The following is a 72089-nucleotide window of genomic DNA, read 5'->3' on the forward strand; positions in this document are numbered from 1 at the left end:
CCCTTTCTTTCAAAGGCATGATTCCTATGATTATAATTCCATAAATGTTTTCATAGTCTCCTTTCTTTCAAGGTTAGATGTTTATGATCTCAAGTTATGATTCCTTTCCCGATAACCCGTAAATGTTTTCCAAAATGTCCGTATTTTTCCAAACTAGAGGTTTGTGATTTTGTAAGCTTTTATGACAACAATGATGGACATATTTTTATCATGATGACAATGATGCCAAAGATGAGAATATTTTTCTATGATGACTATGATGAGAACGATTTCATGTTTAAAGGTTCCAAGTTACGATTTCAATGACGATATAAGAATGTTGATCTATTTCTTGATTTCTCAATTTTATTCATGGATGATGACTATTTTTAAAGATTCCAAAGTATATGAATTGATGCCTTATGAGAGTTATGACCTTATTTTATGTTTTCTCTTGATGTTACTTTTCATTGATAGTCTCACCTTATAATAATTGTTCCTTCAAGGTGAGACATGACGATCATGATTATTCCATAATATAATCGGAGGTTACCGACCTTACGTCACTCCGATAGATACATGACTTACTTTGGGCTCTCATGCATGCTGCTTATATGATACATGTATATAATACATGAACATGATATATGTACATGATACATGTATATGAATATAGGAAAGAGGGCCAGAGCGCTATAGACGCGTATCCACCTGATCAGTTGGTATTATATGACATGATATCATTCCGGACGCGGGACATATGTGGCTAAATGGATCAGAGCCGACGCCTCGGCAACATGATATGTTCTATTTTATGTATACATGAACAAGAAATGTTTTTCAAAGAAAGCATTACTATGGATATATGCATATATGTATATATGTGGATCAGGCTGCACGTTCCGCAGCACTAAGCATGCATGGTACCCGCCTAAAAGGCACTCAGATGTACAGGTTACTCTTTTATCTTATGATATGCTCTATATTTCCATTCTGTTATTATCCATACTTGTATCCCTTATTATATTATCGTTCATGCCTTACATACTCGGTACATTACTCGTACTGACGTCCCTTCTTGTGGACGTTGCGTTCATGCCCGCGGGATGAGGTAGCCAGTCGGACGATCCATCGCAGTAGGACCTCCCCTCAGCAGCAGTCGGTACGCTCCATTGATCCGGAGCTCCAGTCCGTTTGGTATGCCATCTTGTTACATACATATATGGGTACGGCAGGGCCTTGTCCTGTCATTTCTACTGTTTGTACTCCATAGAGGTCTGTAGACAGTGATATGTAGTCGTGATATTATGCAGCCTCATCGGCGTGTATTTTGTTGTACAGTATATATGTGTGGCGGCCAAATCGGCCCACGCTGTTATTCTCAGTGTTTATGTTTATATGTATGTGTTGCCCGTGAGTTCCCGGTACGGTGTCTTTTATGTTGATTGTTCGGGAGACAGTATAGCACAGTTACAGATTGTATATGGGCCCAGGACAGTCAGTGAGAAGTAAATGCAAGCACAGTAGTGGTCGGGCACTTGTTACGGCCCATCGGTTTAGGTCGTGACAAGTTGATATTTGAAAAGTCGAATTTGTTGGTGGATCTACTAAGGCTACGGCGGTAAGGAGTTTCCTATATACTGGTGTTAGATGTTAGGGTTAAGAGTTGATTTTGTATTTTTTTTCCCGTTTTGATTATGTTAATTGATTTTGAACAAAATAATGATTTATTTTATTAAATTTATACATTTTAATATTTAATTATTTTTTATTTGAATTGTATATTATTTATGTTTATAAATAAATAAATTATGCACATTCAGATATTAAAAAACAAACAGTCTTAATCATTTAGTGTTCAGATCTAAAGACATCATCTTAATCATTCAGATATGTATTCAGATTCAGACGTCTTAATCTTAATGAAAAAAAAGCAGCCTAAGACATGTCGTCTGAATTACTAAGCTAGCATTTTATCTGTAACAAATTAAAGGAAAGAAAATGGCAATTGAAATCAGAAAAGATTTGGTTGATGACTTTGTCTTTCTGTTTATTGTTTTCAGTTTTAACATATGTGCTTTCTTCTCACTGCTTCATAAACACGATGAGTCTAGATAACAAAAATACCGGAGGGGCCGTGTATTATCAAAAGGCTATATGTAGGGAGCCAGGTAACTGGAATCATGAAAAGTAGATGTTTTGTTTATGTAATTCCTGTAACCATAATCAGTGGCGGAGCCAGAAATTTCGGTAAGGTTGTTCAAATGTTGACGAGTATATAATTTTTTTTCAATGAATGAGTGCAACGATTTTTTTTTTTTAACATTATCACTGCACACCCGCCTAAAAATGTATGGTCCATTTGATTTCGCAAGTTATTCTTGATAAATTTCATTGTTAGAAAACTCTTACAGTGATTACAGTATCAAATGATAGCAACAAAAACAAACCCAGTGTACGTAATCCCACAAGCGGAGAACAACAAGGGGCATTCCGAGAATATTACAAAGCGAGAGATAACGACTAATTAATTTTCTTTGAAAAAAAGAAAAAGAAAGAAAGAGAACAAAATTGGATAATTAAAATGTTCACAGAAGCAATTAAAAAAGAAAAGAGAACAAAATAAGTGGTAGCTAACTTGCTATTAGATCTCGTTATCTTCTTTTTAACAATACGTCTTCTTCTTTTCTAGGAAATAAGAGGGAAAGAAGAAAGACTAAAGGAGTTTCAACAAATGAGTCCAACGTAACTCCAAACCAACATAGGAATAAACCAAATGCAAATCATAATTCAAATACAAATAAGCTCAGTCAGAAATGGAAGAAAATAAGTGCAAATACAAATTAACCAAGTAGCTTCGGACATTGTTTGTATGTTTTCTTTTAAAGAAAGAAGATGACAAGCATTTGACGCAAGCTTTAAACCGTGACTTTTAGATAAAATTGAACACCCTTTACCTCTAAGCTATCTATCTTAATTATTTTAAGGATGTTTAAAATTTAATCTATATCCAGTTAACTATAATATTTAATCCATATACTAGTACCATTTTCTAGCCAAGGGTGTGCAGGTGACCACCCTTGGCCATGAGTGGCTCCGCCACTGCCTATAATCATAGGCCTATACTAGAATAAAGTTGATGAATTAATTAAGAAGATTTTTAGATTTGAATAGATCATAGTCAAAGTCGTACTTAGTTACCCTTTGATTCAAAGATTCTTTGCATTATAAAATATATTCTTAAAACTCGAAAAAAAAATCGCAAAAACTGAACCAAACCGACAAAATCGAAACCGATAGAATTTATACTATAATGGTTTGGTTTGAATATTTAAAAACACTGACTTAATTGGTTTGGTTTGATTTTAACCAAAAATCGAGTCAAATCGGATCATGAACACCCCTACCAGCCACTAATAAAAAAAAATCAAACTTTTGATGGCCACTAAAGATTCACACAAAAAGATCATTTTGTTTGTGGCGACTTTAAGATCCAAAAGTCGCCACTGAAGGTTGAGGAAAAAAAAATCACATTGAGTCTTCAAAAAATATCCCAAAACATGTATAATATGTGTATAATTAGTAAGTATACATTGATTGAATCTTCAAGAAATGTCCAAAACATGTAGAATATGTGTGTAATTAGTTGGTATACGTTGATTATATATTTATTTATTAAAATGAAATTATACAACAGTGATACATTTTCTAGAACGTAGTATTACTTAAATATCTCAGAACATGTATAATATGTGTATAATAATTGTATAATATATGTATGATTAGTGAGTATACGTTGATTATACATTTCTTATACAAAATTACCCAACAATATTACATTTTTTACACATATACAACAATGATACATTTTAGTGAGTATACATTGATTATACATTTATAATACACAAACTACACAACAATGATACATATTCTATACATATACTGTAAGGATACCTATTCTACATGTACTGTTGGGATACCTATTCTATATAACAATGGTACAGTTTCTATATGCATGATACATTAGTGATACATATACAACAATGATACAATTTATATACATATGCTGGAATAAGTTGAAAAATTACTAGAAAATGAAATTATTTTTAAAAGGCTAAAAAATGAATTTTAAAATTCTTGGGCCACTCGCTGTCAATAGTTTCACCCGAATGACCATTTGTATCCTTTTCCCTTTGATTTCGTATAAATGGAGTAATGGAAACCAACAGATTTCTTTCTTTTTTACTTTAATTTTTTTTAATATAGCAGAAGAAAAGTAAATCGGGGAGACCTTCTGCTAGCCCAAGATCGTTAACTAAGATCGGAAGATTCAACTAAAGAAGAGGAAGCTATGAAAAGGAGAATTTGGTTGAAGAAGACTTTCTTGAATTGACTTGAATGACTTACAATTGAGTTGGCTTGGCTTGGTTACAAATGACTAAAGCCAACCTTATTTATACTTGTTTAGGGATGGTTCTAGATAGAACTATTTAGGTATATCTACAAAATATCTAGTTAGCCTTATCTTCTAATACTACTCTAGAATATTTAGATTTTTCTTTAAGATAATTATCCAAGATCCTACACTAGACTATTCTAGATCCCTTACTAAATATCTAAAATTTTTTGTACCTCCAAAAAATCAACTTTACTTTTTCACAGTACGTTAATCGGTGTAAATTGGCTTTGCCTTGCCATCTTCTAAACAAAATTGTTATTGACCAAACTTTAAGAGAGGCTAATTGCTTAATATTTTATTTTAGTTTTCACTTCCGCGGAAGATTATTTAGTTTCAGCAAGTTAAAACTGCTTTCAGTTTATTTTTACTGCAGGCTATTTAATTTGAAGCACATCAGCCTTTACCATTTTCTTTACATCTTCTGGTTATGCAAAGGACTTTATTTTTACATTTTTAGAATGCATCCAAGGTGGGGAGTTGTTTTCTGAAATGGTCAAATTGAATGATGAGACATCAGATGGTTGATTACCATAACAACTAATCTCAATGAAATGTATGAACATGTTGTGACTTGTGAGTGGCTCCAAAAAAAAAAAGGAATAGCGAGGAATTAAGGGGCTGTTTTCTTGTGAATTTGATCTATGTGTTCTGTTTTTATTTAGTGTCTTACTTTCAGCTAACATATTCTGTCAATAAGTCATTTTACTTTATATGAGCATCTAATTATTCAAAGTTCTTTTATGTTTGTTTTTGTTGGAAGGGGTACTTATCAGGGCTCCAAGCTGGTCGCTTGAATCTATAGGATTTTTCCGTTCTGCTTTTCTACAGGGTCTACTTTCAGATCAGCCCAAGCATTTATGTTGTTTAAAACAAGTTTGGGATAATGTCATTGATCTCCTTCCATGCCTTGGCAAGGTCGACGGATGGGCAAGTCCTTTTATATTCATAGACTTCGTCAATTTCTCCTTGCAGCTTTTCTATGAGTTTTGATATTTCATGTATATTGGTTGAGAATTGCTCAGGAATTCGCTGATACTGACTTCAGGTCAATGTTTTGTGCTTTACATTTTGATTGCAGAAACTTCTCTGTTAAAATTCTTTCTTTATTTGTATGGACTGATTAAGTACTTTGTTTAATGCTTTTTGGTCATGACCATTTGACTTCAAATTTCAAATCTGGATTCTATACTGTATTAAGTGTAACATTATTTAACCGTTTCTTTTAGTAGCTTAACCAGGGTACTAAAATGCATTTTGTTTTCATGTTGTACAGGTTAAAAGTGATGCTCAGAATTTGAGGCTTTTGGAGCTTTACTCTTTGTCAGCACAAAACTACTTGAGGAAATGTCTCTCAGTGAAGTTTATTCTTGGTAAATAAGTGATCTATCTCTTGGAGTTGGGCAAAATTGTACCCAATTGTACCCTTAATCTTATGTTGATTCATTCACTTTGATGGCATCAGCCATTTCAAGATTGTCATGTCCAATCTTTTTTCATATGCAAATGTGATTCAACCCTTTTCCCCTAACCAATTTTCCAGGAATCAATGTGTGTGCGTGTGTGACCATTTTGCAGCTCCACAATGACAAAAGCGAGTAGAAAGAGACGTACAACATCTCGCTGAGGCCAATTATCTACCTATATACTATATCGGGTAAGATATTACATCAAAATGGTTAGTCATATGCGTATTTTAACTGTCGATAAATTGTTAGTTTTCTTCAATTATATAAGTATACCACAACACTAAGCCGTATTGTGCCATTTTCGAATAATACAAGACGAAGTGAATTTACCTACTTCTTAAAACTCAATATTTAAGATTAAATATTTTAATTACTTGCACTCTTTTGTACTAATCGTGTTACTTATAAAAATTCGCATTAATGAAACTTGATGCAATCAAACTCATCTGTGTGATTGCAATGAAAACGGGGTAGTGTAATATTTCTGCTAAACTAAATAATTTGGATTCTGTATATATGTCAATGCTACTGACATATATTGGTCGATGCAACTACCACGAAATTTCTGGATTTGTAAGTTTGGAAGATCAATATCAGTGTTCCTACATTTTTGTTATAGTGAAAGGTTGAAATTTTCTTTAGAGTATCGAGTAAATTATCTTTTCAAGCAGTTGTGAATGTATTTTTTATTTGCCTTGCAACCAATATAAGTTCATGATATAAGCAAATCAAAGTGAGATGTCTATGTACTGATGATGATACAACTATGCCTAGAGAATACAGATGGGTCATGGGAGCTGCTCAACTGTTAGCATACATAAAGCTGATGCATACAAGGAGATATGCATGAAGATGGATTCACTGCAGATACAGGGGCTTCAGACCAATCAATGGAACTTGTTGAGGATAGTTTCATCATCTTTATCAATATTGCAATTTTGCCGGTAATTTCCCCTTTCCAAATATGGAGACTATTTAGTTTCTCAATATGTAAATTGCATAGATGTAATAGTTCAATCATAGATGATTAAAGTATGTGATACTTCAGTATTTAACAGAATGTATCACCTGCCAAAAATACAGTATTCGTAGATACATTGTCTTGAAATGTATGTTAATAATAACCAGCATGTAGCGTTCAATGCTGTCTATATAATTTGGTACTTATTTACATGCATTGATTGCTATTATTTACAATCTCATTGTAAGAAGGTAATAATCTGCTTGCATTAATCTTACTCAACGGGTGTATATATACAAAGATCCTAGGCTATAATGAAGGTAACTAAATATACACCTAGCTATAATGAGGGTAACTAAATATACACCTAACCAGAATGGTAACTAAATATTTTTCTAATATATTTACATCAATAAAGATGGTAACTGCATATTTACATATTCTAACACTCATATCAAAACAAAAATTAAAAAAAATGACCAACAATAACATACTCAGTGTGATCCACAAGTGGGGTAAGGATGTAAGCCCCTGCTTTTTGGGGGCAGAGAGGCTGTTTCCAAAAGACCCTCTGCTCAAACCATTTGTTGCCTATTTCTGTTGCGGGAATTTTAAGTCTTCTCTATAAAACTAAAGTAACGCTTAGCTTAATATCCATGTGATTCTGAAAGTATAAATAGATCATTGCGTTTGTATGAAATATTCTTGAATTTTCTTAACTACAATACTTTTCGACTATGTTGATTTAGAACATTGTTTGGTTGTATTAGAATTTTGTTTTGGTATTTCTTGCCTTGAAAAACCTATCCAAAGCTATTCGACAGAGTCTTTCAAATCTTTTCCTAAATGGTTCTGGGCTTGATCTTTATTTTGTAAGACATGACTGAAAAAGATTTTATTGAGCCGAGGGTCTATCGGAAACCTCTCTACCCCACAAAGGTAGGGGTAAGCTCTGCGCATACCCACCCTCCCCAAACCCCACTTGTCGGAATATACTGGGTATGTCAAGTTCTTTAAGGTTGGTTTTATGTCATTCAATAATTACTGTGTTATCCATTCGTATTATGCATTTTACCTTAGACTTTGTATAATAAACTCTGATATTATGACTGCTTCCTCCGGACATTTATTTCCCTTACATTAAACTTGAGCTTGCTGCTTGTGTAAGCCATTGGAAAAAGTCTTTTGGTTGTTTGCCTTTTCTTTAGAGATATTGCCTTTTAATTAGTTGGCACTTTTAATTTTTTAGGGCCAAATTATATGATTTTGAGGTACTGGCTATTGGATAAATAATGCATCAGAGCTTTACTTTAGTCTTGTGGAATTACACTGGATATGTTGTTGTTGTTGTCCTTTTTAGTTGATTCATTTCCAAAGGCAAATATAGCAAATTGTTACACTCTGAGCTTTGTAAACTGTATGATGCACCGACATTTTCTTTGTTGTTATTTCTGTAGAAAAACATTGTTTTGGCGTCCTTATCTTAGACTAGGCAGAAGAATCAGCACTGACTCATTATGGATTCATAAATTTAATTTTTTTTAGCAGTATTGATTAAGCGATTTAGGTAAGAAACTTTATTGTTTTATGCAAATTATTAAGTTTAAAGCATGGAAAACCAAGTTCAATTAGAGAAAGTCAAGAGGAAGTTTTAAGAAACACTAGTGAATGAAGCGCGATCATAATTTTTTTTTAATATCTTCTTTTCAAATTCAAAATAGATTACATTTTAAGTTCCAAGCTAATTTATTATTGTCACTTATTTTCCTTTTTCTTTAATTTTTATCAATTACGAATTTTTACTTTTCAATCATTCAGAAATACTTGAATTTTATATAATAATAATAATCTATATGGATGAATTTTCCTTTTTATTTGATATATTAAGTATTTATCTAACTCTTTTTCTCTTCTTCTTCTTCTTCTTCTTGCTTCCTTGCCCATTCATTCTAAGACAAATTCTCTATTTTTATGCTCTTTTCTCATTGGAATATCTCATTTTTATAACCGACTACTCCACTCTAAAGCTACTCTTTTTCCGTCCTAAAAATATCGATGCTACACTAAAAGTTATAAAATCTAAAAAGCTGTTCATTTCTTTTTAAAAAAGTTCCTACGAATTCTATACATGACATCGTTAAAAGGGAGAGACAATTCAAAAAACAGTTGAATATTCAAGCTTAAATTTCATTGACAATCCTTCTTTCGACTACTGAGAAATTTATCATTAACTAATTCTTTTTTTAATTGAAAATACGTAAAATTATTTGGTAAAGATTATTTTAAAATAACATCTTCACTTACTATTGTTGATATCTTACTTTAGCAGCTGTCCAACAAAGGGCATGCTTATATTATTTGCTTATATTATTTATAGAATAGAGGAATGAGAAGACAAATTGTTTTTTTTTTTTTTTTAAAAAGATAGAAAATGATCGACACAAAAAACTTTAGTATCTGGAAAAACATACAAAATCATATTAATTTGCCAACAAAAACATACCGACAACTTACCAAACAAAAATAGGGTAAAATTACATCCACATATAACCCCATTGGCCAATTGACACCAAAAACTATAGTGCCTGAAAAACCTTCATTCGATTCAAGAAAGTTCATACACACTAGATATTAAAATAAGAAGCAAAAGAAGAAGAAAGTAACATAAGAAAGTTATATCAATTCGCCAATAAAAACATACCGATAACTTACCAAACAAAAATAGGATAAAATTATATCCACATATAACCCCATTAGTCACCTATTTTCAACTTGCAAAAAATCACAAACATTTAAGAAGTAACAGTATGATATTATATAAATATTTCAAAAAGAAAAAAAGAAAGCCGAAACACAAAATTTAAAAGAACTAATCACCTGAGATCAAAAGGAATGACCAACACGATTAGTGGGAAAGTAGATAAAATGTGTTACTTATCAGTTATCACATGGTGGATAAAAAAAATTGATGAGAACTTTTGGGTGCTAAATATATTTGATGTAAGTCTACAACTATTCTGATGATGGATAACGAAGGTCATAAAAATAGGGTAATAATAATAGGTAACAAAAGGTTTAAAAACTGAAAATTTAAAGTACCCATTTAGGGCTAGTATTTGAGAGCAACAATTAATTTTTATTCAATTGATGGATCGTGGGAGTAATATTAAGAGAGTTAAAGAGATGATTCTTTTAAATTTTGACATTGGATATTTAATTTAATTAAGAGGGTTAAAGGAATGACTTTGAGATTATTTAACATAGCACATAAATGGTAAAAAAAAATAGAGAAAAGTCCAAAAAATGAAGAAAAAAGATAATTATGTTTCTTGGCCAAAGAAAGGTGCCACATCACTTTTTTTATTCCTAGATTTATTATATATATTGATTTCCAAGCATATATGCTTAATTACAACATTTTACAGCTAATTTGAAAAACAGATACGAAAATAGTAGGAGTGCTACTTTATAAATAAAAAGAAATAAAAAGGTAAAGAGGCCAACGTTCACAAATAAGTCAAGAGGAAGTTTTAAGAAACATTTCCAAGCATATATGCTTAATTACAACATTTTACTGCTAATTTGAAAAGCAGATACAAAAATAGTAGGAGTGCTACTTTATAAATAAAAAGAACATAAGAAGGTAAAGAAGCCAACAGTGACAAACAAAGAGTTACAAATGTGGGACCCTCATTGGAAGATAGCTGGAATTTCAAAAGATGCAAATGTAGCGCGTTGCATTCAAATTGAAGTGGTCCCCAGACTGTCTGCAGTTTATATTCATGTACAGGTGATAGGGCTATACGTACAATGCCTTTAAAGCATATAAACGTGAATTTTCGAAAATACCTTGCGCAACAAGCTGTCTGCTTCAGCTGTACCACTCTCACCTCTTATATAGGAGAGAGAATTGACTCCCACTAAGTCATGACCACATTCCTTACGAACTAAGTATTTTAATTCGTCTTTCTTTAAAGAGTTTTGTTATGACCATATTCCTTTCGAACTAAGTATGCGTTTGGCATGAAAATCAAATATTTTTCACTTTATTTGGTATTTTAGAGTTGGAGTTGAAATTGGAGTTGTGCTTGGTTATAGTTTTTGCAAAGAATATTTGGTTGTTTGAATGTATTGAAAGTGAAAAACAAGTTTTGATTGTTTTTCAAATTTTAAATATAATTTCAAATTGTATTTGAAATTTTTATTGCCAAATACCATATAGTAAAAAAAAGTGAAAAAATATTTCGAAAAAAGTGAATAATTCTCATGGACAAATGGGCCCTAATTATTTTGATTAGTCTTCATTGAAAGAGTTTTGACACTTTCACAGCTAGGACTTCATTCAATTGTAGCATCCTTTTGTATTAGTGGACCGCCAACATGAACACGAATAATCAAATGTTTATTTCTTCCTCATTTTCATGGAAGCAAGCTTAGGAATGTAATTTTCCAATTTTGTTCCACAATCGAATATATATGATATGGCTCGTACTTATGCTAAGATTTAGTCAGCTTGATCGTATTGCTATTTTATTTATTTATTTGGGGGTAAACCTACTAAGAGCCTGTTTGGATGGGCTTATGCCTATGAGCTGTTTGCAACTTATAAGCTAAAAAAAATAAATTGGGATAGTCTAACTTTTTTTTTTTGGCTTATAAGCTGTTTTCAGCTTATAAACTGCTTTAGATAAGCTAAGTTAAATGGGTCCAATTATTTTTTTTGAGCTTATTTTAAGCACAAAATGACTTTAAGTTGACCAGCCAAACACTCAAAAAAATTGAAAACAACTTATAAGCAACTTATAAGTCAATCCAAACGGGCTCTAAATAATTAAAATAAGTATGTTTTCCCATGATCAAACCTCTTTTGAACGACGATGGTTGGCATAATTCCGTGTTCAGAACGGGCATGGGTCATCTAGTATCATAAATAAGTTTAGGATTGACTGTGGAACATATTCGTTGTTCATTGATAATGTGACTTTTGCTCATTTACGTTTTTATTCTTTTCATGAAGTATCGAAATATCAATCGTACCTTCTCTACGATTTCAATGTTGTATTCAGTACTATGGTTATATACATAGTTCATGTTTTTAAATTTTACATACGAAACTAGCCATATTTTAATCAAACAAAAAGTATCAATTAATTGATAGCAGTAATTATTAAGCATTTCTATAATAAAATTAATTAGTACTATTTTGCAGTTGTATAGTCGACATTGATCAACTATACATTCTAAGGATGTCACGACCCAAATCTAACACTCAGGCCGTGACCGGGCACCTGACGAGTTTCTACCCATAAGGTGAACCCTCTAAGCAAATCATGCAAAAATTAACGAATAAAATGAATAATACGCAAAGTCTCATAATATAAAGAAAAGTGCGGAAGCAAAATACAAATACTGAGTCTTGCCCATAAACCCCATAAAAATGTCTAAGTCATGGAACTGTTAGTCTGGCTATAAAAGTACGAGATGTAGCTCGGAATACTACTAAGTCAACTAAAAAAGAAGAGGCCGCCATGATCTAATGGTGGCTCACCTCTACTGAACTGGACTGAACAAAGCTGGAATGAATCAAGTATCGGCTACCTGGTCACCGTTAACCACACCTGCACACATACAACATCAACAAGTGTAGACCCAGCAAGATCATCGATACTCTCAGCTTACCCCTGGGGCAAGTCTTTGAAATCCCTGATAATGCATAAAAGCAATTACACAGTACAAATTTATTAAATATATACAAGCACTGAAGCTAAAGCTAAAATCATGAAGCACAACCAAGCAAAATATGAAATACTCTAAATCTGAATCTATGCTCACGGGACATAGTACGTATTTATCTATGTCTTACCCCGTTTTCCGGAGAGGGCATTATTTACCCCCATCTTACCCGGACGAGCAATACATGAAATACACTGAATCTGAATGTATGCTCACGGGACATAGTACGTATTTGTCTATGTCTTACCCCGTCTTTCGGAGAGGGCATTATTTACACCCATCTTACCCAGACGAGCAATAGATGCACTACATTGAATCTGAATCTATGCTCACGGGACATAGTACGTATTTGTCTATGTCTTACCCCGTCGTCCGGAGAGGGCATTATTTACCCCCATCTTACTCGGGTTACTTAAAATTCTAGCATCTATCTCTCACCGAACATCATTGGGACCTGTGGAAGTATGACCCTCTGAAGATATGATAAGTGGAACATACATCCAATCAATACCACTTCCAAACTTTACATTTATATAAATAGTATCTATTTAAGCGAAATTACGCTAAAGGACTCATACGGTCATTACTTTAGAAACTTGGAAATTATCCAATTTAGATCATGCTTGCTCACTCACACGAACTAAATGGTTTAAATGCATACATACAACACAAACCATATGCTTTTTATGAAAAGCAAGTAAACTAAGAGTTTAAGCCTCACTTGCCTTATAACCGGAACGCAACTCTCTTGAAGTGTCAAATCTTCAAACAATCTCCAATAGCCTCAATCTATTCAATACCATAAATAAATATTCCAAATTAGCCTAGGAAAACTAATCCTATAATTTTAGGTTTAGAACTAAATCTCAACATTCTATACCTTGATTCCATGATTCTTTTAAAAGTGGAAATTGTATCTCAATACCATTAATAAACAATTTTGTAAATATATATATATACATGTTGAAGTCTCAAAATAAATATAGTGATTATAACGTGGAACTTCAGGCTTGAAAACTTTTGTTTTCCTTCACATTATTTTACACGCCGAAGAAAACCAAAAAAAAAAAAAAACATTCAAACATTCTAATTGATCTTTGAAGTTTACCATAGTTTAAGTAAAATATATAGTTTCTTTATGTACGGATAACACAGGTATTGCCAAAGACAATTGCATTGAAAATTTAATATTAAAGAATAGAAGGAATAGAAAGAAAGAAAGAAAGAAATAAAGAAACCAACAAAAACAAATTGCACTAAACAAAGCACTTGTGCACGTGATGTGCAGAAAAAGCAAATTTTTCTTTTACCCTTTTGAAATCAATTTTATAGCCAAATTCTATAATTCTTCATCCTTGCAATGTGGTCCCCTCTAGATATTAGGTAATCACTGGTCCCCAATAAAATCTTGCCACCATTAACATAATAGTACAACATCCAGCAACAAGTTACCTAGAGCCCGTTTGGATTGGCTTACAGCTTAAAGTTACAGCTTAAAGCTGTTTGCAGCTTATAAGCTGAAAAAAATAAGTTGGGGTAGTCCAACTTATTTTTTTTGGCTTATAAGCTATTTTCAGCTTATAAGCTGCTTTAGATAAACTAAGTCAAATGGGTCCAATTATTTTTTTGAGCTTATTTTAAGCATAAAATGACTTTAAGCTGGCCAGCCAAACACTCAAAAAAGCTGAAAACAACTTATAAGCTAACCTATAAGCCAATCCAAACGGGCTACTAGCACTAAATGTGTTCCAATTGGATAGATGAAGGACAATTAGTGCTTCACCTTAAAAAAAAAAAAAAAAAAAAAGGTTTATTTTGAGTTGAAGTCCAAACTTATAGGACCATTTTGGACCTTTCCTCCTCTCTTAAGCATGCCAAAGGTTTTAGTATTAAAACTTTTCAAATTTCCTAGGAAAAAAAAAAAAGAAGCAGCTTTTCTTTCCAAGAATCTTCAACCCCTTTAAGAACTCCAGTTTCTCCATAGTCCTCCATTCTTCATCTCTCACAGTGATAGCAAAATTGCATCAAACCAATGGGCAAGAAATCAAACGACGACGTTCCGTCATTGTTCATTGGTTCATCAGTGATTCCAATAATCAATAAACTTCAAGATATCTTCTCATCACTCAGTAATGACATCGGCGATCATCGTCTTACCGGTCTCCGGTTACCACAAGTGGTGGTTGTTGGTAGTCAAAGTAGCGGAAAATCGAGTGTGCTTGAAGCTTTAGTTGGACGTGATTTCCTGCCACGTGGCAGTGATATTTGTACTCGTAGACCGCTACTACTTCAACTTGAGAAATGCCCTAAAGGAATTGGTGATAATAATGATGATTGTCTTGAATGGGGAGAGTTTGGTCATTTTCCTGAGAAACGGTTCTATGATTTTTCAGCTATTCGCCGTGAAATTCTGGTCAGTTTTTTTTTTTTTTTTTTTTTTTGGTGGAATGTAAATGTGGTTGACGGTACATGAAGTTTAAGAAATTAAGTGCGCCCGCGCCCTCCTTTTCAAAATTGGTTTGTCTTGCTTTCCCTTTTAGTCTATAAACATTGTCCTTTTTTTTTTTTACAACTCTTCAATTTCAACTTTCCATGAGTTTAATGGCCAGTTTAAGTCAACTATTAAAGGGCATTTTGGTCATTCTACATACCTTGGACCCACTTGAATACGTTAATCCAGTGGCGGAGCCAGGATTTACTCCGAGGGGTTTAAAAATATAAAGTAATAAACAAATGAATAAGCTGAGGGAGTTCAACGTCTACTATATATATACATAAAAATAATTTTAATCTAGGTAATTTTTTGCCGAAGATGAAACCCCTAGTGATTAATTGGCTCCGCCCCTGCCTATACCCTCTCCCACTTCTCCATCTCCCATGAAGTGGAATTACTCACTCTGTTGTATGAAGGTGTTTGAGTGGGCACAGACTTTAAGTTTTAAAGTACTCCCTCAGTGCTAATTTAAGAAATAAAAGGAGACTTTTGAATTTTGTGTGGTCCTAAATTAAAGATGTGTGTAATGTCTTAAGTGTCCATTGAATCTTGTGGTTTTAAACTTGCTATGTAGGATGTTTGACTTGTCAACTTACTAAATATAGAAAGAGACACTCTTTTTGGGATAGACCAAAAAGGAAAGTAACATACTTAAATTGGGACGGAGGGAGTAAGAATTTTGGAAATTACAACAATATACCCTGTGAAGTCCCACAAGTGGGGTTTGAGGAGGTAGTGTATGCAGACCTTACCGCTATCTTGGAATCTAAGATTAGTCATAGATAATTGTGTGACTATAAGTCATCTTAAGGGTAAAATGAGTATTTTAAAGATAAATTGTTACTATTAAAAATAGAATTGTGTCATTCTTTTTGGTACTGACTAAAAAGCGAAGAGTGTAACATAAATTGGGACCGATGGAGTATGAATTAGCTGGCCAACAGGTGGAACTAGGATTTTAACTTTATGGGTTCTAGATTTTAGAATGACTGCTTCAAGTGGCAATAACTGAGTTTTAAATTTAATATTTATACATATTTGGTGAATTTGGTAACACAAATACATAGTTTGAGTAAAAGCTACTGGTTTCGGCTGAATCTGTACTCGAGCTTCTAGCTCCACCCATCGAAGCTGGGTCACAGGTTCCGAACTCAGGGGAGTATGCCTTTTGTAGTGGGTGGTATGGAACTCATAATGTGCGCCCTATGCGAACATTCTGACCACTGAATCGCAGCCCTGTGGCTGTTCTTGGATTCTATTTTGGCTTTTTTTTCCCTTTGTTTTCTTCGCAACTGCTATGTTCTGTTACTTTGCCTTTCGGGGTTACATGCTGCGCTTGATGCAATTAGAAATTTAATCCTCTTGGAAATGCAGTTTGTTTCTTTTTTTTTTTTTTTTTCTTCCTACGATAGATGGTAGCATTTTCTGTTTAGTTGTTTTTTTCATTCTTCATAGTTGAGTAGGAAGATTAAACTGGACAGTAGCTTCCTAATTCGAACTCTGACTTGTGGCTTGAATTAGACTTCTGGGTAACTAAGCTGTCCCTTGGGAGGACACACAATGTTGTTTCCTTTTGTACTTCTTTTTGATAAGGTCAAGTACTTCCACTAATATGGGAAAAACATAGATCCGGAGATTCCCGAATAGGGCAAACTTTCGAACTGCTGCTGAATCCATGGGCAGGCAAGAGACAACCTGGCGAACTAAAACATCTTAATAGCCAGATGAAAAGAAAGCAAAAGCTATTTCATATACAAGCTACACAGAGATATGGTTATCTAATAGTACACCCAATATTCTATGACCGGACTTTAAAGTGTTTTTGATAATAATGACAATGAGATACACGATTGATAGCTATAAGAGAAGCAATAAGTCCATATAAAATAAAGAAGAGAAGCAAATAAGTAAAATAAGATGAATGGCACCAACATTTCTGCTTTTGGTTTTTCTTTGAGCGTAATTATTCATTGGTATCAGATATTATTCGCTATTGACAAGAATTGCGATGGATAGTGTGATTTACAAGGAAAAAGAGAGTAGGTTGATTGGCATCAGTTTCATGCTAAGAACCAGTTTGTGTGAACTCCTGAAGAAAGAATATAAGACAATTTTAGCTTGCCATGCTTAGAATAAGTGAAGTAATATCATCACTTTCCTGAATAATAAGAGGATAATATGTGGCTGAGATGAGCTTAAATGTGGTGACATGGTCAGTAAGGATTCATATAGCCGATCTCAACTTGGTTAGATTTGAGGCGTAATAATAATCGTGTTTTTAAATAATACGGGGAGAAGTCATGCCTTGTATCTTTATTCAGTTCCAACCCAATTTTGTTCTTGTTGTTTCCACGTGTATATCCATGGATATTCATCCATCATTCTATATGGAGGACCAGGAAGAATCTTTAATCAACTATGTGTCAATCTCAAACTAATTGGGGTTGACTATACGGGTATCTATACCTTATCACAAAAATAAAAAAATAAAAAATACGAGTATCTACTTCATTTCTGCTCTATTACTAACTTATTTGTCTTTTAGAACATTTAGGGGGTTTTTCAAGATCATGAGATTATTCTGTTACCATCCTCAAAAAATCAAAAAAAGAAAAAAAAAAAAAGGAAAAAAAGAAGAAGAAGAAGAAGATCTTGAGATTATTTGAATCTCAATCTTATTCCTACACTAATAATCATGTCTCTAAGCGGATTAAAAAGATTCTCGTTAAAAATTAGACGGCATTTAAGTGTAACTACAAAGCCTAAATCCTAACTAGTTGGTATTGGCCATATAAAATATGTTGCTTTGCCACCATGGCTTAGTTCAAGTGGCAAAGGTTGAGGGACTTGTGCTTAGGTCACAGGTTCAAGCCCTATGCTATGCGAACTAAGCCTGGTATTTAAATGGAGAAGGTAGAGGCGCGAGTCCATTATCCCGAGTTTCAAAGGCTGCGGGTGGTTCTTAGGCAAATTTCTCGGTCAGCGAAAAAAGATACGTTACTTTCAATGTTTTCTGTTCTTAGCCAAGTCTGCATTAATTTGAAGAGACAACTTCCTCCATATGATTTCAGGTTTACCTCATCCTCATTTGGCACTGTCAATTATTTTATGTCAAACCTTGTAAGCTGCTGCATCCTCTAGATGCTTTATCAATGAAACAACTTTTTACCTGATTTAAAAAAAAAAAAAAAAAAAAAAGAGAAGCCAAAAGAATAAACAAAAAAAGAAGTTATTATGTGTCAAACCTATTGATTGGTGCATATGGAAGTCTACATATGAAATATACTACCCATCTCATGCGACCTCTCACGTGATCATAGTTAATATTGTCCAATCTTATAGGAGTACACATCCATCTGAAATATCTACATTTCAGTTACATTCATCTTGTGAATATGTTGGGGTTGAGAGCCCCAACATAGATTCCCATATAATATTGCTAGTCTACAACTAATCTATAGAACTTTTTTTTTTTTTCTAGGTATCGGTCTGTCGATCTCCCATAGCACTCCTCTATTTCAGCTGTCGTATTTTAATTTTGTGTGTTCATGCCATTCTTTTGGAAGTCTGACTCCAGATATTCTGTAAGGAGTTATGAGTGAATGTTTACTAAGAGTTTCTCAAAATAGTGGGACTAAAGTGCGAGCTAATAATTAGCAGGAATAGATTGGATTGAAATGGAAAGAAAAAAAGAAGAAGATAATTTGTTATATCATATTTGAGGCTACGTTAAACTTTTTGGGGCACCACCAAAACGGAAATTGTCTGTTACTCCTTTATGTGAGATTTCGTATGCAAGAAATGTTCAAAGTTACTGCATGCCGGGAAGTAGAATGTTCATCTCATTTACTGATGCTTGTCAACTTCTTCTTGTTTTCTTTTTGACTACTAGGTTGAAGATATCTTTTTTTTTTTCCTAAAAATTTTGAACTTTGTCATGTACTGGGACTTACATCTTTTTCATGCCTTTTATGTGAATAAACCGATTCATTGGTGCAGGCTGAAACAGAAAAAGAAGTGGGAGTTAAGAAGGGGATTTCGGATAAACAAATTCGGTTAAAAATCTGTTCTCCCAATGTTCTCAATATAACACTTGTTGATCTACCTGGAATTACTAAAGTTCCTGTGGGTGACCAACCCAGTGATATTGAAGCAAGGATCAGAAATATGATAATGTCCTATATTAAACAAGATACTTCAATCATATTGGCTGTTTCTCCTGCAAATGCAGATTTGGCTAATTCTGATGCACTAAAAATGGCTAAAGAGGTGGATCCAACTGGTAGGTCTTTGGTGTAGTTGTCTGCATAGTTCAAACTTATTGCTTTAGTACTTCAAGTCATTTTACACGCATACACACCGACAAAATATGTTTTTGTCTGATTTCTGAAATTCATTTGATCATTCACATCCAGTGCCTTGACTTGATAAATTATTTGGCAGGAACACGTACAATTGGCGTAATAACTAAGGTTAGTTTTAAAATTGTCCATTGGAGGTTAAAGAACATCTCCTTCACTATCCGAAAAAAAACTATGTCATGAAAAAGGAAATTTGTTCGGCTATGTGCTCATTAGCATCTTTGTGAAATCGTCAAGAAGCGGTATGATCTTACTTGTGTTTTGGCTGCAGCTAGATATAATGGATAAGGGTACCGATGCGAGAAACTTTCTGCTTGGAAAAGTTATTCCACTTCGTTTAGGTTATATTGGTGTAGTCAACCGCAGTCAAGAGGTATATTATAGAATCTGTTTTTCAACCATTTGCTGTTTTTTATTAAAGCCCCATCATTTTTGTGAACTAGAGTAGTATAAGAAGACTACTACTGACAGTATCTCTCTCACTTCATATCATCAAAAGCAATTAAGAAAAAACTATTGTTTTGATTGACATCAAAGTATTGTGTATCAGGAGGCTAAGGATCATCTGTAAGATTTTGTATCTTACATTGTAGAAGTGTGCGACTATCTTATCTTAAGGTTTAAGATGTTAAAGATCTTACACTTTTATTTACTTAATATTGTCCTTTTCTTTATAAGAAAAAAACAATAATTGGATAATGGGCCAGCGCCTCTGCCCTTCTACACTTAGGGGTCGTTTGGTAGGTAGTCAAAATTATAATCCCGGGACTAATTTATCCCATCTATTGGGATTATTTTATACCATCTAAAAGATGGTATAAAATAATCCCAGTATAAGTGGGATAAGAAGGGATATCCCATCTCTTGGGATGAGATGCATTTTATACCTTGTTTGGTACAAGGTATAAATTTATCCCGGGATAAATTTATACCTTCTACCAAACATGGTACAAAAAATTAGTGTTGGGATATCCCAGCTTATTCCATGCACCAAACGACCCCTTAAAGAGCAGACTTCTGTCTAGAGCAGGGTTCGAACACATGACGTGCGCCTAAACCCATACATATTTGGATGCATATACCTCTTACACCTCAATATATCAGGACATAGGCTTTCATCTTGATTACAGACCATATATTGATTTAGTTCTTTCATATTTCACATTCTTTCTTTCCTTTCACGAGCAAAGATGACTTTTGACATGGTGTTGTCAGTTGTGCTTATATATTAGATCTGAAGTTTCTGTTAATATCTATCAGATTTCTATTGTATATCTGCCCCAACATTGTCCTCGGACGCCCTTCCGTTTTAAGTTTATATTGTCCTTTTTATGCCACTTCTGAGATCAACAGAGATTTGGTTTGGTAGGGCAAGGTACTTAGCGATGTGATTAGTTGGAAGAATGGCCTCTCCTTCCACAGACATTTTGCAATGTAAATTTGAAGTTTCTAGTAGTTTTTTGTTTGACACTAATGACCTTCTATGCAATAGCAGTCTCTATATCGTATATAATGCGTATAAGCCAAGGTCTAGGTTTGATTTACTTTAAGAATTATGTGCAACGTTAAGGTGTTTCCACAACCATGCAATGCTGTTGCCCTTTGCTCTTATGCATGCCTTACAATCTTTCCATGGTTGAGGAGATGCACTTGAGTTTGTATATATTGCTTCTTACTCAAGTCAAAGCTTAAGAAAAACTATTAAAAGACGCTTTCACATCTTATATGTTTCCCGAGCTTTCTCTTTAGAACCAAGAATCCTTGAGGACCACTGGTGTTCGTTGAAAACTCAGTGTATAATGGACCCTTATGGTTCCCAAGCTTCATCATAGGTAGTTATGTACTATATGAGGTCTTGAGTTTCGATCCCTCAATTCAAATGTAGATAAACCCCCTTTTATAGGCATAGTGATTTTAGAAAATGAAGTTTGAATGGTTTTGTAATAAGGCAATATGCTTATGATATACTCCCTTTGTCCCAAATTATGTGACACTTTCCGCTTTTCGAGATTCAAACATTGTAAACTTTGACCAACATTTTAAAATATATTTTCTCATTTTATTGACATGAGAAGAATCGCAACTTCTGGTACTTTTCATATAGTTTTTGGATAACTAAATCTTAATTTTAAAAGACTGAGTCGATTTAATCTAATTTAGCTTCTAAGATCACTCAAATTGACTCTCGGGAAGTGAACATAAATTGGGAAGGAGGGAGTAGTAAATATGTAACGTGTGCTTTATTGTTGTAAAAATGTCACATCAATGGAAAAGCGATGGATTGCTATATTGGCTTACTCTAGCAATTCAATAATCTCCTTGTTATCAGGCCACTCAACAGAAGAATTTTCTACACTACACATTAGTTCAAAACTTTTGAGTGAAGAGCTTGTCCATTTTGGGAAAGCGAGCAAAGTAGTTTTGGATAAGCTAAAAGAGAAAGTGGGTCAAATTTAATTAGGATGAAAGGAGTTCTTGTGAAGGGTGAATGTGTTCTTGTGATATTAAAATATCATTATAATGCCAACAGGGACCCTGATAGAACATTATGTCGAAGAATATCTTCAACCTTGTATCTATATTTGTACGGGAACTAAATGTGGTACTTTCCATGACAACATAATCTTCTGGTTTAGCGAAAACATATTTTCTCAACTTCGTCAAGTAACTATCTGGAGGGTGGTTTTGCCCTTCATTGAGCTATTATTTTTTTAGCCAACTTTAGCTCTAAATTTTTGGTTTAGAAGATTTAAAGTAATACAGGAGTAAATTATATTGGAGACAAGAATTCTGTGTGTATCCACTGTTAGAATATCAAGAGAATATTTGTCTAGATTCATTGTACTCGAATAAGAAAAGCATAAGATTGATACCTTAGGATATTGTGTAGGATTTAGTTATAGAGCGTATTGTACGTAGCCTAAGACTCTTATATAAGGAAAAACTCTTGTACATTGTTACCTGATCAAGTCAACGAGAAGTTATTTTAATTTTATTTTTATCTTTATATGACATCAGAGTATGATCTTGGTAGATACTTAAATAGCTTCAATTACTGGCTGGAGGTGTCGACCAATATGTGCCGCTTGAGTGACCAACTTTTTCTTCTTTCTTCTTCCTTTAAGCGTTTGATGCGGTTCCTCTCTCCACTAAGCTCTGCCGCTACTCGCTGGACAAGTTTTCAAGCGTCTCTTCTCTCTTCGGTGACCATTAATGCATCGCTTCTCTCTGACAATAGTTAGGGTGCCACTCCACTCTCTAGAATGTTCAAGCACCATTCTATCCCCGACATCCCTTTTGGCGCCACTAGCTGAGGTGTCAGTGGTGCTACTTTCTATATGGTTGACACATTAACCTTGAGTTTCTTGTCATTTCTGCCAATTCAACTTACGCTTAAGTCCTAGAGATTTGCAACATCATATCTCTTTTCTGCGATTGAGAATGGATTCCTTTCCTTGTATAGTTTAAGGACCTTTGTTTGATGAGGTAAGTAGATTCATTGAAGGCATCAAGAAGATGCAGAATTACAAATGTGATTCCACTAGTCCCAATACATGTGAATTCGACTAGGACCAGGAGCTTACAAAATCCAAAAAATGGTTTATATGCTATTTACAAGTGAGAGTTTACACCAACTAAACAGATCCATAAGACACCTAGCCTTCAAGGAATGATTTGGAGTTGAGCTACCATCAAACATTTATGTTTCCTTTATGTCATATACACCAAAAATACTAGCAGAGAATGTTCTTCATATATTGCTGATGGTTTTATCTAACTTTCCATGCGCTCAGCTGTCATATACATCCTTAACAGGGAATGACATGACCCAGCTAATGCCAAAAATCAAGTGAAACATACTCCATAATTCTGCTACCGGACAATGGAGAAGTAGGCAGCTGATGTTTTCTTTTGCCGTGCGGTTACCAGCAACTTCCCTGAGAAAGAATTCCATCATCACATTTGTTTTTGGTGATTCAGCACTATTCCAGTGTTATTTTGGCATCAACTTTCTTTGCTTTCATAATAAACAAACTCAAGTTTGTTTCCCCACTTTGAATTTGAGGGGAGATGTTAGAATATCACGAGAATATGTCTAGATCTCATACATGTCTAGATCTATTGTACTTGAATAAGAAAATCTTATAAGTTATTCTATAGGATACCTTAGGATATTCTGTATTTAGTTATAAATTATTTTTCTACTTTATTAGCTTAGAGATTGATTATCTACTATGTTGCTGATAACCTGCTTGTTACTTGATCAAGTCAGTGAGGAGTTTTTCCTTTCTATTTTCACATTTACTCACCGATACATTTGGTACTTATATTATGTTTATAATTCACATAGATCCAAGTACGATAATATACAGTACTTTGCAGGATATTAACAAGAATCGTCCTATCACAGAAGCACTTGCTTATGAGGATCAATTCTTCCGTGATCATCATGTACATGTCTGCTATTTTTCATCTCATTGTTTTTTTTATGGTAATTCTTTTACATTGTTACATGGTAGTTGGCGTTTCTTTGAAGGTGTACCGTGGTTTATCTGATCGATGTGGAATCCCGCTGTTGGCAAAGAAGCTAAATCAGGTTAGAGCAAAAATTGATGGAGAAAGGACGGAGACGCTGTCATATTTTCATATCAACGGTTCTAAATTATGTTATTACATACTGTAGAGAAGTCTTTTGTGTTTCCAAGAGGTTGTTCAATGCCTAAAAATGCATCTTTAGAGCATTGCTGTAATTTTGAGGCAAAATTGGAAGATATAGTTGGAGTGAATGCACTTGTCCTCAGAAGGCACTTGTCCTTTGTGGACTGTGGCCAACCTTATAGGAATTATTGAATTCATGTTTGGCCTTCATTTCTTGTGGGCATTGCATTCATGTTAACAATATCTTTTGCGCCTTTCTGTTGATTGATGCAATCGGAAAATGGTAACTTTGTTTACCATTATGCTTAGAAAGTTGGAATAGAGACATCAGATATAAAATTCCTGTTTGACGGTCAATCTAGAAGGAGATCATTGACTTATCTTCCTGTGATATAGATCTTTGTTTATGTTAAAAAAGTATTAGATAAGAGCATTAAACTTAAGATACTTTTGTTTTGTTTCAGATTCTGGAGCAGCATATTCGAAATGTTCTCCCCACTTTGAAGACCGATTTAACTTCTCATTTGGTTGCTGTTGAAAAAGAGTTACATGCTTATGGAGAGGCTTTGGACTCAAAAGTGAGAACAATCTGCTGTGATGTTATTTTAAATCTGTTGGCTGGGAAGTGATTATCTATGAATTACAATGTTAAGCATGGAAGAAATGATTGAAAGAGAATGCTTAATCAGACAATAACATAGATAAATGAATATTATTTAATTTAAATCAAGAGACCAAAATATGGATGGAGCAATGTATTTTACTACTAGAGAAAAGTAGGACATTGATTCTAACTTTACACCCTTGATTATCTTGTTGCATCTATGAGACAGGGAGAAAAAGGAGCGATGCTGTTGAATATTCTGACGAAGTACTCTGAAGGTGAGAAGTATCTAGGTTTCTTTTTATTGCAGTTTGCCAGTTCCATAGTTATGTCATTCTGCCATTCTGGAACTTCGTACTCCATCATACTTTTTTAGTTACTTGGATGATCACATGATTAATACTTTAACTATATGGCCTCAATATGGTCTGTTGAAATATGTCATCATCTCTATAAAAGCCATTATAGAGAGCATATTTTTATTTACTTTGTTATGTCTTCAACATGTCTTCTCACGTGCGAGCTTGATTTGGGCCAAACACGTGAAGATCCTTTTCAATAATGGGTGACAATGAGACTCGAACCCAAGACCTCCTCCTGCTCTGATCCTTACCTCAACCCCAAAAGGTAGCTTATGAGGTAAGGATTACCCAAAATCATATAAAGAGACCTACCTATCCCTCCACAAGCATTATGGGACTCGATCTCTTGATAAAAAATGGACCTTAGGTTTAACTCAATCCTAAACGCTAGCTCATGCGCCAAGACCATGTAAAGAAACCTACCAATCTCTCAATGTAGGTCTTTGCAAACACCTCCCCACCCCCCACCGCCAAATCCCCCACATGCCCAAGACGGGATATTTGGAGCATGACAATATAACATAGGGATTTGACCTTGGGAAACCAAGAATTTGAATGGGTCTAGCTCTGATACCATGATGAAATGTGTGACCATCACATCTAAAAGCTCAAGTCGTTAGAGAACTCTTTTATTTACTTAATTAAGTCTTATTATTCAAATACGATAACATAGAATTTAATTTAGATATGCATATTCTCTTTCCCAGATTGTCCGAGTGAAACTAGGCAATTATTAATCTGTAGCAACATTTAGTTCATTTGGACTCTTTTTGTCTCATTTTGGTTGACCTACTCTTCGTCTGTCTGAAAAGATTGATCTTTTCCTTGAAGTGGTAAACTTTGCAATTTAAAAAGGTCAAAATAACATATAGTTTTTTTTTTTTTTTTTGAATTTGATAAACATCTGTCTTGTCAGTTATTCCCTCAATCACTTCAACATTTTAACAAACAAAAAACACATTCTTATGGTGTTGTCTTCATCATTTTGCTAGTCAAAGTACGTTAATCAAGTCAAACTAGAGGGAGTAGACTTTTTGATTGCTTCTAACGTTCTTGCATTTGTTGGTGATAAACAGCATTTTCTGCAGAGGTGGATGGTAATACTCAAGCAATGACAACTAAAGAATTGTCAGGGGGAGCACGGATTCACCACGTATTCCAGTCAATTTTTGGAAAGAGCTTGGAGGTGCAACTTTTTGTTCCTCAATTAGTTTCTTGTTGCTGCTGATCTTTCTTGAACTAACTTTTCTAACGAAGGTCTAAGTTCAATATTATTTTGATATTTCTTGCTTTAGATATTCCCAGGATTTTATATACTTAACAATGCTACTGATGGCTTTTAGCAGCAGCAGTAATCTTTTAATGCTACATCAGCTAGCTATGTTGCTTTTTGTGTCACTGTAGGATGTTGATCCTTGTGAAGATCTAAGTGATGAGGACATAAGAATAGCTATCCACAATGCAACTGGTCCAAGAAATGCGCTATTTGTGCCAGAGGTGCGTGCCATGACTGTAAATCTATGCTTCAAGCAGAGCACCTATAATTCTTTCTATTGTGGAAATCGTTGGGATGATACTGATGGTACAAGCGTTTTAGGTCCCATTTGAAGTTTTGGTTAGAAGACAAATTGCTAGGCTGCTAGATCCCAGCATCCAGTGCTTGCGATTTGTCTATGATGAGCTTATAAAGGTGATGAAGGGTATTTTTGACCAATATGGTTTTTTACAGTTTCAGTATTTAGGTTCCCTCTCTCATGAGCATCATATGAACACACACAAACTAGATCCTTGAGGCACAATGGATATTCAGTTGGACATACTTTTCGATATTCTTGCAGATTAGTCGTGCTTGTGAAGCAGTTGAACTGCGGCGCTTCTCAGAGTTAAGAAGGCGACTAGAGGATGTTACAGCAAGGTTTCTACGAGATGGTGTAAAGCCTGCTGAAAGAATGATAACAAATCTTATTGAAATGGAGGTATTGCTAACGGATTTGGGTCCATAACCATGGGTTCCAATGCTGTTCTCTGATTGTATATTTTTTGACCATTCTGCTTGAAGTAATGTGCTTAAACTAAAGGCTCCTTCAGTTTACAGACTGTAGATACTCATATGTCTTAAGAGTTTTTCTCACGCAAAAAAAGAACCAATTTTATAGATATATGAAAGCAAACTATGTCTCAATTCCAAACAAGTTGGTGTTAGCTATATGAATTCTCTACTGGAAATTTCCTTTTTCAGCATAAAAGTGTCAGACTCCTAAAAGTATAATTCCTAAAGTAAACGTACTAACATACATATTCCGAATTAGTTAGTATCACCTTTATTGATTTTTTCCGCACTATGCTTTATCTATCGCCAAGTCGTGCATGATTCCAAGAGATTGTAGTTTTCCAAAGAACTTCCTTTCAAGTGATTTTAGGTCTACCTTGTTCTTTTTTTTTTTTTTTTTTTTTTTTTGACAATGGTAACATTTCTATATATTAATAGGTATACTATACCAACTGTATAGTACCAAAGTAGACAATTACAAAAGTCGGATCATTCTAGCTATGTTTCTTTACAAATTGTCTAGAACATCAAAACTATCTTCTGTTTCCCCTAAACATTCCTGTTTACACCAAACATAAAAAAAGGGATAAACAATTCATCTTCAACTTCTGTATGCTACACGGCTTGTTCTCAAAACATCTCTGGTTTCTCTCTTTCCACACAGCCCACCGAATACATGCTGGGACAATCCTCCATCTCTCTCTGCATGGACAAGCTTCCTTCTCTGCTCCAGCTGTGTAGAACATCTTTTGCCCTTTCTGGCATTACCCAACTGATCCCCCTCAAAATAATGAATAATCTCCATATCTGCTGTGTCCACTTACAATGTAAAAAGAGATGGTTGCTTGTCTCTGCCTGTTCCCCACAAAATAAGCATCTAGTGCATAGCTGAACTCCTGTACTTCTTAATTTTTCCTTAGTCAAAACAGCTTCTTTGGCCACCAGGCAAGTGAAACATGCTACTTGATAAGGAATGTTTACCTTCCATATCAACTTCCAAGGCCAACATCCTACTTGATTGTTAACTCTGTTCAAATCTTTGTATGCCTCATTCACCTTGTATTTACCTTGAGCGTTCCCTTGCCAAACCATACAGTCTCCCCTTCCAGTGACCCCTTCCAACTGTGCCAAAGAACTATAGAACTCAGTTATCCTTCCCAATTCCCAGTCATTGAATAGTCTCCTAAAAGTTAGGTTCCATCCCTGTTCAGACCACACTTCAGCCACAGTAACCTCCTGTTGTTGACATAAGTTGTAAATATTTGGGAAAAGTTGAAATAGAGTTTCCTGGCCAATCCACTTATCCTTCCAGAAGGATACCTTCGTTCCATGACCAACTTTAAACCTTACCTTTCTAATCATCTTTGGCCATAGATTTCTGACTGATCTCCACACGCTGCACCCATAAGGAATTGCAACTGGATTGGTGGTCCAACTTCCTTCTTTCCCATATTTTGCTCCAACAACCTCCTTCCATAGAGGGTTTTTTTCAGAGGCAAATCTCCATAGCCACTTCATCAACAAACTCTGATTTTGAGCTTTCAAGTTCCTGATTCCCAACCCTCCTTTCTTGTTGATTGTTAAGATATCCCACTTGACTAAATGGATCTTCTTTTTGTCACTGTTGCCTTGCCATAAAAAATCTCTTCTGAGTCTGTCAATTCTCTCCGCTACAGTAACAGGTATTGGAAATATGGACATCATACATGTAGGAAGAACATCCAAGACAATACAGGGTTTGTCGTTCCCTTTTTAATACCTTCACATACCATGGTTTCGCAGTTTCACACCTACAGACCTCTGCATCTGGAGGTCAATACAGGGTTATGACCAAACCATCTCAAGTCTATGCTACTCGGAATCTTCACTTTCGGTGCCGCACCCATGTCGACACCACATGGGTGTGGGTGTGGGTGTGGGATCCGTACCTAATCTGGTCAACCGATTTTGGATCCTTTGACCAAAATCGATGTAGAAATTCTAGACAGATTCAATGATTTCTTTAATCATAACTAATGCTAAGGTGAAATTGAATAAAATGGAATACCTTGTATATAAAAATTTCTTTGTCACTCTGTTTCCTTTTATCTCCTTTGGGGATTCTCCTCTTGATCAATATTTTTTCCTCATGTTTTCCGCATAATATTCCATAATTTAGGTTTTATAACTCTATTTTTAGATATTTAAATTTTTTTAGCCGAATCCCCGCACCCGTATCCATAACTGGATCCGTATCCCCTTGGTCACTACCCAGTGTAATCCCACAATAGTGGGGTCTGGGGACCCAAATCTTAAAATTTAGATCATGAAGGATCCGACATCTAGATCCACACCCGCATCGGACACCCGCACCGTGTCCGAGTAACCTAGTCTCAAGTGGCCTCCTCTCATTGTATCTTTCACGTGGACTACTGGCACCTTCTGGTTATGTGGTTATTTTTTGTCTTGTCTTGTAGATTGCACATCCATCTTAGCATCTTCATCCTTTCGACACTGATAGTCTGATCCTGTGGATGGGTTGTACTTTAACAGCCAAACATTCACTCCCATATCAAATAGTTAGTTTTATAACTGATCTAAGAATAGGTCTCAAGTTCGAAACCCACTGGGTGCAAACAATTTCTGAGGGCCATCGGACTGGGTAAAACCTGAATTAACCGTGGTGCACTTGCGGGAAACTCCTTGCCGAGGGCCTGTGCACCCCCGGGATTAGTCGGGGCTCTAAGAGACCCGGACACCCGGTGCTTAATAAAAAAAAAACTGATCTAAGAATTGTATAGATATGAATATGTCCATACTCTAATTGCCACTTGGAGTAATGTTTCAAGGTTTTTAATGGATATAATAACAAGCTTCAGTTTCTTTTCATTTGAAAGGTTTTTCTCCTTGAGGGTTGGGATGGGTGGGTTTCTCATTTTTATGAGTTTGCTGAAAGTTGGGATGGCCTAGAAATGTATTTTGCATTTTAAGATTATTAACCCTCCATTCTTTTATAGTCTGCCTTGGACTATTGAGAAGTAAAATTTCAAATAAGCTGTATTGCCAATTTTCTCCTGAGTTTTGTACTTCAATGGTTGATTTTATATATTCCTGAGAAACGAACTCTTTAATTCATTGTAGATGGATTATATAAATTCCTCACATCCCAATTTTATTGGTGGGACAAAAGCGGTTGATACAGCGCAATTAGAATTGAAAGCTATGCAGGTACCAACAACATTTTTTTTTTATTGGTAATTAGAGGTTTTTATTAATCACCAGGTACCAACAACTTTATTTCTGTTTCATGTCTAATTTCATTGTGCTTGTGTATGAGAAGTGAAATATTATACTCCCTCGGTTTCAATTTATATGAACCCATTTGACTGGGCACAACATTTAAGAAAGAGGGAAGACTTTTGAAACTTGTGGTTCAAAATAAGCCTTGAAAATTTGTGTGGCTGTAAATCATTCATAATGTGAATTTGTTTCCAAATTAGGAAAGAGGTCATTCATTTTGGCACGGACTAAAAAGGAAATAGGTTCAAACAAATTGAAACAGAGGGAGTATAACATTTTGTGTACAATATTTCAAAGAGTTATCAATAATTAGGAAATGCAATTGATGGTATGTAAACCAAGACCAAGATGAAGTCTCTTCACATGTTAATTTAATAAGAATTTTGTTTTCTTGTATCTTGTTTGGCATGGTATTAGAGCAAGTGAAAATATTGGAATTTACACTAAAGATGTTTTCTGGCAAAGTTCATTAAGTGTGCTGCTACCTTGATTTCCATGCTTATTCGGCAGCCAAATAAGTTACCACATTAGGATATTTTACTCCAACGGACAAACACAGTCGTTGAAAGAGAAGCAGAAACAAACAACCTAAGCGCCATCTGAAGGAACGTCACTCTTAGCGTCAAGTCAATTGCCAAATGTGCCAGAATTGTCCTGTCAGTGCCACGTTAGCACTAAATGAGTTCACACATCATTGTTCAGTCATGACAAGTCACTGTTCAGTCAATCATGTCATTGTCCAATCAACATTCACTATTTAGTCACCTGCCCCGTTTTGAAAAATCAAAATTTGGGTTATTTGAGGTCCGGTTCCATTTTTGCAATCAGGTTTGTCACATTCCAATCATAAACTGGAACCAGGAACAAGTGTCAGAGTGCTCCTTCAGGAGAGTCGGTTCATTTTCTCGTTTTTTATGCTAACTACATGTGTTGAACCTTAAGGTGGCTAAGCATTCATCTGTGTCTTTCTTATCCTCACCAATTATCAATTGCATATCTTTATCACCTTTCGTCTCTTGGGCTCTAGAAATATCTGATTTAGGAGCCCAATATCAGAGTCACCCTTACACACCGAACTATGACCAAGGGAGTCAGTCAAGAACACATTATTTTCCATTTTTTACTTTGTCCTACATTTCATGATCACACATTCGACCTTTTATGTGAGCAAGACTTAGTCTTCTGTTTGTTTTGTTATATTTAGTGAACACTGGATGGCCAATTTGCAAATACTGTGAGGAGTCGTGATGCCTTTGTCCCTCACCTTTCTCTCTATTAAGATATTATTCTCTCCGTTTCAATTTATGTGAACCTATTTCCTTGTTAGTCCGTTTTCCTTTCTATATTTGAAAGAAGTTTTTAATTTAACCTTTCCGTTTCACCCGTAATGAAAAGCTTTTTATAGCCATACAAATGTTATGGCATGTTAAAGGCCACATGTTTCAAAAGTCTTATAGCTACATAAATGTTATGATATATATTTAATAGCGCAATCTTATGCACAACAACCAAGGTATCAACATCTACGGCATGCTTCCAATACACAAATACAACATATAACAACTGTTTTATATATCCAGGAAAAAACTGCAGTCCAAAGTAATTACAAAATGCTATAGATCAGTCTCCTATTCCTTTGGTTCACAAGGTTCCTATAACATCTACAAATGATTCATGATCTTCCATATATTCATGTTTACACCAAAAATAAAACAAAACTAAGTACTTCATCCTCAAGTTCTGGATGGAGCTACGTTTGTTTTCAAAGCATCTTTGATTCTTTTCCTTCCACGCTGTCCACTAATACAAGCAGGGACAGTTTTCCATCTTTCCTTCTCCGTAGCTAGGCTACTGTAGCTATTCCAATTCTCTAAAGTCTCCGGAATACTTCTAGGCATTACCCACATAAGTCCTTTCAGGTTGATGAAGATCCTCCACAGCTGACTTGTGGTTTTGCAGTGTAAAAAAAGATGATTGATTGTCTCTGCCACCTCTCCACATAGAAAGCATGTTGAACACAGATCTGTATTTCTTTTTTAAATTATCCTTAGTTAGCACAGCATTTCTAGCTAGTATGCATTGTGATAAAGCATCTATAATAACATGCGCAAAGATAACACATATCCTAAGATGCACAAGGGTAAAACATATAAAATGCACAATTGTTAGTAAAGTCAACCAACATGCCCCCAATATCCTGCGTGCACACAGCCGTGGGGTCCATGACAACAAGTGACATGCACCCGAGTTGTGATTCACACCACACTCGTAATCATAACTTGAGACATGAAATCACATGCTCGATGAATCCACTTATCCAATATGAATAAATATCCAGACCATGCATGTATCACATCACACATATAATTATATAAGCAATGTCACGATAATCTAAACTATGCATGTATCATGACATACATACAGTCCATGACGTTAATCTAACATATACACTATGCGCATAGCATTACGAACATATAATCCGGTTTCTGTGTTTATGCTCGTCACCTCACATACAAGTCACCCCTATTCATAGCGTGCATATAATATGATTTGACTTGTGAAAATCCCTAATGAGGTCAAAGTCTTAACTGACCTCAACCCGAGCTAAGCTACTGTTTTAAAAATAGTCTTGCTGCGTTCAATTTCCTCCAAACGTCTTTGATCCATGCAAAAGAGTGTTTAACAGCGCTAAATTAATCCATTGGACCCATGTCCTTAATTTAAACGGTAAGGAATGGATCTTGGCCTAACTCAATCCCAAAAGCTAGTTAATGAGGGTAGCATTGTCCAAGTCCATAAGTCCAAACACCCATCCCATAACCGATGTGGGAGAATCAACACCACCGCACGCCAAGGACTGGATATCTGGAGCGTGGAAAATATAAGATTGTGGGGGCCTAACATTGGGTAAATGATGAATTGGGATGGGCCTGGCTCTGCTACCATGTAAAGAATGGATCTTCGACCTAACTCAATCCCAAAAGCTAGCTCATGAGAGAGGGATTATACAAGTCCAAACACCCATCCCACAACCGATGTGGGAGAATCAACAGAAACATTGGTCAAAGTCAACCCAAAAAGTCAATCCTTGATCAACAGGGTCAAATTCCCAAACTCAATACATTCTTGGGTTACCCATAGGTCATTTAGTTGAAATACAATAAGTAGGTTTCCAATTGGAGTCGATATTACGTGTTCAAAATCTTAATTTTCTACCTTAAAGACTTGGGCCTCAAAACCACTTACACACCAATTCACAAAATTAAAGCTAAAATCCAATTAAATCTTGTATTAAGTCCAAATAGGTATAGTTCTCTTGATTCAAATTGTCAACCCTCGGCGAAAATACCCCCATCCTGTAGCCCTAGGTTAAAAAAAATGGTGAAAAGTGATGTTGTCCATGAACTCCTCTTTAAATACTCAGATTGAACCGCGATCGCTGTGAACCCTTCGCTATTGTGAAGACGGGCCTAGCCTAGAACTCTGCAAACACGACGCTTAGGCTGTGAACATGATTCTGTGGGAGTCCCACTACTTCTATGAATCCACCCAACACTCCGCTAATGCAAAACTTCCCTAACCCTCATCATTTTGCAAATGTGCCCATACTTTGCAAATGTGAGACCAACCCAACCATGGCTCTCCGCGATGGTCTCCCCCCACTGCGATTGCGGTGGCACCAGAACTATGTTGGTACAGTTTTAACAAACTAGGTTCTATTTTCTGAAGCTTTTGTAAGTTAGGAGGTCCAATCGTCGATGGAGTAATTCCGGAGAATCAGTAATTGGGCAGGCTGTAAAAAGGCTACCGAGGGTGAGGTAATAGAGTCCTCGTGATTCGCGATCGATGCCAATCACCCGTACCGCAGCCCCGTATGACAACAAATTCATGAGAGAAATCGACATAACAACTTAACATACGACTCAAACGACTAATTGATATAAGATTAAAGGGACAACTAGGAACATAAAGTATAAAGATTAAGGTTGAAGAAGGAAGTGGGGTTACTTGACCAATCCCAGTTCTCATGGACTGTGTACCATTAGCTGTGCTGGACCCAAGATTCAATAGTCCTGGTCTCCTGGATGCTCACCTTAAAATCAACAAAAAATATGTTGCTTTGAGTAGGATTCGAACTCTGCTCCTCCATGGCTTAGCCTACCCCAGCTTTTAACCAAAGCACCAAGATCTTTTATTTTTTCCTGGGTGCTATTTATTATTTTATGCCAAAATTTCAGTATTTTCTATATGTCTACATAGAGTATCGATAACCGCGGTTAATGGGCTCTCGAGCACCAAAAATTAATACATGAGTCTGCCTCGGAGGTCCATTTGGCAATGTGACTGCTGGTAGAAACTGAAAAAGAGATAGTAGAGAAAATGATGTATTACCAGGTATATGATCAGCGGCAAAAATGAGTTGCTGATCCACTACCGAGTGTAAAAACTGAGAAATACAAGCTATGATTTTACCGGTTGGGATGACGGAAGCTACCTTAGTGGACGTCTGCTTACTAGCTTAGAATTGGAGGAACTCATTATACTTTGCTTCAAATGAAGTGTATGGAATTGCCTGGATTACCAACTGGCCCAGTCTGGGAAACATCAGCCTGCCTTGGTGGTCGACCATGTAAAGATTAACACTTCTCATGTGTATGATCACTTTTATGATAGTGCGTGCACTTAGGTCGAGACTTTTCGAAGTGACCTCGACCCCGATTTTCCACAGTCTGATACTAGAACAGAAGAGTCCCTGATGGTGAGGGGACCACTGTGTGACCAGGAGTAGTAAGAGACAGTAAGCAAGAGAACACTTCATCTGCACGGGCCTTTTCTCAAAAACTAGATATGTTATCTGGAATGACCGAAACAAATCCATCAACGTAGGATCAATGGGGCACCACAAATAACTGCACAACTAAGCATCAACCTCCTCCTAATTATCTCTGGCCTTTTCATCAGCATCATAGACACCTTGACCCTTACACCATAATTCAATAGAAGAAGCCCAAGCTAAGTAGTTAGAACCTCCGAGTAAGTTTCCGAAGTATGCATGGGACTCAAATTTCTGGATCTTGTGTTTTTGATATCAAAACAAGAGACACTGTCAGATTTATTTTTTGAAACAGTTAAACATTTTATTATAGACAAAGCTACACCAAAGGTGTACTTCAGTAATACTTACAAGTAGTGGTTACAAAGGGAAAACCTACCACCTAGGACCTTCACAGACAATCTAAAACAGTGACAATGTCCTCAGTCTCTTGAGGAAGGTCATGAATACACCAAAAATAGAAAAACACTAGACAATTCTTTTTAAATTTCTGAAAGGAGATACTCTTGTCTTTAAAACATCTCTGGTTTCTCTCCTTCCAAATTGTCCACCAAATGCAAGCTGGGACAATCTTCCATCTCTTCCTGTGTACTGACATATTCCCATCTCTATTCCAACAAGCTAGAACATCCAATGTACTCCTTGGCATAGTCCACCTGATTCCCCTCAAATTGATGAATATCAGCCAAAGTTGTTCTGTCACTTCACAGTGTAAGAAGAGATGGTTTATTGTCTCTGCTTCAGTTTAACCAAAAAAAAAAAAACTCTGGAACAAAGCTGAAGTCTTGTTTTCATCACTTTGTCCTGAGTTAGGACAGCTTGTCTAGCCACTAACCAAGAAAAACAAGCCACCTTGTGTGGAATCTTCACTTTCCATATCATCTTCCAAGGCCAAAACCCAGGCTGAGGCCTTATATATTGTAAGCACTTATAAGCAGATTTGACAGAAAAAGACCTTTTCTTCTCTTTTAGCCAAACTAGACTATCTTCATTAGTAGAAAAATCCTTGAAAAGTTCAAGGGTGCTATAGAAATCTATCAATCTCTCCGCTTCCCAATCATTGAGTAGTCTTCTGAAACTGAGATTCCACCCTTGGTTGTCCCTAGCTTCCAAAATTGTTGCCCCCTTCTGTTGGTTCAATTTATATATATCAGGAAACATGTGTTTTAAGGAATGTTGCCCAATCCAAACATCATTCCAAAAGGATGTTTTCCCTCCATTGCCTACTTTGATCCTGGTATTTTTCCACATTTTAGGCCACTGATTCCTGATGGTTCTCCACAAGCCAACACTATAAGGATTCTTCACTTCTTTGTGACCCATTGACCTTCCATTCCATATCTTGACAGGACAACCTGTTTCCACAAAGACTGTTCATTTGAAACAAATCTCCATGTGTCTTCAGGTTCTTAATACCCATTTCTCCTGCTTGCTTACTGGTTATGACTGTCAAGTGCCAGATCAAGTGCAAAACTTGATATAGAGCTATGTCTTTGGATACAAGTGAGCTTATGTGGTTGAAATAGTTGTTTTGAGTTAAAATTCAGAAAGGTTCGTACTGAGGAAATTGATTTGACAACCAACTTTTGATAATATTCCATTGGAGTCAGTATTGCACGAGAGACCAAATGTTTTGAGATCATTGTCACTTTATTTATGAGAAAATACACAACAACTACAACACCCGGAGGTCCAATAATATATGTACTTAAAGCTTGGACTCGGTGATAGATATGATCCAACTTGAGTAGTAGGCAAGTCAAATATTTTTTTAGAATGTCCATTTTTTATTGTGTAGATTATTCCTTAGGTTGGTGAGGAAACTTACACAGTATTTTATGTAGCCATAGACTCTGGAGCACTTTTATGTTGTTAATCCAAGAGTAAGGTTTCTCTCGCTTCTTCTTGTTTCGCAAATATCAAATACAGGATTATGTCATACTGCTCACTGACCCAGTTACTTTTCCAAACCCAGGGATGTCATTAGGTTCTAACATTAACTGCTGCATGTGACATGTGATAATTTAGGAGGGAAATGATGCTGATAAATTTCCAGGATCAAAATCGGGTCACAAATCCATAGCAACTGTAGCTGAATTTCTGAATGGTGCTTTACCTAGCCCCGTACTACTGGTCCGCTTTTGAGGTTTTTGGGGTAATCTTGATCTGTATTTCGGTAGTCTTGCAGTCTACAAAATACTAAACTTAAAGCCAATTTTATGGATTCCCTAAATTTTGGAAGCTTGTTGCTTTGATGTTTTTACATTTGTTTTTCTGGTTGTATAGTCATATAGATTTTTCGCTTCTTCTCCTTTTGCTTTTCCCTAAAATTTTCAGTTGGAGGATAGATTATACTATTGAAAACGTGTGAACCTTGTAGAGAACTTTGGAAAGGATCTAGATTAGTTTAATTTATTTCGTTTTTGAGGAAACGAGTCTAGTTTATTCTATGTAAAGTCATATTGCATTGTAAAAGGGCAGGCCGGTGCACAAAGCATCCCGTGTTAGCTAGGTACGGGGAAGGGCCGCCCCTCAAGGGGTGTGATGTAGACAGCCTACACTAATGCAAGCATCAGTAGTTGCTTCCGCAGCTCCAACCCGTGACCTTTAGGTCACACAGAGATAACTTCACTGTTACTCCAAGGCTCCCCTTCTCATATTGCATGTGAATGTTTGGAATTGTTTAGCAGGCAAATTAGTGTGTTTCTTGGTCTTTGTAAATACAATTACTTTCAAGTTCCAGTGCAGTCAGTAAAATTTGAAGTCTTGATCCGAGGTTCCAATTCTGTCCATTGTGAATTTAGTGATAAGATGGGGAAACATGGCTATGAGCCCGTTTGGATTGGCTTATAAGTTGCTTATAAGCTGTTTTCAGCTTTTTTGAGTGTTTGGCTGGCCAGCTTAAAGTCATTTTGTGCTTAAAATAAGTCTAAAAAATTAATTGGGCCCATTTAGCTTAGTTTATCTAAAGTAGCTTATAAGCTGTTTTCAGCTTATAAGCCAAAAAAATAAGTTGGCCTACCCCAACATATTTTTTTTTGGCTTATAAGCTGGAAACAGCTTATAAGCTGCTTTTTTTAAGCCCATCCAAACAGGCTCTATATTAGGTCAGCATTGGCCCAATTTTTATTTTCCTTTAATTATAAATGCCTTTAATAGTGCATCAATTGAAAATCAACAAGAGGGGCTTTTATGTCTTTTGACCAGAACTAATACCACTCTCCTTTCCAATGTTCATCTTTTTTTCGTTTCTCCAAACTTAAGAATATTTCAGAAACAATGAAAGGTGGAATGGAGTTTCAGCGGTCGTTGGCGACGGCCCGCAGAGGTGTGAAAGAACCAGCAGATAGGAGCAAGTTAGCGATGATGGTGCAGGTAGCCAGCAGACGGCAAGAAAAAGTAGGGTCTTGCTTTCAATGTATATTCTCAGGAGCAAAGGAAAAAGAAAAAGAAGGGAAGAGGAGAAAAAGGATTGTGTTCGTCGGAGATAGATTGGAGAGGAGTCCAGCAGAAGAAAAAATGGATAGTATTTTTCCAGAAAAAGAAATAGAGAAGAGTTGTTGATAAATACGCTGGTAAATGAAAAGAAAACAGAGCATCTAGATCATGGGAAGAACGATTTACTTGCTTTTAAAATTTTGGTGGAAAGTCAAAAAGAAAAAAAGTTGTTCACTGTTAAAGAGATGATAATGTGCTATTAGGGGGCATTTTGTGGAAACTAAAAAAATCCGGATAATGCTAACAACATTGTTGGCGATTAAAAAATGACTCTTGCTAAATCTTAAGATATGCCTATTGAAAACTTAAATGTCCATTACAGTGATTGCTGACCAATGACCTTCAAATTAAATCAGCTATATCTTAATCCTGAACTAGTTGGGTTGGTTGTTGAAACATCTACGTACATTCTGCTGCGTAGACTTAACTTCATTTCAGTACAGGTGAATCATTTGTCTTTAGAGACAAATTTGTGGTTATCTAAAACTAATTTCTCTAAATCTTACACTTATCTCCATACTGTCATACAAGTCCGTAATCAAACTTAATAGACTCATTGTTGATTGTTAATACTGGAACATAATCAGAGAGTAACTAAGCCTGAATCCCGCTTAGTTGGTATGGCCTATATGGATCCTTTACGTCAATTATGTTCTATTCTTTACTAAGTCTGCGTTCACTTCAGTTAATTGTAGGTCTTGAAATGCAAGAGGGCTGTTTTGAGAGTATATGCTCCTACTTTCCTCAGAACTTGACATATCCAAATTGTACTTATCAATAATGAACTTGAGCCGAGGGCCTATCGGAAACAGCCTCTCTACCTTCACAGGGTAGGGGTAAGGCTGCGTACGCACAACCCTCCCCAGAACCCACTTGTGGGATTACACTGGGTATGTTGTTGTTGTTGTTTGTTGTTTACTTATCAATAATGAAAAAGAAAATTGCTTTGTTATTAGTATCTTAAGAAAATCCTTGCTGATTTAGTGCATTTGACTGTTTAAGGCGGGTCGACCTCAATCTGACAATGATAAAGCGGCACCAGCAGGTAAGCTCCTTCAAACTATTTAACCTGTCATGCCTCTTGATGTTCTTCCCATGCCTGATCTCCCCTGCTTTTCATCTACTCCTTTTCTTTTGATGCTGATAATGCAAGACAAATAGAGGAGAGCAAAACATTGAAAAGACTTTGGTTAGAGTTCTCTTTCAGTCTGGGGGTTGGGGCGAGGGGAGGGGGTTGAAGCAACAATGTGGAGAAGTAAGTTAATCTGGATATCTTAATCACTGGTTATTCATGTTGAAGCACTTCTTATTGTTACATTAGTAGAATATGTTCACTCACTTAGCTCTAGCTTAAACAGTATATGATGATGTGTCCTCTTGGTTCGCAGAGGACTCAGTCAGTGCGTTGGATTGTATAGTCTTTGCAATTTGCAGTTCTCCTGGTTGAATGAATCATTATCAATTTTTGAGAGTATTTGAGACATCCTATCAGGTTCTCGAGGCCTACCGACACTTTAGATAAGAATAAATTATTACCTAAGGTTTTCCGTTGTTGGTATGGTTTCTTTGTTTCTCTATCCCACAAAGGTGGGTTTAAGGTCTGCGTACATCTTACCCTCCCTAGACCCCACTTGTGGGATTACACTGGGTATTATGTTGTTGGTACGATTGCTTTGTTGCAGCTTTTGGCGTTTGTGCTTGCACAAATACAACAACAACAACAACAACAACAACAACAACAACAACAACAACAACCCAGTGAAATCCCACATCGTAGGGTCTGGGGAGGGTAGAGTGTACGCAGACCTGACTCCTACCTAGGTAGGACGGCTGTTTCCGAAAGACCCCCGGCTCAATAAAAGCATAAAAAGAAGTCAGATACGGTTAGATAAGGTTAAGAGATTCGGATAAGAGATTTAAAGCGATATGGAAATGAAATAATGCAAGCGACACAGATAATACAGGATAATCAGAGCACAGAAAATAACCGATAATAGCAGAAATCAGAGCAGATGACACAGGATAACCAAAGCACAGGAAATAACACATAATAACAGATAATAGTAGAAATCGGAGCACAAGAAATTATATTGCAATAATGCGACTACTAATAAGAACGGATAACGCGACTATCTACTAGCCTTCTACCCTAATTTGGGTCCTCCAAACCCTCCTATCTAAGGTCATGTCCTCGGTAAGCTGTAGTTGCGCCATGTCGTGTCTAATTACCTCTCCCCAATACTTCTTCGGCATACCCCTACCTCGTCTGAAACCATCCATGGCCAACCTCTCACACCTCCGCACTGGGGCATCTGTATCTCTCCTCTTCACATGCCCAAACCATCTCAATCTCGCTTCTCGCATTGTCTTCCACCGAGGCCACCCCCACCTTATTCTGAATATCCTCATTCCTAATCCTGTCACTCCTGGTGTGGCCACACATCCATCTCAACATTCTCATCTCGGCAACTTTCATCTTTTGAACGTGAGAGATCTTAACTGGCCAACACTCCGCCCCATACAGCATAGTCGGTCTAACCACCACTTTGTAGAACTTGCCCTTAAGTTTTGGTGGCACCTTTTTGTCACATAGCACTCCGGAAGCAAGCCTCCATTTCATCTACCCTGCCCCAATACGATGTGTGACATCATCGTCAATCTCCCCGCTGCCTTGCACAATAGACCCAAGGTACTTGAAACTACTTTTCTTTTGGATGGCCTGGGTACCAAGCCTTACTTCCAAGTCAGCCTCCTGAGTTGCTTCACTGAACTTACACTCCAAGTACTCTGTCTTGGTCCTACTCAGCGTAAACCCTTTAGACTCCAGAGTATGTCTCCAACACTCCAGCTTAGCGTTAACTCCGCTACGAGTCTCGTCAATCAGGACTATGTCGTCCGCGAAAAGCATACACCATGGAACCTCACCTTGAATTTGCCGTGTCAATCCATCCATCACCAAGGCAAATAAAAACGGACTAAGAGCTGATCCTTGATGCAACCCCATCACAACTGGAAAGTGCTCTGAGTCTCCTCCTACTGTCCTCACCCTGGTTTTGGCTCCCTCATACATGTCCTTGATCACCCTAATGTACGCCACAGGTACACTTTTAGCCTCCAAGCATTTCCATAGGATCTGTCTTGGAACTTTGTCATAAGCCTTTTCTAGGTCGATGAATACCATGTGTAAGTCCCTCTTCCTCTCCCTATACTGCTCCATCAACCTTCTCATAAGATGGATGACTTCTGTAGTTGAACGTCCCGGCATAAATCCGAACTGGTTTTCTGAAATAGACACACCTCTCCTCACCCTCATCTCCACCACCCTTTCCCACACTTTCATAGTATGGCTTAGCAGCTTGATACCTCTATAGTTGTTGCAACTCTGGATATCTCCCTTATTCTTGTATAGAGGGATCATTACACTCGCCCTCCATTCTTCGGGCATCAATGCCGTCTTAAAGATGACATTAAACAACCTAGTCAGCCACTCTAAACCTTCCGGGGCCGCGCTCTTCCAAAATTCCCCCGGAATCTCATCAGGTCCGGTTGCTCTTCCCCTGCGCATCCTACGAACAGCACCCTTAACCTCGTCAACATTAATACTCCTGCAATAGCCAAAGTCGCGACGCCTTTCTGTATGTTCTAAATCACCCAACACAATGTCTCTGTCCCCTTCTTCATTCAAGAGTTTGGAGAAGTATGACTGCCATCTCCGTCTAATGACAGTTTCCTCTAGCAATACTTTGCCATGCTCGTCCTTGATGCATTTTACTTGATCCACATCATGTGCCTTTCTCTCCCTTGCCTTGGCTATAGCCTGAACAATTTTTGTTCCCTTCCTTTCTCTTCTAGGTCAGCATACATGCGTTCAAAAGCTGCCGTTTTTGCCGTCGAAACCGCCAACTTCGCCTCTTTCCTCGCCATCTTATAAAGTTCTGTATTCGTCCACTTCTCCACCTCATCCTTGCTTTCTATCAACTTCGCATACGCCACCTTCTTTGCTTCCACCTTCCCTTGAACTTCTCCATTCCACCACCAGTCCCCTCGATGCTGACCACGACTACCTGTCGAGACCCCCAACACTTCCCTTGCTACCACCCTAATGCAACTAGCCGTCTTATCCCACATACTGGTCGCATCCCCACTACTATCCCAGGCCCCCATATCCTTCAATTTCTCTCCCATCTCCAGGGCACTAATAGTGGTCAAACTCCCCCATCTGATCCTAGGTCGGTCCTCCACGACTCTCTTCTTCCTCGTCATCTTGATCGCTAAATCCATCACCAAGAGCTTATGTCGGGTTGTAAGATATTCGCTCGGGATGACCTTACAATCCTTGCACAGACCTTTATCATCCTTCCTAAGGAGTAAAAAGTCAATTTGAGTCTTAGCCACCGAACTACGAAAGGTTACCAAGTGTTCCTCCTTCTTTGGGAAACTCGAATTGGCTATCACCAATCCAAAAGCTCTTGCAAAATCCAAAAGTGAGACTCCTCCTCCATTCCTGTCCCCGAAGCCAAAGCCTCCATGCACATCATCATAACCTCCCGAAATAGGTCCGATGTGTCCATTGAAATCACCTCCCACGAATAGCTTCTCAGTAGGCGGTATGCCTCCCACTAATTCGTCCAAATCCTCCCAAAAGCGCCTCTTCTCCTCGTCGCCTAAGCCCGCTTGCGGCGCATATACACTAATAATGTTCAAAGTGAGTCCTTCAACGACCACCTTAATCGACATCATCCTATCAATGACTCTCCTAACCTCTACCACCTGATCCCTTAATTCACTATCTACTAAAATGCCCACCCCATTTCTATACTTTGACCTACCAGAGAACCACAACTTATACCCGTCTGCCTCCTTAGCTTTAGGACCTACCCATTTGGTCTCTTGGATACAAGCTATATTAATCTTCCTCTTCTGAAGAATCTTAACTAGCTCTATGGACTTCCCCGTTAACGTTCCAATGTTCCAAGATCCTACTCTCAACCTAGACGCTCCTTTAACCCACTTACCTGCAACCCATTATAACATCTTGGGTTGACTTTGTAATTAATCAAAAGTTAACTGAACCATGTTCCAAAGTTGAGGATTTGGAAGAATGAATGCGGATGTCAAAGATCCGTCTTCTTGCTTATATTCTATTTAATAAAAGAAAATAAACCTATAGGAGTCCGTTTGATTTCATAAGTGGAGATAATTAAGGGTTATAATAATTGAAGACGACAGGGAGAATTAACTGCTTTTTTGATGGCATGAGACTGTAAAGCTCGCATATATTTCTTGGTAAGACTTCTTACTTTGTATTGTAAGGTTGAAAATAAGCCTAGAAAGGCACAATTGTTTCCCTTCCCCTTCAGGAGGGGAAAGAGAAGTCTGAGAGCACGGAAAGTTGTTCCATTAGCCATTATATGGGTTATGTGCAAGGAGCAAAATAGGATAGCCTTCAAAGGGGTTGACCATGGTTTTGTAAAGTTACAAAATAATCTCTTGTTTCTAATTTCTTTTTGGTGGCGTACCCATTAGGTTGCTGTTTGTATGGAAGATTGAGTTTCTTTTGAGAGAACCATAGTTTGGTGTAGGTTCTCTAGTTTTTGGTATAAGGCTTTTACACGGGGGTTTCTGCGCCATTAATAAAATTATTTATCTTATGAAATAAATTCAGAGACTAGGATCTTTTCCAAGATCTTGGGCTTAAAATACTTGTTTATTTAAACGCAAGTGAATGCTTTTCACCTCTTCTTTTATAATAGTAATTAGTAACATGTGAAGCTGCTACAAAAATTTTCTTAGGTACCTCATCCACAAGAACATGGGGCGTTCCTGCCGTTGCTTCCCTATTCGCAAGTCGAGGATCATCGGTAGGGAATTCATCTAAGAGGCATGCTGCTGAAGTGGTGCATGATTTTGATCAGGCACCCCCTGTTATACAATTGAAAAATGTAAGTGCATACTAATCAAGTACATATCATAAAGCAGAGGAACAGTAGACATGGCAATGAAATATTTTATATTTGTGATTGATTCTCTCCCTTTCTCTTTTTAGCCACCGTTGGTCTTGAGACCTGGAGAGACTGACACAGAGTATCAAGTGGAGATTATAGTGACAAAACTACTCATAACATCTTACTATGATATTGTGAGGAGAAATATTCAGGATTTGGTTCCAAAAGCTATCATGCATTATCTGGTATTTTCCCCTCTGTTCAACTCTTTGGATATGTATTATGTAGCCAATTTTATTTATATATCTGTTTATGTTTTTCTTTTGCACTGTGTATAGCACTTAGCAAGTTTTTGCCCTTTGGTATCACTCACTGCTGATTTTCTCCAGGTCAATCATGCGAAGAGAAACCTTCTTGGCACGTTCATAGAGAAATTGTACCGGTATGCTCATCGGGACAGTGTTTATTTTTCAAGTTATTTGGTTTTTGGATCTTATAGATCCCACGTAGATTGATTTGACGTCCTCGCTAAACTTGTAACCTGTATGCTAAAGAATCTGAAAATATAGTCTTACTTGAATTAGGAGTACCTCCTCATAAGAAGACAACTCATTCTCAGCTTGTGCTTGTTCCTAATCGGATGGTTAGAGTTCCTATCACCTGGGTCAATTATGCTTCTGGTTGTTGTCTTAGGTTTCCATCTTAATTTTTTTTATTGATTGGTTCGAGCAATCTCTCTTTGTCTACATTTTGTTAAGATTTTTGCATTATTTGATTCCAGTTATCTTGATATTTATATCTTTTTAGAAAGAAAAATGGTAGAAAGTTTAAGTTAGATAGTTGACTAATATGGACAGTCGAACCAGTTCTTTCATGAGGCACAGCTTGTCGACCTTTCCCTCTCCCTCTTTTGGGGGATTCTCCTAAGCAAAATAGGATTAGAAGGCTGTTAAGTCATAGATAATGTAGAATTACCTTGTTTACAGCACACTTTGAGTTATAAACCATGAATGATCATTTCGCTGCCTCTCCTTGAGTCACCCACAGGGAGAACCTATTTGAAGATTTGTTGCGAGAGCAGGATGAAGTTGTGACTCAAAGGAGGATGACTGCAGAAATGTGTCATGCTCTGCGACAAGCTGTCGAGGTTAGTTCAAAAGATTGTATGGTTGCAAGATTAAACTTGACTGCTTTTTTAACTAGAAATCAGTTTTACTCATGTTTCGGTCCACAGAAGTTGCAAGAGTGACTTGTTTTCCTTTTGAAGGATATACAAACAGTTAGTGTAGGTTAAGATTATTTTTGATGTGGCATGTGCACATATGATACCAAGAAACCAGATTTTACTGCAGCCCTACTAGCTACCTCTTATTGTACATAGTATTGTGATATTGGCTTCAAATTTCAAGTGCTGGAATGGAGAAGTCCAAGGGAAGGTAGAAGCAAAGAAGCAGGCATATGTGAAGTTGGTAGATAGCAAGGATGATGAAGAGAAGCGGAAGAACAGGGAAAAGTATAAGATGGCGAGAAAGGAGGCGAAGTTGGTAGTTTCGGCGGCTAAAACGGCTTCCTTTGAACGCCTTTATGCAGAACTAGAGGACAGAGGTGGGGATAAAAAGCTATTCAAGCTCGCCAAGGCAAGAGAGAGGAAGGCACACGACTTGGATCAAGTGAAGTGCATCAAGGACGAGGATGGCCAAGTGTTGGTACAGGAATCTCACATTAGACAGAGATGGCAGTCATACTTTCATGAACTCTTGAACAAAGGAGGGGACAGAGACATTGTGTTGGGAGACTTGGAGCACTCGGATAGGCGTCGCAACTTTGGATATTGTAGGAGTATAAAGGTTGAGGAGGTTAAGGGAGCTGTTCGTAGGATGCGCAGGGGAAGAGCGACCAGACCTGACGAGATTCCTGGGGAATTTTGGAAGAATGCAGGCAGGGTAGGCTTGGAGTGGCTGACTGGGTTGTTTAATGTCATTTTCAAGACAGTGAAGATGCCGGAAGAATGGAGGTGGAGTACAATGATTCCTGTGTACAAGAACAAGGGTGACATTCAAAGCTGCAACAACTATAGAGGTATCAAGCTGCTAAGTCACACTATGAAAATGTGGGAAAGGGTGGTGGAAATGAGGGTGAGGAGAGGTGTGTCTATTTCAGAGAACCAGTTTGGATTCATGCCGGGGCACTCGACTACAGAAGCCATTCATATTGTAAGGAGATTGGTGGAGCAGTATAGGGAGCGGAAGGGGGACTTGCACATGGTATTCATTGACCTAGAAAAGACCTACGACAAAGTGCCAAGAGAGGTCCTATGGAGATGCTTGGAGGCTAAAGGTGTACCTGTGGTGTACATTAGAGCGATAAAGGACATGTATGATGGAGCTAAGACCAGGGTAAGGACGGCAGGAGGAGACTCGGAGCCCTGTTATGATGGGGTTGCATCAGGGATCAGCTCTTAGCCCGTTTCTATTCGCCCTAGTGATGGATGAATTAACGCGACAAATACAAGGTGAGGTGCCTTGGTGTATGTTGTTCGCGGATGACATAGTCCTGATTGATGAGACTTGCAACGGAGTTAACGATAAGCTGGAGGGCTGGAGACAGGCGTTGGAGTCTAAAGGATTTAGATTGAGTAGGACCAAGACAGAATACTTGGAGTGCAAGTTCAGTGGCCTACCGCGTGAGGCTGACGAGGAAGTGAGGCTTGGTACCCAGGCCATTCAAAAGAAAGGAAATTTCAAGTATCTTGGGTCTATTATACAGGGAGATGGGGATATCGACGTTCACATCGTATTGGTGCAGGGTGGATGAAATGGAGGCTCGCCTCCGGAGTGTTGTGTGATAAGAAAGTGCCACCAAAACTTAAAGGCAAGTTCTACAAAGTGGTGGTTAGATCGACCTTACTGTACGGGACGGAGTGTTGGCCAGTCAAGAAATTTCACGTTCAGAAGATGAAAGTCGCGGAAATGCGAATGTTGCGGTGGATGTGTGGGCACACTAGGAGGGATAGAATTAGGAATGAAGATATCCGAGACAACGTGGGAGTGGCATCGGTGGAAGACAAGATGCGGGAAGCGAGGCTGAGATGGTTTGAGCATGTGAAGAGGAGAGACACAAATGCCCTAGTGCGGAGGTGTGAGAGGTTGGCTATGGACGGTTTCAGGAGAGGCAAAGGGAGGCCGAAGAAGTATTGGAGAGAGGTGATTAGACAGGATATGACACAGTTTCAGCTCACCGAGGACATGACCTTAGATAAGAGGTTGTGGAGGACTCAGATTAGGATAGAAGGCTAGGTGGCTAATCCTTTCACCATAGTAATTGTAGTTTTGCTCATTTGTTTATTGCCATTTGATTTCTGCATTGGATTGCTGCTTATATTTGTTGGGCTGTTGTACTTTGGTTATTTTAGTTATCTATAGTAGGTAATGCTCCTTTCTTTCCGAACTGTTCTACCATGACTTTCTCGCTTTTGTTATTCCTTGCTTTCTTATTGTTTTCGATATGCTTAGTCCTATCTAACCTTTTGTCCTGTTTTTCCTCTCTTGAGCCGAGGGTCTTTCGGAAACAGCCGCCCTATCTTTCAAGGTGGGGGTTAGGTCTGCGTACACTTTACCTTCCCTAGACCCCACATGATGAGATTATACTGGGCTTGTTGTTGTTGTTGCATGGAATCCTCCCCTTATCTCTTTTTTCTATTTGAGTAGGTTTGCTAAAGCACTAATTAAAATGTAAAGCTGAAACTTTTGATTCTTCCCATTTTTCTCTAGACACTCGATGAGTTCGTAGCTGATGTTTCTACCCCAAGTTCAAGCGACAGTATGGATTCATTGCCAAAACTTTCTCACCGTTCCTCAAACTCGCACTCAAAATCAAGCGGCTTGAACTCTAGGTAATCAGAATCTTATACACAATACTGCGTGAGTTAATACAATTTTGCCTCTACCAGCATCGATTGGTTCGTTGTTACATTGAGGATAACCTGGTGGAATTATTGAAGCATGTATTAGGTATATGAACTTGTATAGTAATATCTGTTGTGAGTTAGTAGATGAACTTGTATCGTAATATTTTTTGTGAGTTACTTGTAATTGGGCAAATTACTGGCATGGCATATTATTACTCCAATGGAAAAGTTCGGCAGTTTCATTCCACTCTCCCCAATGAGATATTGTTTGAGTATTTTGCTTAACACATCAAAATTTTACAGTGCTTTCCTTTTCTTCTGATTTGTGCTTTCTGCGTTGAGTAGCTTCTGTATATTAAATCCGCAAGCAGTATTTGTACCTAACTAATGAATGCAAAACATTTCTTTCATATAACTTTTATCACTCAACCCTTGTAACTACTAAAGTTAATTATTGTTTAGTGTAAACAGCTGATGCGGGTAAGTATTTTCATCGTTACATCCAAAGCCCTTATTATGATTTCTAATGGGGTGTTGTTGAAAGGAAACTCCATTTGAGATATGTTAATGCTCGTTTCATAGATTGGTGGTTATGTAATCTGATATATCAGAAATTATATGTCAGTAATTCTTTGGTCGGCTTTATCGAGAGATAATTTAACTTATACAAGTCTATGACAGTGTACGGCCTGACCTGGTTCTTTGGTCGGCTTTATCGAGAGAATCTAAAAATTTATTTACTTTCTTTAAGGAAAGCTCTTGTACCCCACTTCTCAATTTTCTTATATTCTATTATTGAAAAATACTAATATATTTATTCGCGCCGTGATTGATATTACAGAAGGCAAATACATAATTATTATCTTGTTTGTTTGAGAACATTAATCTAATTATTTAAATAAAATTACAATTGTAATTTTGCCTCCTACGCATTGTGAAATATTATAGAAAGCAAATAGGAAAAAAGTTATTCGCATGCATTGGTATTTATATGAAACTCACTTTACATGTTTTTATATACGTTCTTATCAACATATATTAATTAATTACACATTTCCTCTTAGTTCTTAACTTAATCAAATATTAATTTATATTGACTTTTTTTTTTAGCTTACAAATTAACTTATGACTTATTTGGCCAAGTTTTGGGAATACGAAAGCACTTTTAGAAACAAATGGCCAAACATAATTTTTTTTAATACTAACAAAAATGATTCTCAAATAATTTGACAAAACACAAAATAATAAAACTTCAAAGTACCTACTAGAATAAATAAAATTATACTTGTAGGGAGAATCTAAAAATTTTAGCATTTTTTAGATAGCAAAAAAAAAAAATTACTTTAACTGCTATTCAGAAGCACTTTTTTCTTTTGATCAAACCACCTATGTTTTTTTTTAAAGGTTATTTTTCTTAAGTGGAGAAAGGTAAAGTAATTTGCTATCATTATAATTTTAAAAGAAATGATGATAGAAATTTAAGCATTCAGAATTCTAGAACACATATGGTTCAATTGTGTTCCATTTACCTTTTTTCTTCTTATTTATAAAATTAGACTGCATGTCCCGAAAAAATAAATACAACTTTTTGAAAATGCTAATTTATATATCGCGCTCTATATAAGGAAAAAGTATACATGTAATCATAATAGTCATATAAGTTAGTATTCCAAAGAGAGAACAAACAAAAATTTATTATACATTCATAATACATTCAGTCATTCCCCGCACGAGCGATTAGATAAAACTCTTTTACATAATTTGATTATTCGTCGTACTTGTTCATTTTTCAAATACTTTTTCACATTCATGGGGTATTTATATATATCATATCCGTAAAAACTTCAGATTCCTTAGTTACATCTGTGACAATAGATTAGTGTGTAATATTAATTATAAACAAAAACAAAATAGTAATATCAATAACAAAGTTAAATCAAGCATGGAAATATACCTTGACAATTTGGTAAAACTCCTTTACATATTTTGGTTCTCCATTGTGCTTGTTTATTTATCAAATATTCATTTCGCGTTTGTGAGATATTTATAAATATCATATCTATGAAAACTTCAGAATTCTTAGTTACATATGCAACAAAACATAAATCTAAAGTTAATTGTAAAAAAAATAGAAAAATAATAATAGCAATAACAATAACAGCAATAACAATAAGAACGATAACAATAACAATAACAATAACAATATCAATAACAATAACAATAATAACAATAAGAACAACAAGAACAATAACAATAATAAAATCAAGCATAAAAATATACCTTGAAATTATTCAAAGATGTACGACTACAAAAATTATGTATTAAGATATAAGCATATTCAAGTAGACATGTGTGATAAATATCTATATGGATTCAATATAATAAAGCACTCTATTTTATCTTAATACCTATTAGCCCAATTCTGAAATTACTGGTGAAGACTTTACAATAGCTGGAAAAGACTCTTTACATGTAGTACTTATTTAAGTTTATTCTCTTATATACTATTACTTTAGTTATTTAAATGAAACTATCGTTGAAGAGAATATCAAATCCAACTCATCATTTCAGGAATAACTGTCACTAGCACCTAACTAAAAAAGTTTGCTCATCAAAACAAAAGATACCAAAAGGAATAAGATACAATGAAAGCAAAGTTTGACAAGCCTTTTCATATGTAACAAGTTACTCTCAACAACGTGCGCATACCTTCCAGATTTTAATCCTTTTATTGTCTCCCATGTCTAGGACCTTAATCAAATTTTAGTCCAAATTGTTTGATGAAATAAAGATGTCAATACTTCTATGGAAAAATGAATTTGAAGTTACATACAAACATTTAGGGAAAAGTTACTACATATGTGATGAACTCACTCAATTTTCAAAAGAAAAAACATATAGATCCGACCCTCGATTAAATTGTTGATATATTTTGTTTCTCTCGTAATTTTAGTTTTGATTTGTAAACGATCACTATATAAAAACATACCTGATGGGAATAAGTGATAACGTCCAAATTCACTCCTCAAAGGGAAAGTGTACACGGTCGTCGCAATATAATTTACCCAACGTCGGGATCGATCCCACAGGGAACAATATACTAAGCGATTTAAACAAGTAAGGAATTATCACCAACTAAGCTAAGCCAAACACTTTTTCAATATTTGGTTTTTTGGTTTTGAAACTAACAAGTAACAAAGATAAAACTAACTAGAAAGCGGGTAAAATGATCAATGGCCACAAGCTTGGATACAAGGAACTCTTAAGTAACGATCCAATATATTTTATGATATTACAACTAAGAGCGGGTTTATGTTAATAGATAATGGTTTCTAAAATCTCATTGAAAGTCTTCCAACCAAATCAATGAATTTCACTCTAAGTTTTTCCAAGCCTTAGAGTATATTAAGCGCAACCAATTGAATCTCAAGTAACTTTCCTATTCCTAGCTCAAGTAATTAGATGGATTTAATGACCCAAATTCTTGTTAATTAATCTTTCCCAACCTAGATTTCCTCTTCCGAGCTCAATCAAAGTAAATGGGCAAGTCTTAGGGTTAGCTACTCCCTTAAGAATCATTCAAAATGAGATTAATTAAAGAAACAAAGACCCACTTCATTAGAAATAAAAATCATTCAATACCTAAGCATAACAAGAGATTTAATCCAACACTTGATAATGAATAATATCATAAACAAGATTCAAGTGGAAGAAGAAAATACTACACACTTAAATATTCAATACAAAACAAGGAATTGAAGAAAGGTTTAAGAAATATCTCATTAAAGTGCTCCAATCTTCTCCTCCAATGGTGTAGATGAAACCCTAGCCTCCAAGCTTGTATGAAAATGGCCAAAGATGAGTTTTACAAACCCTATCATTCTATTTATAGAAGTGCCAAAACGAGAACAAAACCTGAACAAAAATACCCTGCGTGCACAACATGCGAATCGCACTTGGTGTCACATGTGCAACTTGCGAGTCACAGGTTGCACCAAATCTTCGCAAGTACTGCATCTTCAATCAACTGTGGTGCAGCATCTGCAACATAAGATACGACTCGCATGTGGTGCTCGCAAGTGCTGCACCACCGTCTTGCTTTTTTTTGCCATCTCTGCCAATAGATGCTGCAGCACCTGCGACTCGCATGCAGTACATGTGATTCGCAGGTGATGTTCTGGTTCATTTAAGCCATTTTTGCTCCATTTTACTCCGTTATGCTCTCCGGACATCTTATCCTGCAAAACGACATAAATACACGAAAAGTAACAACAAAAGTGCTTGAAGAGTCACAAAAGCTTAAGGAATTAGCATCGAATATCCAGTAATTTCACGGCACATCAATACCCCCAACTTAAAGTCTTTGCTTGTCCTCAAGCAAATCAAAACCAAAATCTCAATGAGGATCCACTTTAAGCACAAAAACATGACTTTGATTGGTACAAATAATTAGGCTACAAGCATGTGAAACTTCAACCAAATAGCTCCCTCATTTCAAAATACAATTTCAAGAATGCAATGGAGTTTCAAAACAATCAAGCGACAACACTCAAGCCTCAATAAGTGACTCAAACCACTAGCTTACTAGATATGCTCATTTGACTCAACTTGAAATTTTTGAACATCACCAATCTATCGTAATCCATATTCCCTCACAAGAAAGAAAGTCTCAAAATCACTATATTCACAACAACAACAACAACACTAGGGACATATACACAGAGTCACTCACACTCAACAAAGAAATTCTAGTGCTAACAAATATCACACCATAAGCTTGCCCTTATTTTCAATCATCACTAACTCAAGAACATTTGGTTAGAGATCACATATGGACTTTTTAAGCTTGTAATGTAGGCTTAGGGAAGGGTAGGATAAGTATTTGGGATACAAGTGACTACGCCCTCCTTGAACACTACACAATACCTTTTGTCCACTTTCCTCTTCATTTCAAAACATCACTCCTTCCTTTGCATACTAGTTTCCCCAATTATTCCAACTTCTTTTTGTGCAACCATTTTCTTGATTTCTATTTTTTTTTCTTTTTTTTTTTTGCACAAAAAGTTTGCAATCTTTTTGTATTTTTTAAGTTTTCTTCCTTTCTTTTGACTTTTCCACAACACTAACTTTCACCACTTCTCAAGCAACACTAACACCCCCAACTTAGGCTTTTAGCCTCAAATTCACAATTTCATGTTCAAGGAGGTAAAGGTTCAAAAGAGAGACTTTTCATCAAAAAGGGTAAAGGCTTGTAATGTGGCAATCAAAGAAAAGGTCATAGGCTCAAATGGAGTTACTAGTGATATTATTTATGCAATGGTAGGCTGGAAAGGCTAAAGAGACTTTTTCAAAAATCACAAAGATAGCCCAAGATCATCTCTCCAACCAACATAATCAAAATTAGCATTGAACGACTAAGCGGGCAATAGATTTCAACGTAAAAATCCCGGGGTAATGTAGCTGTGAATGTCAATTTCACTTCTGCGGTTTCAATTTTTGAAAATAAAGCTGACTAATTTTCTCGACATATAAAGTTGACTAAAATAACCTTACAGTCAAACACTAAGTTTTTTCAAACAAAACTTACTTCGGGCACCTTTTCAACCCCTAAAATGACAATCCGAACGTATACGTATCCTTGATGTATTGAGCCTACATTGTTGTACGCAAAACAAATATCAGGTTCTATATAAAATATTGATGTTTCGGAGTCTTGACACACGACTAATCGTTGGTCAAAGTATGAAAAAACACACTAAGTGTTGCAAAAAAAAAAAAAAAAAAGTTTGCCAATTTTTTTTAGTGCTCGCTATTTTACTGTGCTATACAAAAAAAAGATCTTTTGCTGCGCTAAAGCAGTTAAAAATCTTTTGGCAACGACTTTATTTTCAATAAATCTATACCCTAAAAATAAAAAAACCTTAAGCTAATGATAACAAGTCTTCAAACAAAAATAGACGCCTATGTATATAAAACACTTAATCCTAAAGCTTACAAATAAAACTTACTTCGGAAACCTTTTCAACCCCTAAAATGGCGATCCGAACGTTTACGTATCCTTAATGTATTGAGCCTACATTATTGTACGCAAAAAAAAAATATCAGGTTCTATATAAAATATTGATGTTTCGGAGTCTTGACACACGACTAATAATTGGTCAAAGTATGGAAAAAAGCACTAAGTGTTGCAAAAAATAAAGTTGGCCATTTTTTTTTTTGGTACTGTTTCTATAACGCAGTATTTTACTGCATTATAGAATTTTTTTTAACAACTTCTATAACGCAGTAAAATATTACGCTAAAGCAGTTAACGGCTCCGTCTCCGTGAACTGCTTTAGCACAATAAATTACTGCGCTAAAGATACTTTTGTAACATTTTTTTTATTAGAATATTTTAATTCAAAATGATTTTTTTAGGGGCATTTTAATTCTGAACTCGCAGAACACTGGAAAAACTTTCCTCAAATTTCTGAAACTATGGCCAACGAAAATAATCGATCCCCGCAAAGGCACCAGCCTGGATCTGTCAAGTCGTGGTCCAAACTCCAACGTGTTACATCAAAAAAATAGCAATTGTTTTTTTTTTTTAAAAGAAAGTAAATAATTGAAACAGCAATTCCTATAATAGGGACAAAACAATCATAACCATGCCAACGAAAACACAAAGATTTCACAACAAATTGTACTTCTTCTTATTTGTACCGGACGGCCATGCGTCCAACACTTTGGATTATAGTATATTTATATGTATGTAGTTCTGTTTGGATAGTGATAATATATATATTTTATATTGCTAATAAACATACATAAGTTTGCACTGTTTTTATGTATATATATATATATATAATATGTTCAAAACACGATTAATATAACATTGTTTTTAAGGAAACGACAATTAAAATTATGATTTGACTAATTTATCTTATTCATTATTTGATCTCCATTTAATATTATTTTTTCTTTTACGACATTAATTTATTTTCGCATTTATTAGAGTAAGAACAAAAATGAAAAAGTAATTAAATTCTATCTTATTTTAAAATATAAATATTTTAAGTATATTTATTTAGTAAACATAAAAAATAAATAACATGACGGAATAGCAAATACAACAGTTAAATATCTAGATTAAATCTCTGGCTAATATAAGAAAAGAAAGGAAATTGTATGATTTGGCTACTTAACCTTCAAAAAAAGGCAATAATATAAAGTCCATATTTTTTGCTGTATAATAATTTCATTTGCTCCCACTAATGGGTTGATACACATGTGACAATGAATCCACCATTATTGACATAATGGAAATACTTTGAGAATTACATGAATATTATTTGATTTTTTATATGAGATGCACATTTTTTTTGACATTGATTGTTTTTTAATATGAGATCCACTTTTAAAAAAATAAATTATATTGCTTGATTTTTTTAATATGAGATTCACTTTTTTTTTTTTTTGCATGAGTTGGGGTGGACGACCAAACCACCCCCAACTCATGCTTCTAATATAGTAAACGCACGGGCACAGGCCCGACTTGTTTGTTGCACGGGCATATATGCCCGACTTGTTTTTGTTAATCAATCCTTTCAAAAGGTTCTTCAACACAATATGTGAGACTGATTGTAGCCTTCCATAAATAATTAAAAAAAGCTATCAATGTAAAGTCGAAAGAATCTTTTATCTCCTTAGTGAGGGCAAAGACCCTAGGATTCTTAAAAATATACAGTAGGTACATTTCAAGCTCTTGAACATATGTGCTATCTGCTAAAAATGAACAAATCTCAAATGAGATGCCAAAGCAGGCATACCATTCACACAGAAAGACGAAAAGTCACTATATTCTTTAGCTGGAGGTATACTCTCATATGACTACGTGAAACATGCATTACTCTCAACCTTTTTGTCTTTGTTACCCGTCATGTTGGCATTACAGAACAAGCAAACAAAAAACTTACAATTAGATTAACATTTTCAATAAAGTGACAGTAGCTCTCAACATCGATTTTTGATAATCAACCAAGCAATAGCTTTCCATTTGCTCCTCACTGATCTTCTTGTCATCAGAATCTCCAGTAGAAGAACCCTTGAAGAATAAATATGTCACTATAACCAGTCAGTTTCTTGTCATCAGAATCTCCAGTAGAAGAACGCCTGAAGAATAAATATGTCACTATAACCAGTCAATTTCCTATAAATTTGGTGAAGCACGATCAAGAATGTTGCCTTCAAAAATCTAATTAGAAATGTAGTTTAGAAACAATCCTTTTTTTGGTTTGATAGGTAGTTTATAGATGCACAAACTATAATCAATAATATCTGAAGGTAAAAATACAATTATGTGCATTTAGCAAACAATCGTGAAAATTGATGGTTATATACTTCACTGACCTATGAGCTTATGCATCATTAGTAATTGAATACCAAGATTTTTTGTTTTACCTTCTCAAAAGAATAAGGTAACTACGCCCTGTGTTTTTTGGATCAAATCCGGTGATAATTATCCACCCATGTCCTTCCAAAGCTGGGTAGGTCATCTACAAGGGCATCTCCGACCGTTTACTCTTTTACTTCACATAGTTTTTCGTCTCCTTGATAGCTGAAAGTTTTCAAAAAATCGATTATCAAAAGATCGAATCACTAACTTCGAAAGTATCTGCTTCAGCTTCAGCCACTCGAATTTTCGATATTCCTTTTTATTTCTCATCAACATTATGCACTCAAAGAAGAGGTTACATACCTTCTCTAAAGAATTCTTGACTAAATGCCTTAAGAGACATAATCAAATTTGGCATACACTAAGAATAGAATTTGATTGCCAGATTGACTTGCTCAACTCCAGCATCTGCAGAATTAAATAACAAAAGATAAAGAATGAAGACGCGTGCAATTAACAATACACTATATATAAGCAAATAAATAAGCAATCCAGATATTATAATTGTTGATCTTGTCCCTTGGAGGTCCGAAAGGTAGAAGTCCTCACTGACTTAATCGATTTGAGCGACAATCATCTTTGTATTTATTCACTATGTACCTTGTTATTGATTCCTTTAGTTTATTTGAGTGAATACTTTCACATCAGACTTAGCTAAATCACGTAATCTGCACATGAAAGCAATTCTTTATGAAACACCAGTGAACCCAAAAAACACCTAGCATAGGCAAAAAGCAAAAACAAAGATACCAGACAATATTATAATCCATTCAAGTTTTGTAGTCTACAATATATAAAGATGATAAACAGAGGACGAACTGCTTTAGCATCCAACTTCCCAACTTGAATGAACACTGGAAAAGGCAAATACCAAAGTCAAAAGATGGACCTGGAAGCAATTATTTGAGACAGTAATTATCCTTTTCTAATTTTCTATGAACCCGCAATTTGATAGGCTTTCCTCGTACCTATGAAAAGTAGCACTATTAAAAAATTCTGTTGTACATAAATGTGATCATAAAGATGTACATAGTTTGGTTGATATGAGAAATATAAGAAACTTAAGAGTGAGAAACACATTAGATGACTCTTTAACTTTTAACACTATTGATTTAGTGTACAAACTGTGAATACTCACATCTAAATAAATTCGGATAATTTGACACTAAAGGGAGGAAAAGTATTACTAAAAAATGTTAAAGCAAAAGACTTGTACGAAATATCCGACAGGCGACATGCCAAACTACTGGCCATAACATTCGACTAATACTCCTTTAGTGATATTGACATTACTTAATGTATACATGGCATATAAAATAGTTTTGTTAAAATTGTATGCTAATATCGTCACACCTTTTACTTTTTTATGTATCATTTAAATATGTAAAAAAAATCAAAATTTTTTAAGGTTCTATGTCCAAATTCACACCGAAAATTAGATACTTTGACCCTCGTGCTCCGAATCGTCTCACATACAGTGGGATCGAGGGAGTATAACTTTATCATCTTCTTTCTCCTTATCATCTTGTGGCTCCTTATTAGGTTCAAGCACAAACAATTCAAGAGAATTTCTAGAGACAAATATAACCTTACATATTCATTAAAATGACAACTTCAAAACGCTCATAATATCCAAAGACTGAGTAATAAAGCCAAAATCATTCCAGATAGAACCTATCAATGGGAAGTAAGGAGAACAATCAGCAATTAATTTCCAACATGTAAAGAGAAACAATTTATCGAGGTAAATTATAATGAAGGCAATGTAGCAGGGAAGAACATTAAATGTACAATTGTGAACAAAGAGATTCATCTACCTAAATTCAGCTCGTTGCAGAAGTTAGTTGTGTGTATTACTCAAGTAACAAAATTCTCTGAAATTGTACCCTGCACATTAGTACTTCAATATAAGAAGATATTAACTTGGAAAAGAGGCAACTAATACTGTTCCTAATAGAATATTTTAAGCAAATATTGATTTTATAATTACTCATGGCTCCCTACTATACAACTAATGCTTTGTACCTAATGTTGAATCTGTTTGTGAGAAGCAGAGAGAACTTCTCTTGATATAAAAATTGGCAGAATCATAGGACGAAGCATTAGATGATTAAACGTTAACTGAACTATCCAAAGACGCCACGTTCCAAATTCGACGTTGCTTGCCCGTTATCGTGTTAAAAGTGTGTCCTTTTTTGTCAGGTGCTCCAGTCTATATGATTCACATCTCGTAGCCCTTTTGTCAGCCTGTATTTTTTCAAGAGTTTGATCATTTTTATGATTCATATTCGACAGTTCTACAGCTATTCTCCGATTATTTATTTAAGGAATAAGGCCTGGAAAACACTAAAGTAAAATTTGAGTTTCATGTTTTATGTTAAGCATTACTAATTACATGTTTAGCATTGACGAATATGAATACATATTTACATGTTAACATTGGTCAATATGCATATATAGCACGTTAGTTAAGTTCTACCGGCGGAGATCAGAAACAAAAACAGCTCAGGCAAGCGTACAATATGTATACCTAAATAAAAAGAGAAAAGGAAAACCAGGTAAGGGCACACTTGATGCTGCACAAGCACACGAACACGTAATGGTCATAATTGAGAGGAAAAACTGTAAAAGAATCCTTCTCCTCTGTATTTTTTTTTTCCAATTTTCAACTAAAAGTTTCAATCTTTCCCTCGACATTGGTAAGATTCAGAAAGAAGTTGGAGTTTGACGAAAATTATAAACTAAAAGTTTCATCTTTCCTTCAACAACCACGAAATTTAGCTAAGAAAATGGAAATTTTGAAGAAATTTTGAAAAGGGAAAGAAAGTTCAGAAGATGATGAAAAAAAAGAAACTGAAGATTAGGCAAAGACTAAAGAGAGGAATACCTGAACTTGTGATGAGTCGTGAAATTACGCGATATTCGATGCTAATTCCTTAAGTTTTTGCGACTCTTTAAGCACTTTTGTTGTTACTTTTTGTGTTTTTATGTTGTTTTGTAGGAAAAGATGCCCGGAGAGCATAAAAGAGCAAAATTGATCAAAATTGACCAAAATGGAACAAAATAGAGCAAAACAAGCCAAGTAGCTGAAATGAGTGATCGGAAGAAACCAAGTGAAAAGAAAGTCAAAAAGAGGTCAAACTGGACATTTTTGCAAAACTGTCGAAACTGGACAGTTTTGCAAAAACGGGCAGAATTGCAAAAACAGAAATATGGGGGCAGATTTTGACATTCTTTTGAACTTGGAAGAATTAGAGGAGCTACAAAAGAGAGGCTTAGGGCAAAACATTATCATCTTTGGTCATTTTGCAAGTTTTGGAGGCTAGGGTTTTTCTACAACATTGAAGGAGAAGATTGGAAGCACTTCAATGAGATATTTCTTAATCCTTTCTTCAATTCCTTGTTTTGTATTGCATATCTAAGTGTGTAGTATTTATTCCATTACTTGAATCTTAATTGTGAAAATATTCTTGATTAAAGTTTGGTTTGAAACTCTTGTTATGCTTATGTATTGAATGATTCTTATTGCTATTGAAGTGAGTCTTTGTTGATTTAATTAATCTCGTTCTTGAATGTTTCCAAAGGGATTAGCTAGCCCTAGGACTCACCCATTTACTTAGATTGAGCTTGGAAGAGGAAATCTAGGTTGGGAAAGATTAATTAACAAGAACTTGGGTCATTAAACTCATCTAATAACTTGAGCTCGGAAGAGGATAGTTACTTGAGGTTAAATTGATTGTACCTAACATCACACTCTAAGGCTTGGAAAAGCTTAGAGTGAAATTCATTGATTTGGTTGGAAGACTTTCAATGAAATTTTAGAAATCATTATCTATTGACATAAACCCGTTCTTAGTTGTAAAATCGTGAAATACATTGGATCGTTACTTGAGTGTAATCTCCTATTATCCATGCTTGTGGCCATTGATCATTTTACTTGCTTTCTAGGTTAGTTCACATTTTTGCATTAGTTATAATTTTCTCAAACAAAAACCAAAATACCATTTATCGTTTGGCTTTAGCTTAGTTGGTGAAAATTCCCTACTTTCTTAATTGCCTAGCATATTGTTCCCTGTGGGATCGACCCCGACTCATAGTTGGGTAAATATATTGCATACGACCGTGTACACTTTCTCTTTGAGGAGTGTATTTGGACATTATAAAAAATGGCGCCGTTTCCGGGGAACAATTTGGCGTATTTAGGTTAGTTTGGGATTTAAGCTTGCTTGCTTTGGTCCAAATTCGTAAATATTAGTGTAGTTGTTTTCTTTGCTTGTTTTTATTTTTATATAAAAAAAAAAACATGGCATCTTGGAATGAAAACGAAAATGGGTTTGATGGTTGCAATCCATATTTTGATGACCCATGTGCATATTGTGAAGGACCCCACTTTTGGCAAGATTGTGAATATGCTCCCGGGAGAGAGATGTGTGCACCGTCTCAATCCTATGATGAGAGTATTTGTAATATATGTGGTGGTCAAGGTGGACATTGGGGTGATTGTCCTAATTATTTTGCTTCCCCTCCCCCAAGTTGTTCTAACGAAAATGCTAGCTGTGCTTTTGAGTTTGACAGGGACAACAACATGACAAGTGAAGGACAAAGTGCCGGATATGAAGGCATCATGGCAATGCTCCAAACATACTTAGATTGAGAAGCTAAAATGGAGGAAGAGCGAAATCTCCTCCAACAATCCGTTTTAGAAAATGGAGAAGCCATGAAAAGAATGAATGATTCATTTGAGGATGTCAATTCCTCAATTGTCATGGAAGTGTCAACTCCTCAAAATGAAATGGTTGAAGAAGAGATTTCAAGTTTACAAGATGAGCCCGAAAATTCGTGTGACCACAACGAAAGTTGTGAAATTGAAGAAGTGGTTCAACTTGAAGAAGAACAACAAAATCTTGAAGAAGAAATCTCCAATTCTCAAAAAGAAGAAGTTGAGGAAATTTTGAAAAGCATAATGGGGAGGAACAAAAACTATGGGCAAGTCTTGACCAGATTGTGGGAAGAAGGTTAACATGGAGATGATGAAACTATCCAAAAGGTATATCTCACCATGGATGGATTTTTACAAGAGTTGGACGACTCTCACAATGAAGAAAATCTTGACAAAATGGAACTTTTGAGCCAAGATTGGCTAATGAATCAAGCTCAACAACTTGAAGCCTATGGAAATCACCGTGAAGGCATTTCACGGATGATGGAAGAATTTCTGAAAATGCATGTTGAGCAAAGTCAAGAAGTGGAGCTACTTGAAATTACTATCCAAAAATTGGAGGCCGAATTGAATGCAAAGATTGAGGCATGTGATGCTCAATATCAAAGGGTCATGGATTGTAGTTTTGAGTTGGTTTCCAATGAAGAAGAGGTCAAGATTGATTTTGATGAGCTAATGGCGAATTGCCAACCTACCAACCCAAAATTAGTGAATGATGCCGAAGTTGAAGAAATGATACTAGAATTGCATAAAAGAGTTCATAATATAATTTTTGAAGACTCTAGTTCATTTTTTGGTGAGGATGTCAAAACTCATGCAAATTTAGAATTTGAGCGCGTTGGACCTCATTCTAGCCATTTTTCAACATTGTGCTTGGTTGATGATATGGAAGTTGAACTAACTGAGCCTATGGAGAATTTTGGAGATGAAGATCAAAGCGTTTTCATTTTGAAGTTTGCTATGCCAAGAAGACAAAATGGCATGCCTCACTTACGGGCCAAGAAGTGCAAAATGCGACACCCGAGAGTTGGCCTCTTTTCTTTCCTACCACCGCCTCACGAGCATCATCGGAATCTTGATTCAAAGTTGGGGCGCAAATTCATATCTTCCAAATGGAAGGAAAAGTGGTAAAGGTAACTGTCGCGCCGCGACGTTAAATCAAGCGCTTGGTGGGAGGTAACCCATCGTTTTAAATGTTTTTAATCGTTTTTGAAATTTTATTTTTTAGAATAGTTTAGTTTATGGTTTTTGACTAATCTGCAAAGTTTCAGAATTTTTGGAGTTATTTTGAGCATATCGGATACCCGGACAGCCCCCAAAACCAGTAAAAACTGCAGAATAATGTTTTCTGGTGTCATAACATGCGATTCGCATGTCATACATGCGAATCGCATGTGTCGTCGCATGTCATGACAGAGAACAAACAAAAAAAAAAAAAAAAACTTTTTCCTGGTGACATCACATGCGACTCGCATGTGTGGTCGCATGTCATGCCAATTTTTTTTTTCCTTTTCTATTTTTATGTTTTGTTTCGATTATGTGCAGCGAGGACACTGCAATGTTTATAGTTGGGGGTGGCACACGGTAGCACATTATATTTTGAAACTTGCTCAAAATTTTTGAAAATTTTGTTCTTTTGCCATATTGTGGATTAGTCACTCTTGTTATTTTATTTTCTTTGAGGAAAAATGTGAAAACTCTTGGCTTGTTTGGTAGTAATAGAGTTAGTCTCTTGCATGTGAAATTGAAATGCGAATACCCCTCCAAATTGTTTTGTGAAAGTTAAAAAAAACAAGGTGCATAGGAAAGAATGATCTTTATGACAACTTTGTGGCTCATTTGGTGACTCTTTACCTGCTGGTTGTGTTTACTTTGGATTATGAGATATTGCACTAGTTGTTCTTGCTTGGGAAGTGAAATTGATCCATCTTGACTAGTTCATATGTCATGTGTGTGAGTGTTTGTTGAATAAATCTTGTGTTTACTTTTATCATCTAGAATTTGCCCGGTTAGTCTTTCAATATTAATTTTGATCATATTGGTTGGAGAGATGACCTTGGGCTATCTTTGTGATGTTTGAAAAAGCCTCTTTAGCCTTTCTAGCCTACCATTGCATAAATAATATCACTAGTAACCCCATTTGAGCTTATGACCTTTTCTTTGATTGCCACATTACAAGCCTTTACCATGTTTGATGAAAAGTCTCTCTTTTGAACGTTTCCCTCCTTGAACATGAAATTGTGAATTTGAGGCCAAAAGCCTAAGTTGGGGGTGTTAGTGTTGCTTGAGAGTAGTGAAGGTTGGTGTTGTGAAAAAGTCAAAAGAAAAGAAGAAAAATTTGAAAAATACAAAAAGGTTGCAAACTTTTTGTGCAAAAAAAAATGTATCTTTGTAAAAAAAAAAAAAAAAATGCAGTTGACATCACCTGCGACTCGCAGGTCAGACCTGCGATTCGCATGTGTGGTCGCAGGTGGTGCCAGCAAAAAAAAAAAAAAAAAAATTTCCTTTTCTATTTTTATGTTTTGTTTTGATTATGTGCAGCGAGGACACTGCAACATTTATAGTTGGGGGTGGCATGTGCTAGCACATTATATTTTGGAACTTTATAAAGGAAGTTGGAATAATTGGGGAAACTAGTATGCAAAAGAAGGAGTGTTATTTTGAAATGAAGAGGAAAGTGGACGAAAGGTTTTGTGTAGTGTTCAAGGAGGGCGTAGTCACTTGTATCCCAAATACTTATCCTACCCTTCCCTAAGCCTACATTACAAGCTTAAAAAGTTCCTATGTGATCTCCAACTAAATGTTCTTGAGTTAGTGATGATTGAAAATAAGGGCAAGCTTGTGGTGTGATATTTGTTAGCACTAGAATTTTTTTTTGTTGAGTGTGAGTGACTTTGTGTAATTGTCCCTTGTGTTGTTGTTGTGAATACAGTGATTTTGGGACTTTCTTTCTTGTGAGGGCATATGGATTACGATAGATTGGTGATGTTGAAAAATTCAAAGTTGAGTCAACTGAGCATATCTAGTAAACTAGTGGTTTTGAGTCACTTATTGAGACTTGAGTGTTGTTGCTTGATAGTTTTATATCTCTATTGCATTCTTGAAATTGTATTTTGAATGAGGGAGTTATTTGGTTGAAGCTTCACATGCTTGTAGCCTAATTGTTGGTACCAACCAAAGTCATGTTTTTGTGCTTAAAGTGGTTCCTTATTGAGATTTTTGTTTTGATTTACTTGAGGACAAGCAAAGACTTTAAGTTGGGGGTGTTGATGAGTCGTGAAATTACGCGATATTCGATGCTAATTCCTTAAGTTTTTGCGACTCTTTAAGCACTTTTGTTGTTACTTTTTGTGTTTTTATGTTGTTTTGTAGGAAAAGATGTCCGGAGAGCATAAAAGAGCAAAATGGATCAAAATTGACCAAAATGGAACAAAATAGAGCAAAACAAGCCAAGTAGCTGAAATGAGTGATCGGAAGAAACCAAGTGAAAAGAAAGTCAAAAAGAGGTCAAACTGGACATTTTTGCAAATCTGTCAAAACTGGACAGTTTTGCAAAAATGGGACAGATTTGCAAAACTGTCAAAAGTGGACAGTTTTGCAAAAACGGGCAGAATTGCAAAAACAGAAATATGGGGGAAGATTTTGACATTCTTTTGAACTTGGAAGAATTAGAGGAGCTACAAAAGAGAGGCTTAGGGCAAAACATTATCATCTTTGGTCATTTTGCAAGTTTTGGAGGCTAGGGTTTTTCTACAACATTGGAGGAGAAGATTGGAAGCACTTCAATGAGATATTTCTTAATCCTTTCTTCAATTCCTTGTTTTGTATTGCATATCTAAGTGTGTAGTATTTATTCCATTACTTGAATCTTAATTGTGAAAATATTCTTGATTAAAGTTTGGTTTGAAACTCTTGTTATGCTTATGTATTGAATGATTCTTATTGCTATTGAAGTGGGTCTTTGTTGATTTAATTAATCTCGTTTTTTTTTTTTTTTTTTTTGTTCTCTGTCATGACATGCGACGACACATGCGATTCGCATGTATGACATGCGAATCGCATGTTATGACACCAGAAAACATTATTCTGCAGTTTTTAGCATAAACTCTTGTGGAGTTCATTTATTGTTGGTGGGTGAAGTATTTAAGAGATTCTTTTGGCTTTTGTTATCTTCTCCATCCAACACCTCTGTAAGATTTATGCATACATTGTACTTGATTGTTTTATCTTTAATGAATATCAGTAGCTAATCCTCCAACTAAGGTTGTGGGATCAAATGTGTTAGTTATGTGATTGGGTTTCATATTCATACTACATTTATATGCTAGTGGTGTTTTCTATTAGCTCTTCAAGCATTAATGTCTTGTGATAGTGTACAACATTACTTGTGCCTTAATACCATTACTTTGCTTGGAAAAGAAAGTAGAGGTTAGGAAAAGAGTTAATAGCAACAATTTGGGTCATTAAATCCATCTAATAGCTTGAGCTAGGAATAGGAAAGTTAGTTGAGGCTACATGGGAGTTCTGTTAAAGGAAACATTCTAGGGCTTGGAAAAGCCTAGGATGAAATTTGCTGATTTGGTTAGAAAACTTTTGGCAAGAATCACGTAACCCTTGGCTTAACGCACCTAGGCATATAAATAAGTTGAATTGATACCCAATCGTATTACTCTCCATTTTAACCACAACCTTAGCCCCATTTACCAATTGTTTACATTCTATAACCATTCTCAGTTTTTAATGAACAAACTACAATCAAACTTTTATTATATTACCCTTCCCCTGAAAATATAGACTAACAGTCGGGTGTTACACTTATTAAGTATTCTTCTTCATCGTATTCTCTGTGGGATTCGACCCCAACCTTGTTGGGTTCTATATTTGACAACGACCGCTTACTCCTGATATTAAAGGTGTAATTTGGGCGTATCAACTTGTAACAACCAATTGAGAAGATGAAGAGAAGTGGAGAGTATTTTCTGGAAGTCTGACGGAATTGTCTAGGTTGAATGAATATTTCCAGATACTATGATTTTGTGCGGTGCAATAAAACCCACTTGGAGTGGTTTCTAGCTGACACCTAATAAAAACTATACAGTTGGAAAAAGTGCAATTACAATAGCTCATTGTACAACTCTTACAGCAGTGGTCCTCCAAGAGACATGTGCACACTTACGGTAATACACCTGGGGTGGACGACGAAAAGGGGCACCAACTGGTGCTTTCTATATAGTACTAGACGGCCTATGCCCGTGCTGTGCACGGGCCCAACACTTTAGATTATAGTACATTTATGTGTATGTAGTTGTCTTTAAATAGTGATATATATATATATATATAGTATATATTATGTTTAAAACATGATTAATATAACATTGTAGTTTGTGCTCCGTATCTAAAATTTTATTGTATTAATGTTTGCTACGAATACAAAATCGGTAAATTTATTAATATTTTTTAAAAGAGAAGACTTGTTTAAAAGGAAACTATTTTCCTCTCTTTGAGATAAACCAATAGCAATATTTAAGCATACTTTCAATTTTAATTCGATTAATTTATGGGAGTAAAATACTTATTATTTTTTATCAAATTTTGATTTGGATAATTCTAATTCAAATTATTAAATTAATTTTACATGTTTAAAACGAAACAAAGTAGAAATTGATTTTCTATTTAAACGAAGAAATACTATTTTTTAATTTTTGGTAAATATTCTCGGTTTAGCTCATTTTACTTGTCATGTTATCTTTTGCATTAAATTCTATCTTATTTTAAAATATAAATATTTTAAGTATATTTATTTTAGTGGACATACCAACTTGATTTTGTCAATATGGAATACTATGTTCAAAACACGATTAATATAACATTGTAGTTTTTGCTCCGTATTTAAAACTTTATTATATTAGTGTTTGCTACAAATACGCATGGTGTTTAATATGGGGCCCATATTTTTTTTTAACATTGTTTATTTTTTAGATATGGGATTCACTTTTTTTTTTTCAATATTGCTTGATTTTGTTAATATGGGGTCCACTTTTTTTCCCGTGAGTTTGGATGTGGTGGGTTCCACTTTTTTTTTAATACTGGATGGTGTTTAATATGGGGCCCACAATTTGGGATTCATTTTTTTATATATATATTGCTTGATTTTATCAATATGGGATACTATGTTCAAAACACGATTAATATAACATTGTAGTTTGTGCTCCGTATTTAAAACTTTATTATATTAGTGTTTGCTACGAATACGCATGGTGTTTAATATGGGGCCCACAATTTTTTTTATTTTTTTTTTAATATTGCTTGATTTTGTTAATGTGGGGTTCACTTTTTTTTTCTCGTGAGTTTGGATGTGGTGGGTTCCACTTTTTTTTTTAAATACTGGATGGTGTTTAATATGGGGCCCACAATTTTTTTAATATTAGTTGTTGTTTAATATATATGGGGCCCACAATTTATTTTTTTTACAATTTTTTTAATGGGCCTGTTTAATATGGGGCCCAATTTGTTTTTTTTATATATACTATGTTCAAAACACGATTGATATAATATTGTAATTTGTGCTCCGTATCTAAAACTTTATTATATTAGTGTTTGCTAAGAATACAAAGTCTGCACTTTTTTTTTTTGACATTGTTTATTTTTTTATTATGGGATTCATTTTTTTGTATATATATATTGCTTGATTTTGTCAATATGGGATACTATGTTCAAAACACGATTAATATAACATTGTAGTTTGCGCTCCGTATTTAAAACTTTATTATATTCGTGTTTGCTGCGAATACGCATGGTGTTTAATATGGGCCCACATTTTTTTTTTAACATTGTTTGTTTTTTAGATATGTGATTCACTTTTTTTTTTCAATATTGCTTGATTTTGTTAATATGGGGTCCACTTTTTTTCCCGTGAGTTTGGATGTGGTGGATTACACTTTTTTTTTTAATACTGGATGGTGTTTAATATAGGGCCCACAATTTGGGATTCATTTTTTTTTATATATATTGCTTGATTTGTCAATATGGGATACTATGTTCAAAACACAATTAATATAACATTGTAGTTTGTGCTCCGTATTTAAAACTTTATTATATTAGTGTTTGCTACGAATACGCACGGTGTTTAATATGGGGCCCACAATTTCTTTTTTTTTTAATATTGCTTGATTTTGTTAATATGGGGTTCACTTTTTTTTTCCCGTGAGTTTGGATGTGGTGGGTTCCACTTTTTGTTTTTAATACTGGATGGTGTTTAATATGGGGCCACATTTATTTTAATATTAGTTGTTGTTTAATATATATGGGGCCCACAATTTTTTTTTTACAATTTTTTTTTAAATGGGCCTGTTTAATATGGGGCCCAATTTTTTTTTTATATATACTATGTTCAAAACACGATTGATATAACATTGTAATTTGTGCTCCGTATCTAAAACTTTATTATATTAATATTTGCTAAGAATACAAAGTCTGCACTTTTTTTTTTGACATTGTTTATTTTTTTAATATGAGATTCATTTTGTTATATATATATTGCTTGATTTTGTCAATATGGCATACTATGTTCAAAACACGATTAATATAACATTGTAGTTTGTGCTCCGTATTTAAAACTTTATTATATTAGTGTTTGTTACGACTACACATGGTGTTTAATATGGGCCCATAATTTTTTTTAATATTAATTGTTGTTTAATATATATGGGGCCCACATTTGTTTTTTTTTATGGGCCTGTTTAATATGGGGCCCAATTTTTTTTATTTGGGGGGGGGGGGGGGGGTCCACAACGGACGACGAAAAAAGAGCACCAACCGAATATGGGATTCATTTTTTTATATATATATATATTGCTTGATTTTGTCAATATGAGATACTATGTTCAAAACACGATTAATATAACATTGTAGTTTGTGCTCCGTATTTAAAACTTTATTATATTAGTGTTTGCTACGAATACGCATGGTGTTTAATATGGGGCCCACAATTTTTTTTAATATTAGTTGTTGTTTAATATGTATGGGGCCCACATTTTTTTTTTACAATTTGTTTTTTATGGGCATGTTTAATATGGGGCCCAAATTATTTTTTTTTATTTGGGGGGGGGGGGGGGGGTCCACAACGGACGACGAAAAAGGAGCACCAACCGGTGCTTCTTAATAATAGTAAAAAATAAAAATAAAAACTAGATGGCCTATGCCCGTGCTGTGCACGGTCCCAATACTTTGGATTATAGTGTATCTATGTATATGTAGTTGTGTTTAAATAGTGATAATATATATATATATATATATATATATACTATGTTCAAAATACGATTAATATAACATTGTAGTTTGTGCTCCGTATCTAAAACTTTATTATATTCGTGATTGCTATGAAAATTTATTAATACTTTTTAAAAGAGAAGGCTTGTTTAAAAGAAAACTATTTTCCTCTCTTTGAGATAAAATAATTGCAATATTTAAGCATCAGTTGATACTTTCAATTTTAATTCGATTACTTTAAAGGTGTAAAATACTTATTATTTTTTATCAAAATTTGATTTGGATAATTCAAATTCAAATTATTAATTTAATTTTACATATTTAAAACGAAACAAAATAGAAATTGATTTTCTATTTAAACGAAGAAATGCTATTTTTTAATTTTTTGTAAATATTCTCGGTTTAGCTAATTTTACTTGGCATGTTGTCTTTTGCATAGTTTTTTAAGGAAACGTGAATTAGAATTATAATTTGACTAATTTACCTTATTCATTATTTTATCTTCATTTGATATTAATCTCTTTTCACATTTATTAGAGTAAGAATAAAAATAAAAAAAGTAATTAAATTGTATCTTATTTTTTAAATATATATATTTTAAGTATATTTATTTTAGTAAACATAACAAAAAAATGACATGGTGGAATAGCAAATACAACAATTAAATATTTTGAAGAAAAGTAATATATGGGGTCCATGTTTTTTGTTGTGCAATAATTTCATTTGTTATCCACTATTATTGACTTGATGGGGATATTTTGGGAATTACATGAATATTGTTTGATTTTTTAATATATGGGGTGCACTTTTTTTTTTTTAATATGGGGTCCACTTTTTTTCATGAGTTTGGAGAGGGTGGGATCCACTTTTTTTAATGAGTTTGGAGAGGGTAGGGTCCATTTTTTTTTCTTTTTTTTTTGAAGAGTGACTGACGACGAAGCATGGGTAAATCGATACTTCTAAAAGTACACGACAAACATTAAAGAACCACACAAAAAATTCTCTCTCTAAAAAGTTTCTCTCGATGCCGTGACGGTGCACGTCAGTCCACGTGCTCCGGTGAGATCCATGGCGAGAAAGAAACCACCAGTCAAAGCACCGCCTAACGGTCAACAACGGGGTTGAGGAAGACCACGGAAAGTACCAATAGCGACATTTGGGAGCTCAGTTGGAGCCCGTGTTGATGTGGAACACTGCATTGAAACAGAAGAAATTAAAACCCCACCTGCGATTACGACTGGGATTCCATTAAATCTGGGATCTAGTTCACATAATGGGGTAACCAAACAATTGCAGCTGCCCTCGAGACTGGGAAAACAAAGTGAAGAGAGCAGCTCAGGTAAGGGAACTTAACAGAGCATTCCTAAAGGAGTCGGAAACCTAGATCCAGGTGTCCTAGCTTCAAAAAACAAAGAACAAGCAGTGGAGCCTACCTAGGCTAATCTATTTCAGCGTAACAGAGCAGTGGAGAATGGGTTGGCGCTGACTTATATTCCACCGCAAATCATTGACGGTGAAATTGTGGTCCAACATGAGAAAGAAGAGGTTGATAGAGAGACACCAAAGTGGAAAAGTGCCCTTATCGTGTACGTTATAGGAGAGAAACCTGGGTATAATGCAATGCATCGTTTTGTGACCCAGAATTGGAGCCACATTGCTGAGCCTGATATATATCTGCACGAAGAAGGGTATTTTGTTGTTAAATGTCAGTCCATGGATGATATGCAAGAGGTATTATATTCGGGGCCCTATACACTCAATTATAAACCCATAATTTTAAAACCTTGGACTGCAACTTTTGATTTCTCTGAAGAATTCCCCACTGAATTGCCTTTGTGGGTGAAATTCCCTAAACTTCCTATGAACTGTTGGGGTAGCAATTCCTTGAGTACAATAGCAAGCTTCATTGGAACTCCTATGTATGCGGATGAGTGCACGAACAAGCAAACAAGGATTTCTTATGCTAGGATGCTCATCGAGGTGAATGTCACTAAAAAACTCCCTGATGAAATTAACGTGATGGACCCAACTGGTAGAATTTTCTCTCAAGCCGTGGAGTATGATTGGAAGCCGATG

The 72089-nt window shown here is 35.6% G+C and overlaps 1 protein-coding gene and 2 long non-coding RNA genes across 7 annotated transcripts; 2 read left to right on the forward strand and 1 right to left on the reverse strand.

Moving 5' to 3' along the window:
* Positions 1-4719: 4719 nt before the first annotated feature.
* On the forward strand, positions 4720-7024 carry LOC132611463 (uncharacterized). Its single transcript, XR_009571675.1, has 4 exons — positions 4720-5483; positions 5712-5808; positions 5979-6092; positions 6679-7024. It is a non-coding gene; the product is annotated as an uncharacterized LOC132611463 (long non-coding RNA).
* A 7457-nt stretch (positions 7025-14481) lies between these two features.
* On the forward strand, positions 14482-48838 carry LOC132609453 (dynamin-related protein 3A-like). Of its 5 annotated transcripts, none has more exons than XM_060323436.1 (19): positions 14485-15011; positions 19092-19374; positions 19536-19564; positions 19725-19826; positions 23837-23911; positions 23991-24050; positions 24577-24690; positions 24946-24994; positions 26155-26264; positions 26483-26575; positions 26676-26768; positions 26917-27054; positions 30249-30335; positions 39742-39784; positions 44533-44681; positions 44786-44929; positions 45074-45126; positions 45732-45831; positions 48455-48838. In XM_060323436.1, exons 1-19 carry the CDS (start codon positions 14631-14633, stop codon positions 48578-48580), a joined length of 2229 nt encoding a protein of 742 aa, XP_060179419.1. In that variant the 5' UTR covers positions 14485-14630; the 3' UTR covers positions 48581-48838. The 5 variants fall into 5 exon arrangements, with proteins under 5 accessions (XP_060179421.1, XP_060179419.1, XP_060179420.1 ...); XM_060323437.1 differs by having other exon boundaries at positions 14486-15011; positions 23837-23905; XM_060323438.1 differs by lacking the exon at positions 45732-45831 and having other exon boundaries at positions 14482-15011.
* A 7454-nt stretch (positions 48839-56292) lies between these two features.
* LOC132611464 (uncharacterized) lies at positions 56293-57519 on the reverse strand. The gene is made up of 3 exons (XR_009571676.1): positions 57329-57519; positions 57031-57187; positions 56293-56742 (listed from the first exon to the last, which is right to left on the reverse strand). It is a non-coding gene; the product is annotated as an uncharacterized LOC132611464 (long non-coding RNA).
* Between the last annotated feature and the right edge of the window lie 14570 nt (positions 57520-72089).

The sequence above is a fragment of the Lycium barbarum genome, chromosome 9 (genome assembly GCF_019175385.1).
Source record: "Lycium barbarum isolate Lr01 chromosome 9, ASM1917538v2, whole genome shotgun sequence".
NCBI classification, from domain to species: domain Eukaryota; kingdom Viridiplantae; phylum Streptophyta; class Magnoliopsida; order Solanales; family Solanaceae; genus Lycium; species Lycium barbarum.

What these genes read in the sequence shown, in the direction of transcription:
- LOC132609453 (XM_060323436.1), top strand. Translation starts at nt 14,631, where the DNA reads ATGGGCAAGAAATCAAACGACGACGTTCCGTCATTGTTCATTGGTTCA. An exon ending in TAAAGAGGTGGATCCAACTG is followed by an intron (nt 19,375 to 19,535) that starts GTAGGTCTTTGG and finishes ATTATTTGGCAG; the next exon opens with GAACACGTACAATTGGCGTA. An exon ending in CTGTTATACAATTGAAAAAT is followed by an intron (nt 44,682 to 44,785) that starts GTAAGTGCATAC and finishes TTCTCTTTTTAG; the next exon opens with CCACCGTTGGTCTTGAGACC.